Source organism: Pleuronectes platessa, chromosome 4 (genome assembly GCF_947347685.1).
Source record: "Pleuronectes platessa chromosome 4, fPlePla1.1, whole genome shotgun sequence".
Taxonomy (NCBI): Eukaryota; Metazoa; Chordata; class Actinopteri; order Pleuronectiformes; family Pleuronectidae; genus Pleuronectes; species Pleuronectes platessa.
In genome coordinates, this window is record NC_070629.1 from 15,224,764 (window position 1) to 15,296,852 (window position 72,089).

At 42.8% G+C, this 72,089-nt stretch overlaps 2 protein-coding genes across 2 annotated transcripts; one reads left to right on the forward strand and one right to left on the reverse strand.

Annotated features, from left to right (window-relative positions):
• The first annotated feature begins 2,155 nt into the window (after window positions 1-2,155).
• Window positions 2,156-50,272, forward strand: LOC128438461 (versican core protein). The gene is made up of 12 exons (XM_053421046.1): window positions 2,156-2,288; window positions 7,391-7,774; window positions 8,885-9,059; window positions 9,225-9,352; window positions 11,174-11,467; window positions 43,421-43,534; window positions 43,675-43,788; window positions 45,125-45,283; window positions 45,496-45,578; window positions 47,773-47,917; window positions 48,040-48,222; window positions 48,338-50,272. The coding sequence occupies exons 1-12, from the start codon at window positions 2,156-2,158 to the stop codon at window positions 48,478-48,480; spliced, it is 2,055 nt and encodes a 684-aa protein (XP_053277021.1). The 3' UTR covers window positions 48,481-50,272.
• Window positions 50,273-52,498: 2,226 nt separating this feature from the next.
• On the reverse strand, window positions 52,499-60,763 carry LOC128438290 (hyaluronan and proteoglycan link protein 1). The gene is made up of 4 exons (XM_053420794.1): window positions 60,450-60,763; window positions 55,494-55,838; window positions 54,151-54,453; window positions 52,499-54,027 (listed from the first exon to the last, which is right to left on the reverse strand). The coding sequence occupies exons 1-4, from the start codon at window positions 60,538-60,540 to the stop codon at window positions 53,738-53,740; spliced, it is 1,029 nt and encodes a 342-aa protein (XP_053276769.1). The 5' UTR covers window positions 60,541-60,763; the 3' UTR covers window positions 52,499-53,737.
• Window positions 60,764-72,089: the final 11,326 nt, after the last annotated feature.

Consider the following 72,089-nt stretch of genomic DNA (forward strand, 5'->3'; position numbering starts at 1 on the left):
AACACAACTCCTGTGATTTTTGTTTGTGTGTCTCTTCTCAGGTGATGATGTATATAGTTTAAAAAAGCTCTGTTAGATCTGACCTGTGCTTACATGTGCTTATAGAATTGGGCAAGAGGGAGTCACTTGCCTTCCTGGAAGCTGATCCACACCGACTGCCAGTGAAGGGAAACACATCACTTTAACAAACTGTAATAATAGTTAACCCAACACCACATGACTGATCAACAGACAGATGTGACCTTGCTGAAAATCCCCCAGCTGTCGCTGCCATAACTGACACCTGCCTGTCAGTTGACACCTGGTATCTAGGGCTCCAGACTGTTGTGGCACTTTGAGAGTCCTCCTCACAGTGGCAGTGTGCAGCTTCTTCACCCCGTTCTTTAACCTTTAACTATTTTAATGTTGTTCGGAAGTCGTTGAAACGTGCGGGTGCCGTTGGCCGGAGAGAAGAGCATTCTGCTGTTGTTGTCTGGTTGTGTTTTATTAAATCACAGCTCAGAGTTTCCTGTGACATGAGCGGCTTAGAGTATTTTATCTAAAACAATCAGGTAAGTCACACATTTGAGCAGAGGTGTCCAACATAGCAATGTAAACACCATTTCACACACTAAATAAAGGGTTTGTATTTATATAGCGCATTTCTAGTCCTGGTGACCACTCAAAGAGCTTTACAGTACAGTTTTCACATTCACCCATTCATACAGTGCAGCGCTTTCTCTATTAGAATGGGCAATTTGGGATTCAGTATCTTGCCCAAGGGCACTTCGGCATTCAGACTTGGGAAGGCAGGGATCAAACCACAACCTTCTGCTTAGAGGACGACCTCTCTAACCTCCTGAGCCGCAGCCACCCAACATTTACCCTGTCTGCATTCAAATTTGACCAAAATATGAACATGAAAAGATATTATATATATATAATTTATATTTTGTGTATTGCAACCAATATTACTTCCTAATTCCAGTTAAATATCCAATATTTGTTTGTAGCCTTTGTTTTTTTCACAATAATACCCCTATTGAGGACTAACCTTCAGATATGTATCGCATGATGTATTATTTTGTTGTATGTGTTTTAATATCAACACATACAAATAGTCAAATATAAAAAAATACAATACCAGTCAGGCTTTACTTTATTACTGAGCTTCCTTTGTATTGTTTTCATTATTATATTTCTCCTCAGACAATACCACTGAACATGGTTAGGAAACCGACAGATTGACCTGATTCTGCTCTGAAGCAAGTTGATTAAAAAGCTCGATCAAAACCCCTGCACTGTCATTTACCTCTGTTGGCCTCCGACTAAAGCTGAAGGGATCAGCTTCGGTGGTCTGGGCCTCCACACTTGGCTCCAAAGGATCAAGGTTCATGTTTGTCCAGGGGCCAAAAAGTTATTCCCACATTTTCTGCTTTGAACATGGACGGGTTCACTCACAGAAACACACACACCCCACACCTGGTTCCCTGTACCGCTGGAAATCACAGCGAGCTATTGGTTTTTGTTTGACACTTAAATTGTACGACTTCTCACACGTCATTATTTAATAATAATTATTTCCTAGCAATGCTCAGTTGAGTCATGTTGTAATCTCCACTTGTCGGATGTTTTTGCGTGTCTGTTTATTTATTCAGGAGCAAACATGTCAGAGATATTGTGACTTCCCACTCATTCCAGATTTTTCTACACTGAGATAGCGAATATTTTCCTTTTAGAACCTCACAGAAATCCAGATTTTGGGAGAAGCTGGCGGGTGTAAGCGATACAACAAGTTCCAATCAGAGCAGCTTTGGTCTTCAACGTTGTGAGATTCATTAGGACGGATCCCTCGGGGTCGAAGTCATTTAATGCCCCTCTTCATGCTGTCTGAGGTGGCATGGGGCCGGAGGTAGACCACCTTTATAGGTCATGTGATATGCTGGTCATCTTGGGGCCCTGCACAGCGGATCGCCAGGATCAAACGCTCTTTGATTGGCTCGCTGACCCATTGATTTATGGATACTGAAAGGCAACAGGACCTCTCTGGTTACACGTACAGTACAGAGACCTTTTACGCGGCAATAAGTGACTTGCAACTTTTAAGTTAACGATGACTCAGTGAAGATGGTGGAGCAGTAAAACACGATTCCTGTAACACTGACTAGATGTTATAATGCCCGGGGGCCAGGTGGCAGATTCCACCCAGAGTCAGGTCAGCGTGAGCTCTGTGTCAGTGGAGTTAAGTTACAAAACCTGTTTCCTGGAGCTGTACCATCTCTGGCAGAGCATGCACCTTTCTCCTCTGTGTGAGTTCAGAGTTCAAACATGCCTCAAACCGCTGGGGTTTAAAATGTACTTGTCATTTTCTGATTTAATATATTTTAATTGTAAATAGTAAAAGTTGACAAACAGTTAACTCCAGCCTTTCTTTTTTCCTTCTCCTCTTTTGCTAAGTGTCCGGCTGTCCAGTCCAGCCTTGCAGAGGAGGGGTGAATTGTGGGTAACTGTTGCTGAGCCCCGAGATGATTACAATGCACACAGGTATGGGCCTTTTTTTTCTTTTTTTTTTTTTACAAGGGCCCTCAGGCGGTGGTCTCTGTCAGGGGCTTATCACCTCTCCGCTGGCTCTCGTCTGGCTTTAGAAGTCAACGCAATGCTTTTCAACAATCAGTCCGCCCCAACAGAGTCAGCAACCAGACCTATACCCGTCAGCTGTGATTCATGTGCAGAGGCCTTATCTTTTAGAGGCTCTAATTACCAAACACCATTGACATGACACCACAGCTTCCCTTGACCCCGCTGCTAAAATCAACCTGGATTTTTCAATTTGAAAGCAAAAATTTCAGCAAACTCGATCATATCTAACAAACTTGATCATGTTTAAGACATTGCTTTTAGAGATCACTAAATGAACGGTGTTCTGATCTAAATTTGAGGCGTGTCCACATCAGGTTAATAGAGTTTAATTGGCTCAGAGATTTGTTATGCAGAACACTGAGCCTGTAAAAAATGTGATCTTTTAGAGGAAGCTGATAACAAAGCGATTCATCCAGGAACAAGATAATATTTGATCTCCTGTCAAGACCAACTAGAAAAGAAAAGTCTTACCCCATATACTGCAGGGACTTATAATCACTGCCAGGCTACCACCACACACACACACACACACACACACACACACGCACACGCGCACGCACACACGCAGGCACACACAGCTTATCCCTCCCACTTATCTAGCAGTAGCCAATGATGGTGATCATTAGGCAAGAGCTGATAGACTGTGGTCCAGCCTCTCCCCCCTGTGGAATAGCCAGGCACAGAGGATCCAGTTCACACTGTCACTTCACTCAGGCAGTCATGGTAATCAGAGATAACCCATTTCAACTTGAGATTATCTATTTCTGTTTCTCCCTCACACACCCGGTTCACTGAATTCATATATATATACACACATCAAGACAACAAGACAAAAGGGCTGCAATTATAACATGTCTAAAACCAAACTGAGCTACTGGCTCCAATAAACTTGGTTGGTGTGAGCGTCTGAAGTGGGATGGATGGGAAGAGCTCCCTCACTATACTCACAGAAATGTGTTGTTGAAATAAAGTGTAGATTGTGACTCAATGTCAACCGGAGTCATGTCTGCACCACCCTGTTTCCATCGCGCAATGGGACTGACTGGTGATGTGACTGGTGATGTGACTGGTGCGCTTCTTGCGCTCTGCTCATGGCATCGATGTGAGACCTCATCAGAAAGAGGTGTCACGTTATATCCATCACTTAGACAGTGAATCCAGCGATATAAACACACCTGTCATAAACTGTTATATTTGGTGTCAGTTATTTCCCATTTGGACACATTTATTGAGAAAACTTAAAAAACAGAAGTGGTGCTCCTCTGTGGAAATCCAGTCAATCTGAAATAACAGCGTTACCTGGGGAAAAGAAAACCCGCCTGATGCCGGGAGAGTCTGATTGGATGAGGATGCACCTCTCAGGCACAGGGCCAAATTAAGTATTGTGTCCCTCCTCCCCCAAGGTGTCTCACTCACTTTTCAGTGGGCACTTTGCCCCTCCTCTCTGACACTGACAAAATAACAGTGTGCGTTAAGCAAAATTGCTTACTTGTTGCTTGCCAGCACTTGACGGGTTCTGTCGCTCTGCTCAGAACCAGGATCATCCGGGATTGGGACCCCGCAGCTCTGGAGCATCACAGGGAAGAGAGAGGCGCACCGGGGAGATAAGTGCTGCTGCGCCGCTGTGTAGTGGACATATTTGGGCACATTTTACGCACGCATGTTGCGCACTGGGACTAACTGGATTTAAGGGCATAAACAGACAAATGTTCATTTTATGGAATAAAACCTCTTTAAACGTAAGTATATTTCCTTATACCTTTCTGCGACCTAAGATATGATGAGAGGAATTTGCACTAAACCATACGATTTAATCTGAATTCAGTTGTTTCTGCGTTTATCACGTTTTATCATGTTGTCGAGACAATGTTTTAAAAACGAAATCAGTCATTAAAGTTAACTTAACTCTGTGGATTCAGTCTAAACGGGAACGAACCCAGTGATGCCGTGTTGTCCTCAGATAACCTACACTGGTGCGCCCCGCTAGTGCGCGCAGGCACATTTCTAAGCTCAGCGCTGCAGACTGGATATTACGCCTCATGTATTCACGTCTAACCAGTCGAAATATATAATAATAGATTCTTTGTTAGCATGTCATGATTTCCGCTGAGCAACCAAAAGAAACAGGTGTTTCTAGGAGGATAAAGAAAAAAGAGCTTTGCTGTAGAAACATCAGCAAATAAAAACTCAAAGTTTTTTATTAATCTCTGCTCCCAGTAACCAAAATCTGTGCTTCATGGCAGGGAGCATCATATTAATGGCCACTGGCTCCCCAAAATCTGCAAACCATTATTCATCTACTTGATGCCGGAGCACTTCTTTCTCTGAATGACTCTTTTTTTCCGATTTCCTAGAAAACCTTCTGCATCAGCCTGTAGCCTAGTTCCTGAGTCTTGCATCACTCTGCAAACATTTTAAAATCCAACATGCGTTAATCGGAAAGAATTGTAAACCTGGACCTAACACGTGTATTTAAGACCTGGATTCGCTGTTGTTGTCTCGCCAAACTCTTATTTCATTTAGTTTCCATTCGGGTGGGTCTGAACCGGGACAGGCTAGACTATAGTGTCAGAGAACTGGCATCATGTCCCAATAACAGGCTTTACCCACCCTGAAATATTATAGATGATGAGCTTTTGACATTAGTCTCTCTCTCTCTCTCTCTCTCTCTCTCTCTCTCTCTCTCTCTCTCTCTCTCTCTCTCTCTCTCTCTGTATTTAAGAGAATAGCCGTCTTCCGTTCCCACCGAGAGCCGCTGCTTGTGTTTATACAATGGGGTGCGTGTGAGGACAGGGGGCTCACTGTACTTCTGTCCTCTTGTCTCCAAACTCTCTGCAGTTTGACCCCACAGGAAGTTTTACTTTTCACTTCTGCCACCCCCATATGCACTGAAAACTCTATTAGATGTGAAATAGCGTGTATTCGTCGAAATCATACAAAATCATACAAAATGTACCTGGTGCAAATGAAAGTTTTCTTCCAGGAAGTGTGATATGTCATGTGAATGTGATGTGTGTTATAAGGACTTTTCATTATTGATTAATATTTATAAAAGTTTGTTTATATATGTATGTGTGTTGTATTTCTGCTCGGTACATAAAATGTTTACACTGCGCTCATATTGCATACTTGTTATTTAGCAATTTCAAGATGATGAATACCTGTTTAAATAACAGAGCATTTTCTGAAATCCATGATACATATCTATAATATTACTCAACAATGTATTGGCCAGTGTCCTTATGAAAAAAGAAAAGAAAAGAAAAGAACAAGTATGATTTGTTTGCTAAATGACTCCTCTTTATTTCTCCAACAGATGAAACTAAATATAAAACATATCCTGTGGTTATGTTTCCTCTGGGAAGCTGCGGCTGCCTCAGGTAAGTCTTGTTTAAGTAAATTCCCTCTTTTACCAGTCGGCCCTTTAGGCCGCCCTCTTTCTACTTAACTCCCTCCCTCTGTTTTTTTCTTTATCTCCTCCCACCCATCACTCCAGATGTTGGCCTCACCAAACATAAAATAGTTGGACATGGTCACGTTCAGCTGAAATCCGTTCTATACATCTTATCAGCAGTAAACTGATGTGCCAAACGCCTCACTATATTCTTTGAGTTGGAGCCGCCTCCAGTCCCATGCCTGTGAAAACCTCTGAGACGTTATTCAAAGGTGAAGGTGACATAACCACAGAGCTCTGCCTCTCCGGCCCCCCTGGCCCACCTGGCTTTCCTGCAGCCCCCAGTCCCTGGCTCTGTCTGTGGGTATGAGTGGACACCTTTCAATTAGATTCTGCTCCCAGTCTGGGAATAACAGCTGGTTTCACCCCTCGTCCCTAATAAGACCCTCTGTTAAAGCACACACTCATGCCTCTGGGGCTGTCCCACCGCTGTTTCCAGAGGATTGCCCACATTGTTCCTGTGACTCCCCTCCCTCCCTCTAAAAAAAAAAGAAAAAAATCTCTCCTCTCACAGGGCTGTGGTGTGATTCAGCCTGTTGCCATTCATTTGTGTCTGGCGTCCTGTCTGACGTCCCCTTTGCTTTATCACATGCTTCTCACAGAAATGGAATGAGCTGTTTTTAATGTGGACGGCATTCAGGGGGGTAGGGGGATTAAGAACAGTAATTGTTAACCTTGTCTGGTCTGTGGTCAGTGAAACAGCAGAGGGGTTATTGCACCAGAATATCCAAGATGTAAGATAAGACGAAATATCCTTACCCCTGAGAGAAGTGGTTTTCAGCTGGGAACAGAAGAGAGGGTCACATGAGGGGACATACATTACACTGCCCAGGGCACATTATGCTGATGACATACTTCACTTTGTTTAGTGTGCGTCTACCTGTCACCATCATTTAGTCCTCCTGTGTTTTGATGATGCAGCGAAGAAAAACTAACATGCAAAGAACGCAGCAGTGCTATAACATGAAGTAATGCAACCATAACTCCCCTATTTAACCAATTAGCTTCCATTTCCCCCCCCCCAACTTATAACAAACATGCTACATACACTGCAGTCAGTGTGTTCCCACACCCCTCACTTTAGGGATGAAGTTTGACTTTCCAAGAGCCATTTCAGGGCATGATGCATGTTGGGTGTAGTTGTTACACATGACCCGAGCAGTTTATAGTATTTAATATATCCGCTAGGGTGAAAGTAAATAAGTGATGTATGGCTATAAAGTAATAAAGACACCTGAATCACAGCGGAAAAACATCAGTGAGTGAAGTCAAATATTTTAAAGTTGCATTTAACCATTCTGTGCTCTTGCCTTCCAGCCTCCAACTCGCTAACGATAATCCGACCGGTCACTGGCTCCCTCTCAGGGAAGGTCAATCTTCCCTGCTTCTTCTCCACCATCCCAACCTCAGCGCCGGTCATCAGCCCCAACGAAACGGCCATTTATAGCAGAGATTACCTACGGATCAAATGGACCAAAATAGTGGGGGAAGTGGAATCCACAGTGCTGGTGGCCCAAAATGGCTTCATCAAGATCGGTTCCATCTACAGGAACCGCGTGTCAGTGCCCAGTCACCCGGAGGACGTCGGTGACGCCTCACTGACGATGGTGAAGCTGCGTGCCAGTGACACGGGCACTTACCGCTGTGAGGTCATGTACGGCATTGAAGACACCCAGGATACAGTGAACCTAGACGTCAACGGTAAGACGTCCATGTCACCCTTCCCACAGACACAACACTGGAAATGACTTCGCCCCACACTCTCCCTGAATGCAGAGGGGGTTGCTGCGAGGGTTTAATAATAGTGAAATGGAATACAAGTGGTGATAGAAATGTAAACGGAATGAGACAACTAGGGACGCCCTACTGCTTACTTTGATAGCAGCCCCTACCCAGTAGTTACACAGAGTAACCACAGTTTTTAGTTGTTCTTATTTTAGAGTCAATGCATTGTTGAAGAAAAGAGTCTTGATGGGCCTGCGGGACCCTGTCCATACCAAGTACTGCAACGTTTTAATCCCAGTGTGCATCCGTGTAACTATGTGGATTACATTCCAGATGTTTGTCCGGGCAAAGCAAAAGCTGCATAGCCTCATGTGTCCTTGTCATCTCGGGTGCCACCTTGTCAGTGGAGGTTTTTCTCTGTGGTGCGGCCCTCAGTGGCTGTTACTCAGCCCTTTGTCTTCACTTGGCCTTCATTGAGACAGGACGGAATTCCCCAATATGAACTTCACACAAGGTTTAAGTTATGTCTATTAGAATGCAACACTATTGCAGTTCCACTAAGTCAGATGTCACGGTCTCGTTTCAGGGGAAACCTCGTGTCATTACGTGCTTTCTACATTTTCTCACTTGATACGCACTCTGGGAGATATAACTCATGTTTTGGGGATGTAGAAAACATGGGCGGAGTGGGGGTATCCCGGGATAGTTTGGCTTTCCACTGGTTAACGATCTTCACAACCTCTTTCCCAAATATCTGCAATGCTAATTAGCACTATCAATCATGTCCTCCGCGTCTGTTTACTCTCCACAAGTATGGGGATTTCAGGGCCATGCCATCATCTGCACTTATCTTGTTAATTTGCGGTGTACTGTATTTTACCAGATTGGTTTATTGCAAAGCTCCTCCTTTCCAAAGAAGCTGTGAGACTTAATCATTTCACTGATGCTATGTGCTTTATGAGACGTTTGCCATAATTTATGGAGCTGACATTGTGCCCATGAATTCCAGATCACAATGTTTGTATACAAATCCAAATTATGCTTCATTTCTCTTTTCTTTTCTTTTTTTTTACTATTTTTTTTCAGGTGTCGTCTTTCACTACCGAGCGAGCATCAGCAGATATACACTAAACTACCAGAACGCTGTCAGGACTTGCCAAAATGTTGGAGCAACCATTGCCACATATGACCAACTGAGAGCAGCCTATGAGGACGGCTTTGACCAATGTGATGCCGGCTGGATCGCCGATCAGTCAGTGAGGTCAGCTGCATTCAAATTCTCCTTCAAAAGTCATTAAAAAACAAACACTACTACTACACGATGTATTTTTGCTTTTGTTCTGATGTGACGTAGAATACTTGGCACACGGAGAAGATGGGTTTAACTCACGTGTTATAAAGCATCTTCTTTTCTCTCCCTGCATAGATACCCCATTATCAAGCCAAGGAACGGCTGCTTTGGCAACCTGAAGACCAAACCTGGCATTAGGACATATGGCATCAGGAAACCAACAGAGACCTATGATGTATATTGTTACGTAGATAAACTTCATGGTAAGTTAAGCCACCAATTTAAGCAGTTTCCCTCTAACAGATGAGGTGTTGTTTAGAGGCACCGACACACCCTTTGGCCAAAATGACGAAACCTCCAAACCATCACAGTGCCAAATCAAATTACTTTTACAGCTTATTTTACCACCGTTGGGGAAATACACTTGATTGTTTTTGTTTGAAAATATCACTGGTGACAATGTGAGATCTTTTATATATTTTGTTTTCCAAAACTGTTCCAGGTTTTGCAAAAAAGAAAACTGGGGTTAGAGAGAAGCTTCCAACAACCAGATTCTGATGCAGACACTGAAATTGTATTCTCCACCATAGTGGTTTTTAAAAAAATCACCAAAATATGTGATAATGGGTGTTTTAAGTGTCTTTGGCACTGCTAATGGGAAGTTTCCCCTCGCAGCCAGCAGTCCTTTTCAAGCTGTTCATTATCCAAGCTGTTCCTGCTGATGGACTCAACTGCACTCTGAGTTTTACGAGTGTTACCATTCCCTCTTGACACAGCTACTCGAGTCAGTCCTCTGTAGCTGGGATGTGTGCCGTGCAGCCCAGCCTATGCAAACTAATCCTGTCTATGTAGTATTTAGTGAGTATTGTGATATTTGTGTGATCAGAGTTATGAGCAGAGGCACAATATTGAGTCCCCCTGTCATACAACTACCAGGGACATACACATCAAGTATATATCTGACTTATCTCTGCAAGAAACCAAACTTGTATCTAAGACCTCAGTGTTATTATCAAACTGTTTCCCACAATACTCAACTCAAGGGTTTATTGCATTGATTTAGTAGGTAACTCCTTCCACTAGTTGCATGCATAATTGAAAGAAAGTAGCATAAGACCCTTTTTTGGGGACATTGTGCATACATCAGGATGCTGTTGGAATATTGTATTACTGTCATTTTAATATTAATAACAAATAATTATTTATAATAATAATATATACAATTTCTCCTCTATTCTTAAAGCGTTTGAGATATACATACAATGTGTTTTTTTGTAAAATAGAACTTGTGGCAACCAAAAACTTACTGGTGTCATCAAACCACATCAAATGAAAATCACTTTAGTTGTAGTAGGGAAGTTTAGTTGTTGAAAGTGACTGTATGTTGGCGATTAGATGTCTCCTGTTTGCTTTTAAAGAGCAACTCAATTTCTGGGTGGAAAACATCTCCTAATCTCAATGCCATTGTAAATCAATGGGATGTAACCAACAAGGGATATTCAAAATGTTACACCCAAGACTAACTGAAAACACATAGTCATCCTCGCTTGTCATGTCTGGCTTCAACTGAGATCTTGCTTTTCTATAGTGTTTCATTTATGTTATTCCTGTAGAAAAGACAGGTTATAAAATATGCAAGTGTAATTTTCATAGCGCAGTGACCTTTTCTTAGGGTGAGACCCTGACTTGGATAATATGAAGGAAGGAAAAATTGAAGGTGTAATCCAGCTCACTCCCTGCTGAGGGGAAACCCTAATGTCCTGAAGTACAGAAACGTTCATTGACAGGCCAGGCACATTATCTGCATTGTTATCCCACCTCACACTATTGTAATGAATGAACTACTGTTGTCCTGAACATGATCGGTGGGAGATGTTTTGGGTCTGTGCCCTGCACAGCTGCGACTTTTGTCAGCTGTTTTTGGGCTATGTCTCCTCTGAAAGGTCAAAAATCTGCAATTTGAGATTACTCCAACCGGTAGGCTTTTTAGTCTGGGTTTTCATTTCAAAGAATCTAAAATGAAATGTGAAACAACTGTAATGAGATTTGTTTTTTTTTTATCACTGATGTTTCCCTCTTTGCAGGTGAGGTGTTTTATGCTCCTGTGACCCACAAGATGACTTTAGGGGAGGCCAGTGCAGAGTGCAGGAGGAGAAAATCTTCTTTGGCGACACCTGGCCAGCTCCATGCTGCTTGGCGACAGGGCCTGGACAAATGTGACTATGGCTGGCTCTCAGATGGCAGCGTGCGACATCCTGTTGCAGTACCCAGAATGAAGTGTGGAGGGGGCCTGCTCGGCGTCAGGACCATGTATCGCTACAGAAACCAGACCGGCTTCCCAGAACCATCTACGAAGCTTGGGGCTTACTGTTTTAAAGGTAAGTTCACTCCTAGGCTCTTGTTGTTATTGTTGAGTAGATTTACAGTTAATCGTGGAAGGGGTTGCCTGCACATGATTGGGCAAATTTTTTTATGCCTGTATATATATATATATATATACATATTTTGTTTTTGGTTTATGAAAAACATACAGTAATTGAAAGCACAGGCTTTTCCTTGTCAAGCTGGCCTGGGCTTGAAGCAGCTATGATCTCATCCTGTGTATTCACTTCAGATCCCCCACCCTGCTTCTTTGCACCACTGTACATATTCCCGCAAATACACTAGACCAACATTTTTTTGGAATATTTTTTTTATATCTCCTGTATGTCCACTATTCAGTTCACTTTATGTCCCTGTTTCTTGCTATATTCATACTTTCAAAGGCAACAACAACAACCATAGAAAAGAAGGGGAATGATGTATTTTACTTATGTGTCAGACTAGTCTCACAGCGTCCAGTTGACCTCACTTTCTCACATTTACTTTCCTGCCCGTGTCTGAGGCCACAAAATTAGCCAAGAGGACAAAATCATACTTATAATTTTTGTTTACTTTGAAGGCAATAGAAACAACAGTTCAATTCTAATGGGGCGAATAAGAATAATAAGGAGAATTATAATGAATTGTTTTCCTTCTGAGTTTGTGACGGTACTTATACAACCTCACTGCTGTAAAATAAACTAAAACAGTACTTAACTATTTTACATAATATAGAGATTTAGTGATTGGTGACCTCAGGGAGAAACTATTGCATCGCAATTGATCTCTATAAATACCGATACTTTTTGGTTCACTGGCAGTAACCCGATTCAGGCTAATCTCTCAAAATGTGAAGTGTTCTTAGCTAGCCAGTGTCCTGAGGGCAAAACCCAATGACTGATGATAGCCGCCCTTTAGAGATGCAACAAAAATAACTAATACCACACCTGTCAGCCTTTTTAGTCTCACTATCTTACTCCCTGTTCACCTTTCTCCTCTCATTTCCGCTGTCAGAAGTTTGTCCTCCGTCATTCTCACTTGTACTTATCAGAGCAGACATTTGGATAATGGACAAAGCTACTGCTGGACTTCTAAATTCAGTCATCCTTGGCGACCCCTGACCTGGCCTTTCCATCTTTACAAATGAGGGGTTGGATAGATAAGCCGTCCCCTGCCCCTGAGCCATGCTAACTCTCGCAGTGATAAGTCCCCATGGAGTTCAGAGGGCAGACAAACAGGCCACCCTCACCTCCTGCTCTGTATATTCCGTCTCAGCCCTCTCACTCATGTTGTATTTACGCCCCGGTCTAAGTGCTTTTCAAGTACCCGTGTTTGGCAGGACTCACTCCATCATTTCCGGCTTTCCCACTCCCAGTAAAATCTCCAAAAAGAAATATGATGTAAACCTATGTCAGTTAGACTACACAGTAAGACAGGGAGAGAGGAGGTCGGTGCAAAGGGGGATAATTGGTCTGATTGGTGTCTGCATTGGCCGGGAAGAAAACAAAGAGTTCAGTAAGAGCAACATTTCAAATGCATCAGTGAGATAATGCACTCTCTCTGAGAAGAGGCCCTATTTTCCTGTTAGGGAAAAACGTGTGTCACACCTCTCATCAGAAACAGTTTGATGAAGAAAGAGGGTTAGAGCATAATGGTCAACAGCTGGCTTTACACAATCTGTCTGCGTCACAGAGGAAAGCTCTCTAGAGCCGCTACACTGCTTTTTATGGGAGAGAGTGAATGAGAGCGCATTGGAGAACAGAGGGGCAGGGACGAAGAGACGAGTAAGACAAAACGTAAATACTCAATAAAAAACCTCAAGAGTTAAGTAGACTGGTTCATTAGCGAGCATTTGAGGACCATTGGAGAGAGATGCTGGAACAAGAATAGTCAAAGTAAAACAACTGTGGGGAGGACAGATAGTGCAGAGTGCACGACAGAGGACAGAAATAGTCAGGGCAACTCTAACAAAACCAAAACACTACTATATTTAAGTTTATATACTGTTTAATTCATCTGTGAGAGTCACATGAATCTTTTCAGGCAAATCGGGGAATGTTGAGAAAAACCTTTGAAGCATTCCTGGAAACAAACTTTAAAAATTACCTCATCTGTAGTAAGATACTCACTGAATAGTCAATTAATCATGTACAAGAGAAAGACTATTAAGTCAACATTTCACTATTTGCCTCACCAGAACTTCAAGATAATTGAGGTTATTTGCCAACCCCTCTAATGCACATTAGAAATTGGATCTCTGACTTTATGTAAGGTTAAACAAGGATGGTTCCACTGTGTCTTTGAAAACACTGTCTGAATTCATATTGGTTCTGGTTATAAACAAAATGAAGAGTAAGGATAGGAAGTCCTTCACCTTAAGGTTTCTAGGAAACTAGAAAAAACTAAATAAAACACAGTTACGGCAGCTTTGGCACATTGCTCCCTGACCACTATTTAACTCCTACGTACAGTACGGTGGCTGAGACATATCACACAAGTGCATGAACTGAAAACATAAATGCAAACGTAAGAAGAAAAAAAACGGAGGTGAGCTACAACGGATGTTGACAAACAAATAGGCAGAGTTACCCAATCGAGTCGAGTGACTCGTTTGGGAAAACCTGAACAAGAGGTGGAGCAGCCCAAGAAGAAGACCTTTACTGTCACACCTTAAAAAGACAAACAACACAATTAAGGCAGTGATTGGCTAGTCCTGGTTTTTACAAACAATGGTTCACATGACCACAGTAATTAACTCTGATTGTTTCATAGTCAACATCCGCTGTCGCTCACTTCCATTGTGGTTGCATTCCTGTTTTCCGTTAATGCGCTAGAGACGCCTCGACCACCGTACATAAGGCTTGTTCCACATACTACTGCTTTGTTTGAATTATCTTTTTAAGACTGAATTGGTTTTTCACTCATCACATACAACATGTTTAACATGGAGTCCAGTGCTTATGTGTGTTCGCTTATGTGTGTTTTGTAGGAAGGAGAGCGGTGATCAACCAGATTACGTTTGTTGATATGATTGTGGTAGGGACCACCACCACCAGCTCCACTACCTCCATCCCTTTACTAGAGAGCAGCGCCCCTACGCAACCCCCAAAATCTGTAACTGTATCAGAGGCAGATGAATCTCCAGATCCTTCAAATGCTCCATCTATGTTCTCTACCAGTATGGCTCCACCGCGCTCCACTCCTGCAGGAGAAGAAGAAGAGTTAATCACCACAGTCGCACCCACCATCAGAGAGGAACACGATGACCCGACACCAGAGCCAGAAATTCAGCACACAACCGAAAGCAGTGATACCACAGAATCGGTCTCTGAACCCACTGAGGAGCCTGATGATAACTCAGTGATTGTGGTCGGCCAAATCCAACCCGATGTCGCCATAACCGAAGCCTCTCCCAGCACGGAGCCCATGTCTGCAGAAGGCGAGACTGAGGAGACTATTCTGGGTGCTGCGATAACCTCAGCGTGGACCTCTGACCTCACAGATACTCCCACAGAATCAACCGAACTGACCAGCAAGGAAGTCTTCAGCTCCTCAGAATCAACTCCCCCACCCGCAGAGTTTCATTCAACAACACTGTACCCAGATTACGATCCCAGCATGGATGATATTGATGTTGGTTTGTCTGTAGAGGCACCTCCACCTCCTCAGCTACCACAACAGAGCACATCATCCAGCCCGTCAGACAGAACTACTAGCTTTGATAGAACAACAATCCCCACTGCGATTCCCACTGACACCACCATTATGTGTAACACCAAACCCAGCGAAGAGGTGAGGCCCCCGACCACAGGACCACCAGAGACAACGCAAACCACAACTCAAAGCCAGGATGCAGAGACGCCGGCTGTCACCTACAAGGACAGGACCACTCCTGTGTCTCTGGCATCCGCCGCCGTCCTGACAGAGAGTAGAACCTCGGCCGAAAGTGTAGCCTCGTCAGTGATTGTTTTTGATGAGTCCATCACTCCGGTACCGGAGCACAGCGGTGACGTTGTGACAGAGGACAACAGCTCATCAGAGATTGGTGCAGAGTTCTTTACATCTGCTTCCATGACGTCAGCTGCTGCCGACACAACCATCACTCCACGTACAGCGGCCACTGAGGAGCAATCCATCCAAGTGACCACCGCCATGCCGAGGCAGAATGTGTCAGGTAACAACCTCAATACCTTAAACCTTTGAAGCTACACTTGACAAGTTTGATTTGATTGAATTGATTATTTTTAATTTAAATGTATATACAACTCCCAATAGGAAATGCCATTACATGATCTTTATTATGCCGCAATAATCAAAACATATTTTGGGATGTCTCAATAATTATGTGGTGCAGTGTTTTCGGCGGATTTATGATGATATTATTACTGAGAATTCTGGGAGGTTGTGCTGTCCAAGGTGCTGAAGTCGAGAGAAAGTCTGCTTTTGATCGGTGGTGAGATTTTATAGAAGGTAAAGTAAATTGAGCTGAATCAAACCTGGCGTAGGCGACATGCTGTTTAGCACTGCGATTCCTTTTACTTTTATATTTGAACTCAGATGTGTGTTTTTTTGTTTAGATATGTAATCGATATAATTATTACATTATGTCGGTATGCAAATAAGGTTTGGTGACTTTCTCTGTAAATATACTATTTAGTGGTCACTGTAATCTACATAATACACAAGCGGTTACAGAATACTCATGTTTGCATCTTCCACAGTCAAAGTGTTTGGTTTTCTGGTTCCCGCTGCCTCATGTTGACGCCTTCAGTTCAGCTGAGCAGATAGCCTGACTCGGATGTTTTAAAACCTATTTTTCAAAGTGTGTGTTTGCACCTCCAACAAATGCTCCTGCCCATGCTGTGATTTTGATATATTAGTGACATTATAGTGTCTGAATTTCTGCCTGAGAAAATGTAAGTGCATATTTTGGCGATGACTTTTAGATCTACAGGACATGATCTCGCATTCAAACAACAGCTGCATCCTTTTTCACTCCTTTAATTTGCTCTCCATCTGAGCTGCAAACATTGCCCTGGTGACTCACTCCTCGTCCCTGAAGAGCAGCCTGTGTTGGAGTGAAGGGATCTGGTGAATTGGAGAGGATTCAAAGGGAATGAATTAGCCATTTGACCTTTGTAGATCTTCTCTGGCTTTGTGGTAGGTACAGAGTGTGCCTGGGAGAGCTGCAGTCTGTACTCCATGTTGCAAAGAGTTTTTTCTCTAATGTTGAAAAGTGCTTGCTCATGGTAGCAACTGTTGGGTTTCTCTTTCTAGTAATGTAAGGTCTTGACCTTATTCTGCAAAGTCCCTTGGGATAATGTATGTCATGCATTATAAAAAGCTGAATCGTATCCACACTCAAAGTGCAGTGTTGCCAAAAGTAGTCATTGCATAGCTTGTATAGCCGGCCTTACAGTCACCAGAGGTGTGTAGGCAGTCTACCTGAGTAAGCACAGATGCCCCCGAAGAGGTGATGTCATTGCTCGCGCAGTCCCCCTCACTGTGCAGACAGCTGGTGGCTGCCTGAAGCTTGTGATTGTAGCTACTTTTACTGCAGCAGCATATGATGTGGCTCAGCTGAGGCCCTTGACGTCTCTGTCTGCCCTCCCGGCGTGTGTGGGAGAACCTTGTGGAAAATATTGAGTCTGGCTGCATGGTAGCAAAGTGCTCAGTAATATCAGGATGTTGTTGCCCAAAACCTGTCAGTGCTACAGCCATGTGAGCGGTGCCCATGTGTCTCTGATTAATTCAAGACAATTTAATTGACTCTTTACCAATTGACTTGATGATCGATTCTCTGAGGCGTGCCAACTACAAATGTCTCAAAGCAATGCACAGAACATTCTAACTCCAACAAAACATATGTTTAACATTCACTATCACTTGCTAAAGTGATGCTTGATTCAAGGGATTGTGTTTTTTTGTTTTCTGTCAGGGTCAAAGGAGAGAAATGATAGCAACAGTTCTCCAAATTATCAGATATGACCCATATTGGTGTGCATATACGGCAGGAACTCAGTCGTTGGTTTGTATAAAAATAATTAGGTTTAGAAAAGGTTTGTTTTAGAATAACACTTACTTTAGGGTTATCATTGTCATGATGATTATAATACAAATTCATAGATAGGGTTAGGGTTAGGTTCAGGGTCAGGGTCAGGGTCAGGGTCAGGGTTAAGGTTGTGACATATTAACGCACACTCATAACCTAACGTCTGACTTTTAGGTTGCCACTTAAACTAAACTATGAGTCGAATTAAGCCACTTGCACAGATGACCCATGTAGTTAAGTGGTTTAGTTTGATCGTCATGTGCTTTTGCTTGGGGGTAGGGGTTAGAGTTTGGGTTAGTGCTCTCTCTCTCTCTAATTATGTGTGTGTGTGTGTGTGTGTGTTTGTGTGTGCTGTGTGTGATCGTGTATTCTATGAAGGTCAGCTACATGGGTCCATTGCCAGGCTTCACTTGAGTTTTCAACGGGACAGTTTCTGCAGACCATAGCTGGCGCAGGTGTTTGGTTGCATCCAATAATCTTTTGAATCACCATTTGTAGGAAACAAGGGGGATGGAGAGAGATAGATAGAGAGAGAGAGAGAGAGAGAGAGAGAGAGAGAGAGAGAGAGAGAGAGAGAGAGAGAGAGAGAGAGAGAGAGAGAGAGAGAGAGAGAGCGAGAGAGTAGACTAAAGTTTGTATACTAGAGGATTTCAAGTGGCAGTGTGTGGATAATCTTTTCCTCCTCTTTGCTTGCACTACATTTTACAAACACTGGTAATTCCACGTTCTTCAAAGGCTGGACGCTATTTCACACTCTCCACACTTCTCTTTGCATTAATTATGAGCAGGCAAAACAAAACTAGATGCATATTCTTGTAGGGATAACAGTCTCACGAGTTGTAATAGAACTTATAAAAAGTTGTTGTTTGGGCCAGTCATCGTGTGTAATGTTTCTTTCTATGGGCGTGTCACATTCAGTGGGTGTCATCGGTCATCAGGGAGAGGGAGAGAGGGACATGGACCCAAGGAATTTCTTAGCTTCATAGGTTACGATATTGGTTCACTGAATTGAGCTGTAATATAACAGCTGATATATTTTGATAGTTTGATATTTGTCAGTGATTTAAGGCGACAATCATTTAGAGGAGGTGGATTATTTTTGAGCCAGTAAACCTTGTTAATTTATATGAATACAAAAACCCATCCAAGGCAACATAGTGTAGGTAGATGATGATAACCTGCTGCGTGCTGCAGGTACAGATACATTTCTGAAGGTTTTTTTATATTCTAAATATTACTTTGTGTCTGCTTTTGATTTCACTACTCCACTGGCTCATCGTACCTACAAAGCACATCACATCTTTCGGGCTAAATTCATAAACTTGCTGGCCTAGAGATCTATCTTTTCTAACTTAATTTGATGTGTTAATATTGTGGAGTTGCCTTATAAAATATATGTTTAAATGAAAATTTCCCAAGATTGTAAATACGTTTTTCTCTTTCTCATAAAGTGATGAATTTTGGCATTTATCCACTCATAATGAAAACAGCAGCTCTTAAGAGGGATGTGTGTGATTGTGTGTCTATGCAATGTCTCTCCCAGGATTTTAAGAAAACATGCTGATGCTGAGTGTTTCTTAAACCAACTTTCAGTAATCAAATCGTCACCTTCTTTTTTTTTCTTTTTAGTTGCCCAGGCTCTACAACCACAAGATTCACAGTCTTCTGCCATCCCAGTTGTGCCTGAGCAGCCCACCCCCTCCATGGCTGATGGTGAGCCTATTCAGCAGAGTCGAGACCCAGACCTTTTCTCTCAAGCTGCTGTAACTCTCACTCCAGCTATTAGTTTTGTAAATGGTAAACAAGAGATCACATTGGAGCCACAGATCCCAGGAGAAGCAGAGGCCAAAGGTACCCAGATTTCAGCAAATGTGACAAGTCTGGGAGCAAGTGACGAAATGAACTCTGTGTTTGATTATAGTTGGACCAATCTCCCTGTAGGTAGCTCCACTGATTCTATGGAGGAACCCACAGAGATCCCAGATGATGATATATATGACCCCGATGTAATCCCATTAGTTGAATCAACACCTCCTCACATACTCCCTCAGATACACTCAACCTTATTTTCAGCCTCAACAATGGAGGGCACAAGTCCATCAAAAACTACACAGAAAACTGAATCTGGTCCAGCTGCTCCAATTGCCACAGAGGGGATGAGTGATGTCACAGTTACCTCAGCTGACCTAGTTCCTAGTGTACTACCAGCCGAGCCACAGATCACCAAAGCAACTGAAGAAAGCAAAACAACACAGGGTGATAAAGAAAGCACCACTGTCATCACCGCATCTGTTCAAAAAGAGGTAGACGAGTTGGGGGTGACTCCCAATTATGTGAAAAGTGACTCAACAGTGACTCAGACACAGAAGGCTGAAGACAAGCTCCCTGTTACGTCATCAACGGAACCTCACACAGCGACGTCCAAAGCTGAAATCCCAGAGGAAACACATAGCACATCTGCCAGTCCAGCTGCAGCAGATGACATTCAGTCTACACTGAAGTCTGCGTCCACTCCCTCTTCAGATGACGCTGATGGGAGCACACCAACATCAACAACTGGGGTTGCAGAGAGCTCCAGTCAAGATGTGGAGGGAGGGAAAGCGACCGAAACCCAAAAAGAATTTGCCTTCAGCACAAGGGCTCCTTTAGTATCCAGTAGCTCAGCCCCTAATGAACCGACAGCCAAGACGGAGATAACACCACCTAGAGACGTAAGCAGCACTGAATCATCACCTGTCGCACCTACCCTGGCACAAACCTCAGACGGGGCAGTCATAAGTCAGGGGGAAAGTACTGTCAGCCAAATACCCTCCATTTCACCTAGTGAGAGAGCTGCGCCTGATGTAATGTCTACATCAGAGGAGGTGAGTTCAGGAGTCCAACAAGTAAACATATTTACAACCGGCCCTCCATCAAGTAGCTCTGCAGGGACTGCAACATTGTCTTCAAGCTTAAGCCCTACACATGCGACAAGACAAGAAACTGGAGAGAGTAAAGTAACTTCACAAACAGTACAAACAGCAGGCACAGAAAAAACTGTCTCAGTAAGATTTTCTGCACCAACCACTGTACATGAGGAGAAGAAACAAAATGAAACTGCTCCACCCTCTCATGAATCCATTACAACTACTGCTTCCCCATTATACAGTGCTATTGAAATTATCAAGACAACTGTGGCTTCATTCACAGGAATCAGTCAGTATACAACAGAAAGTGCATCAGCAATGACTGATTTACCTGAAGGAAAAGTGGAAACTACCACTAGTGTCACAGATAAAGGTGCTTCAGTTCAGCAAACCTCTGTAACTGTGGCCCCCCCAACTTCCCCAATCAAAAAAAGTGAGTCTGGTTCGACCAAGATTTCCGATATAACTGAAGACACAACTCAAACACACTCATCAACTGTGACCCAAGTGAGTAGCATAACAGAGACAGATTCACTGTTTCCTAGCACTGCAGGAGTGAGTTCTGAGGAGGATTCAGTAACACCTGGGAAAAGTTCTACTTTCTACACAACTCAGGGAGAGAGTTCAGGTGAACCGACTGACACGTTCACCAAAGATACTGGAGCTACTACAGCTTCATCTCTGTTCAGCACAGAAAAGCCAACTACTTTGGTAATCGAGGAACGAGAAAGTGCTGTCACAGATCAGATCATTGATGGAACTCCAGACATGTTCTCTTCAACCTCTGTGGTCACCGGTATATCTTCATCTTTATTCAGCACTGTGGCCCCAACAGCACCAGGAACACAGGAAAGTCTAAAAACTGATATGACAGAAATGTCAACACTAACACCAGAATCCTCAGTTTCTCGAGTTTCTGATGGATCATCAACAAGCTCAATAACTGTGACTGTCGGCACAAGTCAGGGAGAGGAGGATTCAGTCACATCTGAGAAAATGTCTACTTCCCCAACAACTGAAGACGAAGGTTCACGTGAACAGACAACTGATATATCCAGTGAACACACTGCAGCTCCGACAGATTCTTCAATGTATAGCACAGAGAAACCAACTGCTTTGGCAATTGAGGATGAAGACAGTGCTGTCACAGTTCAGACTGAAAAGTCATCACATCCGACAGAGATATCTACTGCAGTGGATGGAGAGGGCTCAGGAGATCAAACTCCAGACATGTTCACTTCAACCTCTGTTGTTACTGGTACATCTTCATCTTTATTCAGCACTGTGACCCCAACAGCATTATCACCTGCAACCAAAGACAGTCTTGAAACAGAGAAGACAACAATGCCATCACTTACAGCAGAATCATCAGTTTCTCAAGTTTCTGATGAGGCACTAACAAGCTCAACAACAGTCACTCCAAGTTTGACCTCGTTTATATCATCTGCTGTTCCAGGCATTGAGGATGACGGTATTAGCAGTGAGATTAAGACAGTGCAGTCAATTCCTTCCATTATTGAATCCACCATGAAATCTGAAACATCAACAATCCTCATTACAACATCTACAGAGAGTTCTGGAGACGGCACTACTGAGTTCAATGAGGAGTCAGTCTTTACTGCATCTACTGTCCCTTCACTGTTGACAACAGAGTCACCATCAGTCACTGTATCACAGGCATATGAAACAAGTGAAACTTCCTCAGCTACTGTTATCAGAGTGTCATCACTCTACAGTACTGACAGATCAACATCACAGTCGCCTGAAACACAGGAGACTGTTACCACAAGTCAGACAGAGCAACAGACTGAAGTAACATCACAAACAGTACAAACAGCAGGCACAGAAAAAACATCCACTTCTGCCACTGGTGAATCATTAAAATCCTCTGCACCAACCACTGTACACGAAGAGAAGAAACTAAATGAAACTGCTCCGCCCTCTCATGAATCCATTCCAACCACTGCTTCCCCATTATACAGTGCTATTGAAATTATCAGGACAACTTTGGCTTCATTCACAGGAATTTTCAGTCAGTATACAACAGAAAGTGCATCAGCAATGACTGATTTACCCCAAGGAAAAGTGCAAACTACCACTAGTGTCACAGATAAAGGGGCTTCAGTTCAGCCAACTTCTGCAACTGTGGCCACCCCAACTTCCCCAATCAAAACAAGTGAGTCTGTTTCAACCACAATTTCCGATATAACTGAAGACACAACTCAAACACAATACTCAACTGTGACCCAATTGAGTAGCATAACAGAGACCGATTCACTGTTTCCTAGCACTGCAGGAGAGAGTGCAGATGACCAAACATCTAATACGACATCGACAGAAGCTACAGTGGTGGCCACCAAGCTCAGCACAGAGAGAGGTGCAACAAAACAAACACAATATGAAACAACTCATGGTTCAAGCACACTTGGCACTGTAACTCCTCTGCTCACAACCACTGAAGGAATATCACATACATCTGAAATTAGTTCAAATTTCACATCCAGGGATGAGGTGACTTATAAAGGTCAGGCAACATCAGCAGAAACATCAAAGACAGAAGAAACAAGGATAACTGTTTCATCTGACATCAGTGTGACTCCAACTGGCTCATCTGCATTTAATACAGGGAGTGATGTGACAAAAGAACAAATGGAACAATCATCAATGTCTTTATCAGCTACCGGTACTGCAACTTCATCACTGTACAGTACTGACAAACCAACATCTCAGACGCTGGAAGCACAGAATACTGTTACGACAAGTCAGGTAGGGCAGGATTCAGTAACACCTGAGAATTTAGTTGTTTTCCCAACAAGTGAAGAGGAGAGTTCAGGAGATCGAGCTCCAGACATGGTCGCTTCAACCTCTGTTGTTACCAGTGCACCTTCTTCTTTATTCAGCACTGTGGCCCCAACAGCACCTGGAACACAAGAAAGTCTAGAAACCATTAAGACTCAAATGTCAACATTAACACCAGAATCCTACGTTTCTCCAGTTTCTGATGGATCATCAACAAGTTCAATAACTGTAACTGTCGGCACAAGTCAGGGAGAGGAGGATTCAGTCACAACTGAGAAAAGTTCTACTTACCCAACAACTGAAGAAGAGAGTTCAGGAGAACAGACAACTGATATATCCAGTGAACACACTGCAGCTCCAACAGCTTCATCGATGTTCAGCACAGAGAAACCAACTGCTTTGGCAATTGAGGTACATTACAGTGCTGTCACAGTTCAGACTGAAAAGTCTTCAAGTCCAACAGATACATTTTCTGTCGCCACCGCAATAGATGAAGAGGGTTCAGGAGATCGGACTCCAGACATGTTCTCTTCAACCTCTGTTGTCAATGGTACATCATCATCTTTATTCAGCACTGTGGCCCCAACAGCACCTGGAACGCAAGAAAGTCTAGAAACATCAACAATCCTCTTTACAACATCTACAGAGAGTTTTGGAGACGACACCACTGAGTTCACTAAGGAGTCAGTCTTCACTGCATCTACTGTCCCTTCACTGTTGACAACAGAGTCACCATCAGTCACTGCATCACGGGCATATGAAACAAGTGAAACTTCATCAGCTACTGTTACCAGAGTGTCATCACTCTACAGTAATGACAAACCAACATCACAGTCGCCTGAAACACAGGAGACTGTTACCACAAGTCAGGCAGAGCAGGATTCAGTCACAACTGAGAAAAGTTCTGTTCTCCCAACAACTGAAGAAGAGAGTTCAGGAGAACAGACAACTGATATGTCCAGTGAACACACTGCAGCTCCAACAGCTTCGTCAATGTTCAGCACAGAGAAACCAACTGCTTTGGCAATTGAGGTACATTACAGTGCTGTCACAGTTCAGACTGAAAAGTCATCGAGTCCAACAGAGACATTTTCTGTCGCCACTGCAATAGATGAAGAGGGTTCAGGAGATCGGACTCCAGACATGTTCTCTTCAACCTCTGTTGTCACTGGTACATCATCATCTTTATTCAGCACTGTGGCCCCAACAGACAATGGAATGCAGGAAAGTCTAGAAACATCAACAATCCTCATTACAACATCTACAGAGAGTTCTGAAGACGACTCTACTGAGTTCACTGATGAGTCAGTCTTCACTGCATCTACTCACCCTTCACTGTTGACAACAGAATCACCATCAGTCACTGCATCACCTGCATTTGAAACAAGTGAAACTTCGACAGCTACTGTTACCAGAGTGTCATCACTCTACAGTACTGACAAACCAACATCACAGTCGCCTGAAACACAGGAGACTGTTACCACAAGTCAGGCAGAGCAGGATTCAGTAACACCTGAGAAAAGTTCTGTTCTCCCAACAACTGAAGAAGAAGGTTCAGGAGATCGAACTCCAGACATGTTCGCTTCAACCCCTGTTGTCAAAGCTGCAGTTTCATCTTTATTCAGCACTATGGCCCCAACAGCGCCTGGAACACAAGAGAATATTGGGACTGATAAGACTAAAATGTCAACATTTACACCAGAATCCTCAGTTTCTCCAGTTTCTGATGGATCATCAACAAGCTCAATAACTGTAACTGTCGGCACAAGTCAGGGAGAGGAGGATTCAGTCACAACTAAGAAAAGTTCTACTTCCTCAACAACTGAAGAAGAGAGTTCAGGAGAACAGACAACTGATATATCCAGTAAACACACTGCAGCTCCAACAGCTTCATCGATGTTCAGCACAGAGAAACCAACTGCTTTGGCAATTGAGGTACATTACAGTGCTGTCACAGTTCAGACTGAAAAGTCTTCAAGTCCAACAGATACATTTTCTGTCGCCACCGCAATAGATGAAGAGGGTTCAGGAGATCGGACTCCAGACATGTTCTCTTCAACCTCTGTTGTCAATGGTACATCATCATCTTTATTCAGCACTGTGGCCCCAACAGCACCTGGAACGCAAGAAAGTCTAGAAACATCAACAATCCTCTTTACAACATCTACAGAGAGTTTTGGAGACGACACCACTGAGTTCACTAAGGAGTCAGTCTTCACTGCATCTACTGTCCCTTCACTGTTGACAACAGAGTCACCATCAGTCACTGCATCACGGGCATATGAAACAAGTGAAACTTCATCAGCTACTGTTACCAGAGTGTCATCACTCTACAGTAATGACAAACCAACATCACAGTCGCCTGAAACACAGGAGACTGTTACCACAAGTCAGGCAGAGCAGGATTCAGTCACAACTGAAAAAAGTTCTGTTCTCCCAACAACTGAAGAAGAGAGTTCAGGAGAACAGACAACTGATATATCCAGTAAACACACTGCAGCTCCAACAGCTTCATCGATGTTCAGCACAGAGAAACCAACTGCTTTGGCAATTGAGGTACATTACAGTGCTGTCACAGTTCAGACTGAAAAGTCTTCAAGTCCAACAGATACATTTTCTGTCGCCACCGCAATAGATGAAGAGGGTTCAGGAGATCGGACTCCAGACATGTTCTCTTCAACCTCTGTTGTCAATGGTACATCATCATCTTTATTCAGCACTGTGGCCCCAACAGCACCTGGAACGCAAGAAAGTCTAGAAACATCAACAATCCTCTTTACAACATCTACAGAGAGTTTTGGAGACGACACCACTGAGTTCACTAAGGAGTCAGTCTTCACTGCATCTACTGTCCCTTCACTGTTGACAACAGAGTCACCATCAGTCACTGCATCACGGGCATATGAAACAAGTGAAACTTCATCAGCTACTGTTACCAGAGTGTCATCACTCTACAGTAATGACAAACCAACATCACAGTCGCCTGAAACACAGGAGACTGTTACCACAAGTCAGGCAGAGCAGGATTCAGTCACAACTGAGAAAAGTTCTGTTCTCCCAACAACTGAAGAAGAGAGTTCAGGAGAACAGACAACTGATATGTCCAGTGAACACACTGCAGCTCCAACAGCTTCGTCAATGTTCAGCACAGAGAAACCAACTGCTTTGGCAATTGAGGTACATTACAGTGCTGTCACAGTTCAGACTGAAAAGTCATCGAGTCCAACAGAGACATTTTCTGTCGCCACTGCAATAGATGAAGAGGGTTCAGGAGATCGGACTCCAGACATGTTCTCTTCAACCTCTGTTGTCACTGGTACATCATCATCTTTATTCAGCACTTTGGCCCCAACAGACAATGGAATGCAGGAAAGTCTAGAAACATCAACAATCCTCTTTACAACATCTACAGAGAGTTTTGGAGACGACACCACTGAGTTCACTAAGGAGTCAGTCTTCACTGCATCTACTGTCCCTTCACTGTTGACAACAGAGTCACCATCAGTCACTGCATCACAGGCATATGAAACAAGTGAAACTTCATCAGCTACTGTTACCAGAGTGTCATCACTCTACAGTACTGACAAACCAACATCACAGTCGCCTGAAACACAGGAGACTGTTACCACAAGTCAGGCAGAGCAGGATTCAGTCACAACTGAGAAAAGTTCTGTTCTCCCAACAACTGAAGAAGAGAGTTCAGGAGAACAGACAACTGATATGTCCAGTGAACACACTGCAGCTCCAACAGCTTCGTCAATGTTCAGCACAGAGAAACCAACTGCTTTGGCAATTGAGGTAAATTACAGTGCTGTCACAGTTCAGACTGAGAAGTCATCGAGTCCAACAGAGACATTTTCTGTCGCCACTGCAATAGATGAAGAGGGTTCAGGAGATCGGACTCCAGACATGTTCTCTTCAACCTCTGTTGTCACTGGTACATCATCATCTTTATTCAGCACTTTGGCCCCAACAGACAATGGAATGCAGGAAAGTCTAGAAACATCAACAATCCTCTTTACAACATCTACAGAGAGTTCTGAAGACGACTCTACTGAGTTCACTGAGGAGTCAGTCTTCACTGCATCTACTCTCCCTTCACTGTTGACAACAGGATCACCATCAGTCACTGCATCACAGGCATTTGAAACAAGTGAAACTTTGACAGCTACTGTTACCAGAGTGTCATCACTCTACAGTACTGACAAACCAACATCACAGTCGCCTGAAACACAGGAGACTGTTACCACAAGTCAGGCAGAGCAGGAATCAGTAACACCTGAGAAAAGTTCTGTTCTCCCAACAACTGAAGAAGAAGGTTCAGGAGATCGAACTCCAGACATGTTCGCTTCAACCCCTGTTGTCAAAGCTGCAGTTTCATCTTTATTCAGCACTATGGCCCCAACAGCGCCTGGAACACAAGAGAATATTGGGACTGATAAGACTAAAATGTCAACATTTACACCAGAATCCTCAGTTTCTCCAGTTTCTGATGGATCATCAACAAGCTCAATAACTGTAACTGTCGGCACAAGTCAGGCAGAGCAGGATTCAGTCACAACTGAGAAAAGTTCTGTTCTCCCAACAACTGAAGAAGAGAGTTCAGGAGAACAGACAACTGATATGTCCAGTGAACACACTGCAGCTCCAACAGCTTCGTCAATGTTCAGCACAGAGAAACCAACTGCTTTGGCAATTGAGGTACATTACAGTGCTGTCACAGTTCAGACTGAAAAGTCATCGAGTCCAACAGAGACATTTTCTGTCGCCACTGCAATAGATGAAGAGGGTTCAGGAGATCGGACTCCAGACATGTTCTCTTCAACCTCTGTTGTCACTGGTACATCATCATCTTTATTCAGCACTTTGGCCCCAACAGACAATGGAATGCAGGAAAGTCTAGAAACATCAACAATCCTCATTACAACATCTACAGAGAGTTCTGAAGACGACTCTACTGAGTTCACTGAGGAGTCAGTCTTCACTGCATCTACTCTCCCTTCACTGTTGACAACAGGATCACCATCAGTCACTGCATCACAGGCATTTGAAACAAGTGAAACTTTGACAGCTACTGTTACCAGAGTGTCATCACTCTACAGTACTGACAAACCAACATCACAGTCGTCTGAAACACAGGAGACTGTTACCACAAGTCAGGCAGAGCAGGAATCAGTAACACCTGAGAAAAGTTCTGTTCTCCCAACAACTGAAGAAGAAGGTTCAGGAGATCGAACTCCAGACATGTTCGCTTCAACCCCTGTTGTCAAAGCTGCAGTTTCATCTTTATTCAGCACTATGGCCCCAACAGCGCCTGGAACACAAGAGAATATTGGGACTGATAAGACTAAAATATCAACATTTACACCAGAATCCTCAGTTTCTCCAGTTTCTGATGGATCATCAACAAGCTCAATAACTGTAACTGTCGGCACAAGTCAGGGAGAGGAGGATTCAGTCACAACTAAGAAAAGTTCTACTTCCTCAACAACTGAAGAAGAGAGTTCAGGAGAACAGACAACTGATATATCCAGTAAACACACTGCAGCTCCAACAGCTTCATCGATGTTCAGCACAGAGAAACCAACTGCTTTGGCAATTGAGGTACATTACAGTGCTGTCACAGTTCAGACTGAAAAGTCTTCAAGTCCAACAGATACATTTTCTGTCGCCACCGCAATAGATGAAGAGGGTTCAGGAGATCGGACTCCAGACATGTTCTCTTCAACCTCTGTTGTCAATGGTACATCATCATCTTTATTCAGCACTGTGGCCCCAACAGCACCTGGAACGCAAGAAAGTCTAGAAACATCAACAATCCTCTTTACAACATCTACAGAGAGTTTTGGAGACGACACCACTGAGTTCACTAAGGAGTCAGTCTTCACTGCATCTACTGTCCCTTCACTGTTGACAACAGAGTCACCATCAGTCACTGCATCACGGGCATATGAAACAAGTGAAACTTCATCAGCTACTGTTACCAGAGTGTCATCACTCTACAGTAATGACAAACCAACATCACAGTCGCCTGAAACACAGGAGACTGTTACCACAAGTCAGGCAGAGCAGGATTCAGTCACAACTGAGAAAAGTTCTGTTCTCCCAACAACTGAAGAAGAGAGTTCAGGAGAACAGACAACTGATATATCCAGTAAACACACTGCAGCTCCAACAGCTTCATCGATGTTCAGCACAGAGAAACCAACTGCTTTGGCAATTGAGGTACATTACAGTGCTGTCACAGTTCAGACTGAAAAGTCTTCAAGTCCAACAGATACATTTTCTGTCGCCACCGCAATAGATGAAGAGGGTTCAGGAGATCGGACTCCAGACATGTTCTCTTCAACCTCTGTTGTCAATGGTACATCATCATCTTTATTCAGCACTGTGGCCCCAACAGCACCTGGAACGCAAGAAAGTCTAGAAACATCAACAATCCTCTTTACAACATCTACAGAGAGTTTTGGAGACGACACCACTGAGTTCACTAAGGAGTCAGTCTTCACTGCATCTACTGTCCCTTCACTGTTGACAACAGAGTCACCATCAGTCACTGCATCACGGGCATATGAAACAAGTGAAACTTCATCAGCTACTGTTACCAGAGTGTCATCACTCTACAGTAATGACAAACCAACATCACAGTCGCCTGAAACACAGGAGACTGTTACCACAAGTCAGGCAGAGCAGGATTCAGTCACAACTGAGAAAAGTTCTGTTCTCCCAACAACTGAAGAAGAGAGTTCAGGAGAACAGACAACTGATATGTCCAGTGAACACACTGCAGCTCCAACAGCTTCGTCAATGTTCAGCACAGAGAAACCAACTGCTTTGGCAATTGAGGTACATTACAGTGCTGTCACAGTTCAGACTGAAAAGTCATCGAGTCCAACAGAGACATTTTCTGTCGCCACTGCAATAGATGAAGAGGGTTCAGGAGATCGGACTCCAGACATGTTCTCTTCAACCTCTGTTGTCACTGGTACATCATCATCTTTATTCAGCACTTTGGCCCCAACAGACAATGGAATGCAGGAAAGTCTAGAAACATCAACAATCCTCTTTACAACATCTACAGAGAGTTTTGGAGACGACACCACTGAGTTCACTAAGGAGTCAGTCTTCACTGCATCTACTGTCCCTTCACTGTTGACAACAGAGTCACCATCAGTCACTGCATCACAGGCATATGAAACAAGTGAAACTTCATCAGCTACTGTTACCAGAGTGTCATCACTCTACAGTACTGACAAACCAACATCACAGTCGCCTGAAACACAGGAGACTGTTACCACAAGTCAGGCAGAGCAGGATTCAGTCACACCTGAGAAAAGTTCTGTTCTCCCAACAACTGAAGAAGAGAGTTCAGGAGAACAGACAACTGATATGTCCAGTGAACACACTGCAGCTCCAACAGCTTCGTCAATGTTCAGCACAGAGAAACCAACTGCTTTGGCAATTGAGGTAAATTACAGTGCTGTCACAGTTCAGACTGAGAAGTCATCGAGTCCAACAGAGACATTTTCTGTCGCCACTGCAATAGATGAAGAGGGTTCAGGAGATCGGACTCCAGACATGTTCTCTTCAACCTCTGTTGTCACTGGTACATCATCATCTTTATTCAGCACTTTGGCCCCAACAGACAATGGAATGCAGGAAAGTCTAGAAACATCAACAATCCTCTTTACAACATCTACAGAGAGTTCTGAAGACGACTCTACTGAGTTCACTGAGGAGTCAGTCTTCACTGCATCTACTCTCCCTTCACTGTTGACAACAGGATCACCATCAGTCACTGCATCACAGGCATTTGAAACAAGTGAAACTTTGACAGCTACTGTTACCAGAGTGTCATCACTCTACAGTACTGACAAACCAACATCACAGTCGCCTGAAACACAGGAGACTGTTACCACAAGTCAGGCAGAGCAGGAATCAGTAACACCTGAGAAAAGTTCTGTTCTCCCAACAACTGAAGAAGAAGGTTCAGGAGATCGAACTCCAGACATGTTCGCTTCAACCCCTTTTGTCAAAGCTGCAGTTTCATCTTTATTCAGCACTATGGCCCCAACAGCGCCTGGAACACAAGAGAATATTGGGACTGATAAGACTAAAATGTCAACATTTACACCAGAATCCTCAGTTTCTCCAGTTTCTGATGGATCATCAACAAGCTCAATAACTGTAACTGTCGGCACAAGTCAGGCAGAGCAGGATTCAGTCACAACTGAGAAAAGTTCTGTTCTCCCAACAACTGAAGAAGAGAGTTCAGGAGAACAGACAACTGATATGTCCAGTGAACACACTGCAGCTCCAACAGCTTCGTCAATGTTCAGCACAGAGAAACCAACTGCTTTGGCAATTGAGGTACATTACAGTGCTGTCACAGTTCAGACTGAAAAGTCATCGAGTCCAACAGAGACATTTTCTGTCGCCACTGCAATAGATGAAGAGGGTTCAGGAGATCGGACTCCAGACATGTTCTCTTCAACCTCTGTTGTCACTGGTACATCATCATCTTTATTCAGCACTTTGGCCCCAACAGACAATGGAATGCAGGAAAGTCTAGAAACATCAACAATCCTCATTACAACATCTACAGAGAGTTCTGAAGACGACTCTACTGAGTTCACTGAGGAGTCAGTCTTCACTGCATCTACTCTCCCTTCACTGTTGACAACAGGATCACCATCAGTCACTGCATCACAGGCATTTGAAACAAGTGAAACTTTGACAGCTACTGTTACCAGAGTGTCATCACTCTACAGTACTGACAAACCAACATCACAGTCGTCTGAAACACAGGAGACTGTTACCACAAGTCAGGCAGAGCAGGAATCAGTAACACCTGAGAAAAGTTCTGTTCTCCCAACAACTGAAGAAGAAGGTTCAGGAGATCGAACTCCAGACATGTTCGCTTCAACCCCTGTTGTCAAAGCTGCAGTTTCATCTTTATTCAGCACTATGGCCCCAACAGCGCCTGGAACACAAGAGAATATTGGGACTGATAAGACTAAAATGTCAACATTTACACCAGAATCCTCAGTTTCTCCAGTTTCTGATGGATCATCAACAAGCTCAATAACTGTAACTGTCGGCACAAGTCAGGGAGAGGAGGATTCAGTCACAACTAAGAAAAGTTCTACTTCCTCAACAACTGAAGAAGAGAGTTCAGGAGAACAGACAACTGATATATCCAGTAAACACACTGCAGCTCCAACAGCTTCATCGATGTTCAGCACAGAGAAACCAACTGCTTTGGCAATTGAGGTACATTACAGTGCTGTCACAGTTCAGACTGAAAAGTCTTCAAGTCCAACAGATACATTTTCTGTCGCCACCGCAATAGATGAAGAGGGTTCAGGAGATCGGACTCCAGACATGTTCTCTTCAACCTCTGTTGTCAATGGTACATCATCATCTTTATTCAGCACTGTGGCCCCAACAGCACCTGGAACGCAAGAAAGTCTAGAAACATCAACAATCCTCTATACAACATCGACAGAGAGTTCTGGAGACGACACTACTGAGTTCACTGAGGAGTCAGTCTTCACTGCATCTACTGTCTCTTCACTGTTGACAACAGAACCACCATCAGTCACTGCATCACCTGCATTTGAAACAAGTGAAACTTCAACAGCTACTGTTACCAGAGTGTCATCACTCTACAGTACTGACAAACCAACATCACAGTCGTCTGAAACACAGGAGACTTTTACCACAAGTCAGGCTGACCAGGAATCAGTAACAACTGAGAAAAGTTCTGTTTTCCCAACAACTGACGAAGAAGGTTCAGGAGATAGAACTCCAGACATGTTCGCTTCAACCCCTGTTGTCAAAGCTGCAGTTTCATCTTTATTCAGCACTATGGCCCCAACAGCGCCTGGAACACAAGAGAATATTGGGACTGATAAGACTAAAATGTCAACATTTAGACCAGAATCCTCAGTTTCTCCAGTTTCTGATGGATCATCAACAAGCTCAATAACTGTAACTGTCGGCACAAGTCAGGGAGAGGAGGATTCAGTCACAACTAAGAAAAGTTCTACTTCCTCAACAACTGAAGAAGAGAGTTCAGGAGAACAGACAACTGATATATCCAGTAAACACACTGCAGCTCCAACAGCTTCATTGATGTTCAGCACAGAGAAACCAACTGCTTTGGCAATTGAGGTACATTACAGTGCTGTCACAGTTCAGACTGAAAAGTCTTCAAGTCCAACAGATACATTTTCTGTCACCACCGCAATAGATGAAGAGGGTTCAGGAGATCGGACTCCAGACATGTTCTCTTCAACCTCTGTTGTCAATGGTACATCATCATCTTTATTCAGCACTGTGGCCCCAACAGCACCTGGAACGCAAGAAAGTCTAGAAACATCAACAATCCTCATTACAACATCTACAGAGAGTTCTGAAGACGACTCTACTGAGTTCACTGAGGAGTCAGTCTTCACTGCATCTACTCTCCCTTCACTGTTGACAACAGAATCACCATCAGTCACTGCATCACAGGCATTTGAAACAAGTGAAACTTTGACAGCTACTGTTACCAGAGTGTCATCACTCTACAGTACTGACAAACCAACATCACAGTCGCCTGAAACACAGGAGACTGTTACCACAAGTCAGGCAGAGCAGGAATCAGTAACACCTGAGAAAAGTTCTGTTCTCCCAACAACTGAAGAAGAAGGTTCAGGAGATCGAACTCCAGACATGTTCGCTTCAACCCCTGTTGTCAAAGCTGCAGTTTCATCTTTATTCAGCACTATGGCCCCAACAGCGCCTGGAACACAAGAGAATATTGGGACTGATAAGACTAAAATGTCAACATTTACAACAGAATCCTCAGTTTCTCCAGTTTCTGACGTTACATCAACAAGCTCAATAACTGTAACTGTCGGCACAAGTCAGGCAGAGCAGGATTCAGTCACAACTGAGAAAAGTTCTGTTCTCCCAACAACTGAAGAAGAGAGTTCAGGAGAACAGACAACTGATATGTCCAGTGAACACACTGCAGCTCCAACAGCTTCGTCAATGTTCAGCACAGAGAAACCAACTGCTTTGGCAATTGAGGTACATTACAGTGCTGTCACAGTTCAGACTGAAAAGTCATCGAGTCCAACAGAGACATTTTCTGTCGCCACTGCAATAGATGAAGAGGGTTCAGGAGATCGGACTCCAGACATGTTCTCTTCAACCTCTGTTGTCACTGGTACATCATCATCTTTATTCAGCACTTTGGCCCCAACAGACAATGGAATGCAGGAAAGTCTAGAAAAATCAACAATCCTCATTACAACATCTACAGAGAGTTCTGAAGACGACTCTACTGAGTTCACTGAGGAGTCAGTCTTCACTGCATCTACTCTCCCTTCACTGTTGACAACAGGATCACCGTCAGTCACTGCATCACAGGCATTTGAAACAAGTGAAACTTTGACAGCTACTGTTACCAGAGTGTCATCACTCTACAGTACTGACAAACCAACATCACAGTCGTCTGAAACACAGGAGACTGTTACCACAAGTCAGGCAGAGCAGGAATCAGTAACACCTGAGAAAAGTTCTGTTCTCCCAACAACTGAAGAAGAAGGTTCAGGAGATCGAACTCCAGACATGTTCGCTTCAACCCCTGTTGTCAAAGCTGCAGTTTCATCTTTATTCAGCACTATGGCCCCAACAGCGCCTGGAACACAAGAGAATATTGGGACTGATAAGACTAAAATGTCAACATTTACACCAGAATCCTCAGTTTCTCCAGTTTCTGATGGATCATCAACAAGCTCAATAACTGTAACTGTCGGCACAAGTCAGGGAGAGGAGGATTCAGTCACAACTAAGAAAAGTTCTACTTCCTCAACAACTGAAGAAGAGAGTTCAGGAGAACAGACAACTGATATATCCAGTAAACACACTGCAGCTCCAACAGCTTCATTGATGTTCAGCACAGAGAAACCAACTGCTTTGGCAATTGAGGTACATTACAGTGCTGTCACAGTTCAGACTGAAAAGTCTTCAAGTCCAACAGATACATTTTCTGTCACCACCGCAATAGATGAAGAGGGTTCAGGAGATCGGACTCCAGACATGTTCTCTTCAACCTCTGTTGTCAATGGTACATCATCATCTTTATTCAGCACTGTGGCCCCAACAGCACCTGGAACGCAAGAAAGTCTAGAAACATCAACAATCCTCATTACAACATCTACAGAGAGTTCTGAAGACGACTCTACTGAGTTCACTGAGGAGTCAGTCTTCACTGCATCTACTCTCCCTTCACTGTTGACAACAGAATCACCATCAGTCACTGCATCACAAGCATTTGAAACAAGTGAAACTTTGACAGCTACTGTTACCAGAGTGTCATCACTCTACAGTACTGACAAACCAACATCACAGTCGCCTGAAACACAGGAGACTGTTACCACAAGTCAGGCAGAGCAGGAATCAGTAACACCTGAGAAAAGTTCTGTTCTCCCAACAACTGAAGAAGAAGGTTCAGGAGATCGAACTCCAGACATGTTCGCTTCAACCCCTGTTGTCAAAGCTGCAGTTTCATCTTTATTCAGCACTATGGCCCCAACAGCGCCTGGAACACAAGAGAATATTGGGACTGATAAGACTAAAATGTCAACATTTACACCAGAATCCTCAGTTTCTCCAGTTTCTGATGGATCATCAACAAGCTCAATAACTGTAACTGTCGGCACAAGTCAGGGAGAGGAGGATTCAGTCACAACTAAGAAAAGTTCTACTTCCTCAACAACTGAAGAAGAGAGTTCAGGAGAACAGACAACTGATATATCCAGTAAACACACTGCAGCTCCAACAGCTTCATCGATGTTCAGCACAGAGAAACCAACTGCTTTGGCAATTGAGGTACATTACAGTGCTGTCACAGTTCAGACTGAAAAGTCTTCAAGTCCAACAGATACATTTTCTGTCGCCACCGCAATAGATGAAGAGGGTTCAGGAGATCGGACTCCAGACATGTTCTCTTCAACCTCTGTTGTCACTGGTACATCATCATCTTTATTCAGCACTTTGGCCCCAACAGACAATGGAATGCAGGAAAGTCTAGAAACATCAACAATCCTCATTACAACATCTACAGAGAGTTTTGGAGACGACACCACTGAGTTCACTGAGGAGTCAGTCTTCACTGCATCTACTGTCCCTTCACTGTTGACAACAGAGTCACCATCAGTCACTGCATCACGGGCATATGAAACAAGTGAAACTTCATCAGCTACTGTTACCAGAGTGTCATCACTCTACAGTACTGACAAACCAACATCACAGTCGCCTGAAACACAGGAGACTGTTACCACAAGTCAGGCAGAGCAGGAATCAGTAACACCTGAGAAAAGTTCTGTTCTCCCAACAACTGAAGAAGAAGGTTCAGGAGATCGAACTCCAGACATGTTCGCTTCAACCCCTGTTGTCAAAGCTGCAGTTTCATCTTTATTCAGCACTATGGCCCCAACAGCGCCTGGAACACAAGAGAATATTGGGACTGATAAGACTAAAATGTCAACATTTACACCAGAATCCTCAGTTTCTCCAGTTTCTGATGGATCATCAACAAGCTCAATAACTGTAACTGTCGGCACAAGTCAGGGAGAGGAGGATTCAGTCACAACTAAGAAAAGTTCTACTTCCTCAACAACTGAAGAAGAGAGTTCAGGAGAACAGACAACTGATATATCCAGTAAACACACTGCAGCTCCAACAGCTTCATCGATGTTCAGCACAGAGAAACCAACTGCTTTGGCAATTGAGGTACATTACAGTGCTGTCACAGTTCAGACTGAAAAGTCTTCAAGTCCAACAGATACATTTTCTGTCGCCACCGCAATAGATGAAGAGGGTTCAGGAGATCGGACTCCAGACATGTTCTCTTCAACCTCTGTTGTCAATGGTACATCATCATCTTTATTCAGCACCGTGGCCCCAACAGCACCTGGAACGCAAGAAAGTCTAGAAACATCAACAATCCTCTTTACAACATCTACAGAGAGTTTTGGAGACGACACCACTGAGTTCACTAAGGAGTCAGTCTTCACTGCATCTACTGTCCCTTCACTGTTGACAACAGAGTCACCATCAGTCACTGCATCACGGGCATATGAAACAAGTGAAACTTCATCAGCTACTGTTACCAGAGTATCATCACTCTACAGTACTGACAAACCAACATCACAGTCAACTGAAGCACAGGAGACTGTTACCACAAGTCAGGCAGAGCAGGAATCAATAACACCTGAGAAAAGTTATACTTTCCCAACAACTGACAATGAGGGTTCAGGTGAACAGACAACTGATATGTCCACCAAATACACAGCAGCTCTTACAGCTTCATCAATTTTCAGCACAGAAAGACCATCAGTATTGTCAGCTACACAAGATAATATCTTAACAAGTAATACAGAAAGCCTGTCTGTGTCCTCATTGTACAGCACAGAGATTCCATCATCATTGTCACCTGAAACACGAGAGACTGACGTTATCACCAAAGAGAAGGTCACTGTTGATGCTGCTTCCCTTTTAATCACTGATAAACATACACCAGACTTACCTAAATCCCTGGATATTTCTACCACAGTTCAGTCCGACACAACTTTTGTTCTTAGCACAGAGTCCCCAACTGATATTTCCTCAGTACCCCTCAGTGAAGAAGTGGACTACAATGAAGACTTCACTCTAGTTGAATCTTTACCTAATTTTGTGAAAACAACTGTCAAACCTTCCAGCACTGCTTCTGGCACAGACTCATTATTCAATGATAAAGAGGCCTCAGGTGATTTTGCCGCTACTCCTGTTACTCATGTACAAACAACAAAGAGCACTGCCACAAATGAAATGCCCATTACAGCTGCAGTAGCTGCGATCTCTGTGTTTGTGACCCCTACTGAGTCCAGTGAATCACAAAGCAAACTGCCACTTGGTGAGTTTACCGAAGTAGAGAGCTCCAGGGATGAAATATCTGTAACCACAGATAAAACTCACCTAAAATCACCAACAGCGGCTGGGCAACCATCTGTGCCACAAACCTTTGCAACAACCACATTCAGTACTGTCACAACAAGTCCCTATACACTTGAAACTTCTCAGCCATTAGCAATCCCCAGCATCACTATGCTTCCCTCAAACGGAATGTCTATCTACATTGATAGTGAGGATTCTAGTGGTTCTTCTGGGGGGGGCGATTTGGAGTTCAGTGCAGATGGGTCTGGTGAAGAACCATCCCCTAAGACTACTTTAAAACCCCAGGTTGAATTTACATGGGCCACAGACGAGACTGAAACAGAAGAACCTGAGAGCACATCGGACATATCAGGTGCTGCATCCTCAAATCCCTCCAGCACACAGCTTACTGAGGAATTCATGTCATCGACCCAAGCTCCACACATTCCCATTACAGTACCAGCTACAAAGGGAATTTCAGTGTCCTTTAGTGCTGTTGCTGTCACAGAGGAGAGCTCAAGTGACCAAACAAAAAATACACCCGGGGATGATGCTATTACACAAACACCTACTGGCACTACAGCCTCTTCTCTTTTCAGCACGGAGAAGCCAACTTCAACAGTCCAGAGCAGCTCAACTGATATATTCTCTGAGACATCTTCGATATCATCTTCAGCTGTTTATAACACGGAGTCTCCTGATAGTACGACGAGAACATCCTCTTCCCTGTTTAGCACAGAGAAACCTACAACAACAACTTCTCTCTACAGCATTGCGAAGCGGAATATTACAACATCATTTACTACTAGACCTGCCCAGTCAGCCGAAACGTCTCCCTCTACAACTGATGAATCAAAACAAACTCCAGTTTTTCCTGAGACAGAAGAGGGGTCTTCTGGTGACCAAACCACTGAGGTGTTCACAGTTAAGCCATCAGGGATTGAGAGAATCACATTTGGAGAAGCAACAGGTGAAACTGAAACCTTTGTTTCAGTCACACCAACCTCTGATGAACAGGTTTCCTCACAGGAGGCCAAAATCACGCTGGATACCCCCTACACTTCTCAAGCAACAGAGACTCCTGCATCTTCCTATACAACTATGTCCCCTCACACAATTGGAGTCTTAGTTAGTGATCATACCACAGTTGACTCCCCCACAGTAAGATCCAGCAGTGAACAGGAGCAAGATGGACCCACAGCGGTGTCTTCCCCAATTCCCTCTATTATGTATCAGAACATTACAGACCAACAGGTGGTGATCATCACACCCAGTAGCAGCCAACCCCAAACTGCCTTCACTGAGCAAACACCTACGATGGTCTTGCATGTGTCTAAACCATCAACCAGCACAACCATCATATTCACAGAGGATATAACAAATGAAGATGAGCTGCTCTCTACAGTGACAGACAGTATGAAGGAAGGCACCCCCACTCCTGAGCTCATCACAGATGACACTATCATTGATGTAGATACAATCTCCATTGTACCCTCCTCCTCAGCTTACCCAATCATCCAGACAGAGGAAGCTGGAGGTGTCACAGCAGTTACAATGACACAAACCCTGGAGGTAACAGTAGAAATGGAGGGTTCAGGGACTGATGGTGCCACTTTCTTTACCTCTTCACCAGTTACACTACATGCAACCTCAGCCACTGGTTTGCCATTAAATTCAACATCTTTTGAATACTCACAGTCGACTTCAAAGCAAACATCTACGGAACATGTTTCTGCTATGGAGACATCGCCCAAAGAGACACTCACATCATCACTACCTGCTACCCCAGCTACCGCTGTGTTCACAAGCTCTGAAGAAACATATGATTTAACGACACCACAAACTGTTTTCCCCATTGAGACTCACACCAAACCAGTTACAGAGCTGTTGGAAGAAGATATATCAAGGGAGGACACCGCTGATAATGTCACAGACTCTATAACGGAGATTGCCACATCCTCATCTTTGCCCTTTCAAACCTTACCTGATTCAACAGATATCAGCGTCACTCCAGCATCCAGTGAGGAGTATATGGTCAGCACAGATCAAAAACCACAGACCGTGCCCACATCACCCACAACAATAACAGCCATGAGTACCGATATGACTGTTGAATCTTTAAGCTCATCCATGCCAACACAAGCCACTGTATCTTCAGTGACTGTCACGCCACACACACCAGTGTCCACCAAACCTGGTGCTGTCAAAACAACCAGTAAAGCATCTGATGATACATCTTCAAGTAGTGATGATTCTGAGGAAGGCTCTGCTGCGACTGAATGGACAACATCTAAAACACTAGTGAAATCAACTGTGTCCTCCCTGTTCAGCACTGAGAGAGCAACTGTTGCCTCTGATGTGGATGAGGAGATTTCAGGTGATGGTATTATAACAACAGTTAAGGCAGAACAAATCTCTCCAACTTCACCTGGAACAGCTACAGGAGAGGTTGCAGAGCCACCAGCAAGTAGTTACTCATCCCTTTACAGCACAGAAAAACCATCAGTCACTTCTGTCTCAGATGTTGCTCTGCACAGTACAATACAAATGGGCCAAATGCTATCCACAGCAACATTACCTCCTCCCCACAGCACTGATACATCAGTGCTCACAACAGAGGGGGCAGATATGGTGAGCTCTGGGGTAAAGATTGTAGATGCCACAACTGCGTCACCTGAGGCAATGACATCTGAGGGTGAAAAGATGGTCGGCACCCCAAAATCCCCTATGATCAGCACAGAGAAACCTATCGATGGAGTAAGATCAACCCCAGCAAATGAAGAAAGCAAGAGAGATCACATCACCTCTGTGCATACAAAAGAATCAGTTTCTACATCCACAGTTTCTTCTTTACAGAGCACTTCAGAGCCTGATGTGATAATTCGGTTTGTCACCACCTTTGTCCCAGATCCAGATACAACAACACCCGAGGTGTCCTTCGAACAGGCAAGGTCTGAGGTCGCATTCATTCATCTTCCCCACACCGACAAATCCTCTGGGGAAACTGAGCTTACCACAACCAGCCCATTATTACCCACTCAGCAGTCTAGCCAGCTCTTTGAATCTAGTGATGGAACTCTCCAGTCTGGAACTACAGCCACATCACTGGAAGATAAGTCAGCTGAACCACCAAGCCAAGCACCTGTAGCTGAAGAAGTTCCAACTGATGCTGAAGGGAGCTCAGATAAAGTCACCGAAGTCAAGGAAACATCTACTTATTCTGTTACAACTTTTCCGTCTACAGATGAAATATTACTTTCTATAGGGACAGAACCTTCTGGGATTGAATCCATGACTCCAGAAACTGCAACTGACGAATCTGCAAAACCCGAAGAAAAAATATCAGCGAGTTATACTGTTTCACTTTCAAAGCAAACAAAAGAGACACTATCCCAAACTACCTCTTCACTTTTCAGCACGGAATCTCCATTAGTGGCATCCATATCAGATGTTACCGATAAAACGGTCTCTGAATTGACATCATCAGCATCACCAAAAATGGTGACAGGAGACAGGGAACAGACTGCCTCTCCCCACCCAGTCATTACGGAAACAACTGCTGACTCAAGTAATGAAAAGACGTCATCAGAGAGTGAGAAGAGCTCTGCATCAACAGAAACGAAAATGATCTTTTCACCAGAAGATGGTTCAGGTGACAAGACCCCCGGTAGCTTTGATTCTGATTCTGTCACTCCAACTGTTTCATTCCTGTCTGCTACTACGAAGATAGACAGTACCACCAGTAATTTAACATCAGAGATGTCCGGATCAACAGGTCCTGAACATGAGGGGACACGAGATTCAGACCTAACAACAACACCTCTACCGACTGATGTTACATATGTTGCTGAAATATCTACAAGCCCAGACACTGAAGTACTCACTGCCACAATCTCCGCTGAACACATCTTAATTGAACCTACTTCAAATGTCCTTTCAGCATCAACACCATCACAGCCTGATGTTATGGTCCACTTTGCTACAACAGTTTCCCCTGTACAGCACCTAACAACTCTCCAGGATTCATTTGAACAAGTCAAGTCAGAGATCACGCTGACACACCGACCTAGCACTGATCTTTCCTCCGTGGATTTGTCACTGACCACCACTCACCCTATTTTTGAAAGTCGTGAAACAACTTCCTCAGTCGCTGAAGATAAAAAAGGAACAGTTGAACCCACTCCTGAACAGGTCTCAATTGATGCAAAGACAGAACCATCTCCAAAACCTGATGTCCAAGTAGCACCTACTCCAGATTATGTTTACCCAGACCCAGATTATGATGTAGTAGACCCCAGCTTTGTTGAATCTGTTCCACAACACAATAAAACTGCAACAACAGAAGAAGTAGCAATGTTCATTACTACACCACCGTCTGTTTCTCAACTACCTGAGAGTACACTTGTTGACTCACGGAGCAGTACTGAAAGTAGCGCAAGAGAAAAGGCAACTCAATCCCCTGTAGTAGCAGCAGCTATCACTGTCTTGCCATCTGCATCAGGAAATATCAGTGCAGCATCATCCTCTAGTTCTGAGAGTTCAGAAAGCAGCAGCAGCTCAGAAGAAAACATCACCACAGAAAGCACCATCACGATGGATGGTAGCCTTCTATCTGCCATAACTAAATCACCATCCGTCCTCAGCAATGAGACTGAAAATGTCTCCGGCAAGCCTGACAGTGTGTCTGAAGGGTTACTAGAGACTACAAATAAACCAAAGGTTGACAGTATAGAGGAACAGTCTCTGTCCCCAGATAAAATCCAGACTGTATTCAAGGTAAATGCTACCACTGCATCAAAGGTGGATTCTGGGGATGTTAATAACACCTCTGGGAAAGAGGAAGTTGTTGAGGGAGATGTCTCTTCTACTCCTGAAATGCCCACAAGGACCCATTCAGAGCTCACACCAATGTCATCAGCTCAGCCACAAAGCCAGTCAGCGTCAGTTCAATCTGCAGCTACCTCTCCATCATCTTCTCTTGATGAGGATGAGAAACTGGACAGGGACTCAACTGCACTTCCATCATTTATTGAGGTTGAACAACCTCTAAAACAGGAAGAATCAACCGCCGAGCCAGATGCAAGACTCGATTTGGGACACACTGTTGTCGGCGAAACTGTTGAGATCCCAGGTAAGTTTTTTTCCAAATGGCTTTCATTCAAATACAGAGAAATGCATCAGCTCGAAATGAATTTATTTTTAATACAACTTTTATTTTGCTTCTTTAAATCTCTTAACAGGAATTCACTCATGTACAAAGGACATTTGTCTGAATGGAGGATCTTGCCACAACATTGGCATCCTCTACACGTGTAGCTGTCCTCCTGGGTACAGTGGGGATCGCTGTGAGACAGGTAGGACATATGCACCAAGAATACCTCTTGCTGTATTAAAATTTCTCCCAAGAAGCTCTAAAATATGGCTTTTACTGTCTTAGGGACACAGAGTTGTTTTGCCCATGTCAGATTTTTCATTGCATGTGTTTCTTTTCCAGATATTGATGAGTGCCAGTCAAATCCTTGCCTCAACGGAGGCACATGTATAGATTGTCTGGCTTCCTTTTCGTGTGTGTGCCTCCCAAGCTACTCCGGGCTGCATTGTGAAGAGGGTATGTTTGTGATTAATTTGTTGGATTTTTATAAATTATTTGAGTGTTCTTTTTTAGTATAATAAGAGCTTTTTCCTTCATAAGTGTTGTAAAAGGTTCTAACCATTCATCTACATTTGGTATATAGAGCTTAAAGTAGTTTTATACAAGATATATGAACACAGTGTAATTATTGTAATCACCCTATTCCCTGGAAAATAAGATAGAAAGGGAATATATATCACATATACAATTCAGTTCTGCTATTTACAGCCGAGTATTGTCTTAGGTTTTTCCATTTTTACTGTCTCTATTTAGTGTTTCCTAGAGGTCTGTAATGTCTGCTAATACTTGAATTTCCCCGAGCACTCTTGACATTTCCATCCACTACAAGATAAACAAATTAGAAATCACATGAGTTCCTGAGTATTTACTGACTACTCTACTGTACACAAGCCATTAACGGTATACAGTGGAAGAAATTATTTGGAAGTTCCCACACCCGTATATAATTTTACTTTAGTTTTGGAGTTGCACCCTACTTTCATCCCAAGTGGGTGGAGCTCAGGGCATCATCTGCCTTGGCTGATTTCTCAGTGTCTACACCCTAAATGTTGTCAGGATCCCTCATCAGTGACTCACACCCCTTCTGTGTACGCAGACCCAGCTGCCTTCTTAGAAACTTTGGCAACGGAAAAGGAGAAAAAGTAACTTGAAGAGGAACAACTCAAAGACAGATTCGGCCTCTGTTTCTATCTGTTAGTTTTCTGATCAAGGATCAAAGAGGGGAGGGAGGGAAAACAGTATTTTCACACAAGTTATGTATAAAGTTATTAAAGTTTGGACCCACAGCCGCTATCAAATGGGTGAAAATGAGAGTTAAGTGTGGATGAGAAAAGCCTTTAGGGCTTGACTTAAACACGAGCTGTTTACACCTCCATGGCTCAGGCTGCATGAATTTACTAATCAGATTTTGCATGAATGAGTATAATCTGAGAAGAATTGTCTACTGAAGCATAATGATCATACTTTTAGGTTTTATTGGTACTTAGTAGTTTTCCTTCTTGTTTTGCTTCCACTGTATTATAGTGCTGGTGTCAGAGACTGTAGAAACTAATCAGTTAGTCAATCCTTCATCTTAATCAGAGACAGTAGTCCGACTTAACAGCAGGGTTTAGGGGTTGATATGATTGGGTGTTAAAAGTACTGGAGAGGCAGTAAATGAGATGATGAGGTTATATATTAAATTGTTGAAGTAAAAAGATGCAATAATGAAAGAAACCGCTAAAAGCTTATTGTCCTTTAAATATGTTAATGCATTTCATGTCTCATTCTCTCTCGCTTTCTCGTTCATCAGATACAGAAATCTGTGAATATGGCTGGCACAAGTTTCAGGGCCACTGCTACAAGTACTTCCCCCAGAGGAGAAACTGGGACACAGCAGAGAGAGAGTGCCGCATGCATGGGGCTCATCTCACCAGCATCATTTCCCACGAGGAGCAACAGTATGTCAACCGTAAGTTAAAGATCACAGTAACTATTTTATAAAAACGCGTATGACAAGATTGAAATAACAATAGTTCTTTATTAAAGTCACATCAAATACTCATTGGTGGATACACAGTGAACTGTTAAAGCGGGGGAATGATTTAGACGTTTCCTCCTAAAAAGGACATATGGCAACAGGGAACCGTAATCTGCTGTGTCTCACTCTACTCTGTCTGGCAGGTCTTGGACAGGACTACCAGTGGATCGGCCTGAATGATAAGATGTTTGACAGCGACTTCCGCTGGACTGACGGCCGGCCCATGGTAAGATAGGTTGCTTTCTCACATATTTTTGTCTCAACAAACATGGCACAGAGACAGAGTAAATATTTGGAATGATGCTGATGACAGATACAGGCGTCTTAGGAGAGTCGTTCTTTTCGAGGCCTGTGTTGGCTTTCTCATGACGCACTCTCTTCTCCTCTCATACTAACTGCCGGGTGACTGCTGTGCCAATAAATCTGATATAGAACATGATGTAAGGAGCCGCTGAATCCTTTAAGTCACTTTTAGTCAAGCACAAGTAGAGAAGCAGCCGCAACAAAGAAGACGACATTCTGATGTAGAAGAGTATGCCCGGGAGAAAGAACTGTTCACGATTGTCGTATTTATACAACACACAAGGGTGTGATTGGTATAGTTGTTGTAGCTGCCGGGGACCTCCTCATAGGACAGGGAAGTAGCTAATTGCTATTTGCATCCATGTTGTACAGACTGATGTCCTCACTTCAAAGATAATCCTTCCAGGACCAGAGACATGGGAAGCATAGAGACAGCCTCGGGGTTAAAAGATAAGCTCAGACCGCCTATGAAGATCCTTGCTCAGCTGAGAGATTGAGGGGTGATGGGGGTGTGAGCAATGCTGTGTAGAGGGGAGTTTGGCAGGCGTAGACAGGTATGGACCCCCTTTGACCCGACACACATCAGGAGGCTCAGCCAGCAGGCTGACACCCAGGTGAAGAGCCATCAGGCAGGAAGACACAGATGGACAGCACCTGTGCGCAGCTTCAGAAAGAGAAACAAACTGCATGGAAGCATCCCAGGGGGTCCGGTTGGGTGATCACCACCAGTGGATTGGACTATAATAAATAAAACTACATTGTGTGTGATATTGATAGCATAAGAATTCATTCTTAGGTTTAGTTTCATTATCAGACCATAGTCATTGGTTCTTAACAACAATAGAGGCCGGAAACACCCAAGTTGAAGTGTCTTTGGATGTGTGTGTTTCTGTGGGTGATGAAAGTTTGATTGATTTTTATGGTGCCTGCTGTGCAGCTCATGGGTCACCTATTTGTTAACTTGAAGTGAGCAGTGCAGGAAGTCAGCGTGTGTGTGTTTGTTACGCATAATGACAGGGTAGCAGAGCCCCGGGCCATGATTGGAGGAGTTGGGGTAGGGGGGGCCCAGCTTTGAAGAAACTGTTTGAACCTAGAATGCGCTGAAAGACTACAGGTAGCATCAATTCCAGGAATACAGCTGTGTGTATACTGTACACGTGTGTTAAATGTGCATCTGTGTGTCTGGCATTTTTTTACCTGCAGAAATACTCGTGTAATTCTACGTACGTAGAGTGTTTGATGATATGACATAATACTTATGTATGTCTATTATCACAAAGCCATTTATTCTCTATAATGCATGTAACGTGAATACCAATCATGCCAAGTATATAAAGTCACATCAGTGTGTGAACTGAATTACGTTTCAGAAACCTGAAAAGATCCATACTGATATATATATATATGTAATATACTATATAAAAATGATTTTATAGCCCATTTTATTTGGTTGTTGGTTTCTCTGTCTTTTGTTAATAATACAGACCCCGCATGGGTCCCTTAGAAATACAATGATGTCATAGTTGCTGAGTTTATGTTGGCTCCTGGAAAGACACAGTTCCTCCCTCTTGTGGCCATTAAGTAAAATCACACTGATGGAAAACCCCTGCCACAGTAGCCCAGGATCTCTACTATTGGGATCACATCAGTAGACTGAGAATAATACATATATATAATAAAATAATAATTTTGCACTTTTTCAGGGCAAAGTTTACATGTTGTGTATGTTAGGTGTAGAGTAGTTGGATTTTATGATGACTTTAATAAGATAAAATAGAAGATCCTTTAAAGCAGTGGTTCTCAAATGGTGTTCCTTGGCCAGAGGGTCAATTTAAAGTAGTTTCCAGAATTATCCATTAAAATCATCATGATATATGGATCATCTGTGTTGACATGGTAACAATACTCTTTGAAAACACGTGTAATATTTTTCTAAGATATTTCTCTTGTGTTCTTCTTTCACAGAACTAAGTCAAAGTGTGTAGAAATAATCAGACTTTGTCAAATTATCCAAAGGGAAATACACGAGGGGATCTTGTTGACAACAATTTTGAACCTGTAAAGATTCCCAGAACTCGTCAGAATGTTTAACTCCTTGCAATCTGCTCTTATTCCAGCAATATGAAAACTGGAGGCCCAACCAGCCCGACAGCTTCTTCTCCTCGGGCGAGGACTGCGTAGTGATGATCTGGCATGAGGACGGCCAGTGGAACGACGTTCCTTGCAACTACCACCTCACGTACACCTGCAAGAAGGGCACAGGTAACAACATCTCTTTCATTCCTGAATGAACACATTCTATAAAGGACTTTACCAATCAGAAAGGTGACTCCTTTCACTGTAAAATCCTGCACGTTAAAGTTGTCGTCACTTGTGATTCTCAGTGGCCTGTAATCAGCCCCCTCTGGTGGAGAATGCACGAACCTTTGGCAAAAAGCTTGAGAGGTATGAGATCAACTCTCTGGTGAGGTACCAGTGCAGGACAGGCTTTATTCAGAGGCACGTCCCAACTATCCGTTGTCGTGGGGATGGACGATGGGACCTCCCTAAAATCACCTGCAATAACCGTAAGTACAACAAGTATTGCTCTCAATAGATACAGATTGTCCTGGGTGTCTCGTACTGTGCAGGACTTTAACAACATTACCATTGCTTGAGAGCTCTTGTTTATCCCCCTGACAGCCTCCAGCTACCAGAGGTCCTTTCACAGAAGACATCAACACAGCAGTCTCTACAGCGTCAACAACTTCCGAAGACGGCCGGATGAGGCCCTCGGCTTTCACAATCAGCTCTACCGGGGAAGGAGGGAGAGGACTGAACATTAGCTGAAGAGACAGTGATCGCCATGCAACATGGCACAGCCTCCTGGAGACGAGAACTTGCGGATGACGCGTGTGTAAAAGGAGGAAAAGGATTCTCTAAAGGAAAAGAGGAGAGAGACAAAACTCATCAAAAAAAAAACAAGAGGAAAATCTGCAGTTTTGTTGTATTTTACATCGACGATGGAATCTAATGAAGTGCCTTTTTTAAAAGAGATGTTGACAGACAATGTTTCTTATCAAGGGGGCGCTGTTTCACAACAATGTGGATAAATAACACTTTCAGCTGGCTACTGGAAAAGCAAAAAAGTATTCTCATCATTCTTTTTTAAACTGTGGATGTTTTTTTCTCTTGACAGAGTTTATCAAATAATACATCCATGAATGTTGTCTAATACCTTTTTACACCAAATGTGCTATTTAAAATCACCATAAGTGTTCCTTATTCCTACAAAAAAAAAAACGCTTTTGTGAAATTATAGCGCTTATGTTATGTAAAGGACTTGATTATGTTGTCGTGCTGCCCTAAACCTGTAACTTCTCAGAAAAACTATGAGGAATCGGCATCGAGGACCCTCCACGCCAAGGATCCTTAGTGGAGTTTTGTATCACATAAATATAATAATAAGCCTTTATGAAGAGTCTGTCTTCAGATCCAGAGGCACACATCATGTTCTGAAACATGGTTATACAGCTTTGCTATTGGTCGTTTTTCAGATTCCAGGTTAATAATACACAGAGATCTGGGGAAATTTCACCAAAGTGCTCAGTTAACTGCTGGAGATCTTCTTTGTGGCGGCAGCTTTCAAAATACCGAGTATCCACCTTTCATTAGCAGCCTTCACAGTGTGTCATGGATGTCTTGTCAAGATAAATGTTTATTGATAGATTTTTATACAGAGAATTTTATATTTCTTTTTGATTCCTTGCAATTACTTTTTACGAACCCATCGACAAAGCCTTTATCCACGGATGGAAATCAATGTCCATCATCAGTTTCAAATGGAGAGAAGGGAAGTGTGGCTCAAGTAACCTGTATTTTCTGCTCGTGTATGTCCAGTGCATCACCTACGATAAGTTGCTACTGCATGTTTACTGTTCCTAATCACTCATCTGTTGCTGCTGTGCTGTAGCTCAGAGTTTTCCTGGTCATTTTGTTTTATTCTGCACACTTAATTTTTTTTCTGTTTTTGTGGTCGACTGACAATCAGCCATTGAGAGAATGTATTTTGTGAAACACTCAAAAAAGACTTGAACGTAACGGCTGTTTAGGCACAGATACATGTAATTTATATTTTCAAGCTGCTCACGACCTCCTGACTTGGTTTGTACTGACAAGTAAAAAACACGATGCTGTCATCCCGCCAGCAGAGCTCTTCATATGTTTTTCATTGAACGTTCAACAGGAGACCAGCCACAGTCACAGACTTGTCTACATGAGATGCATTGAAGAAGTGTCCTAACAATACGATTGATTTCTTTTTACATCTTTAATGCCAACAGTGGACAGAAGAGTATGGAGGGCCCCATCGGCTGCAATAATGTTATTTTGTAACATTAACACACTATTTGTCTGTGTTGATGGTTGTTTGTGTCTTCAGCCGATTTTTTTAATAGAGAAAAGTTGTTTTGTCTGTCTGTGAATATCTCTGTGTGTATTCCAGCTTTAATGTGCACATAATATCATATTTATAACAGTTTTTTATTTTGTATTTTAAAATGTGAATGTCTGGGATGCTTGTGAATTATTTTTTTCTTTAAACGAAAATCAAACTGTTGTTTTTTTCCTGCTTTAAATCACCAGAGAAACCAAATAAAATATATGGATATTATAAATAAAAATAACATTTCATTTGGACTTTTTTTGTAAAGACATGCTGGGAAAGGTATTGACAACATTGCGTGGTTTTGTGTTTAAGTTCTGCTGCATTAAAGATAAAGGCTACTTGTTTGTGTAGGTTTTCTCCAGATGTTGAGGTTTCCTCTCAGTTTCCAAAGACACACATGTTTGGTTCAGTGGAGAGTCTGTAGCTCATCCTCCTGCTTTGTGTTGCTGGGATGTAGTGGCAAGATTTTAACAGGACTTCTTTGATGCATGTCCCAAAAGGTAAAGAACGAATGACAGTTTTGGTTCTTCTTAAACAAAGGTAAACTGTGCGAGGAGTAAAGAGAGGTTTCGCCAGCAGGTTGCGCTATCAGACTAAACCACAAACCTGAGTTTTTGTCTGTTCAGCGCCATTGAATAGAGTAAAGTTATTTCACTTCTCTCCTCACAGCGCTCGCACATCTCAAACAAACACTCAACATGAAGTGAAGTAAACTGAATGATTTTAATCTCACCCTTGAGAATCAATGTCTCAACTCAATGTATTGCAGCATCTTGCATAGACATAATATATTTGTGAAAAACCTTTCAGACTTGCTCCAAAGACCACATCCAGGTAGAGCAGGGAGGACGCAACAGTGTGAATTACAGTAAATAGACCTGGATAAAGGAAAAGTGACACTTGTGCTGAAATGGCCGATGCTGCAGAACTGTAGATCTGCATAGAATCCAACCACACAGTCAAAAGCATGGCTGACAGCGGATCTATTTGACTTCCAAACACTTCTTACATGTGCATAATGAGCAGATTAGTTACGCTGAAGAAACAGAAGCTTTTTGAGTATGTTATCCTTCACTATTCCCAGATCAGCCTCTCGCACAGCAATGCCTTGATGTCCACAGTGGCACTGCCTGAGAGCACGAAGCACCTCGGCCCAGGTCATTACATCAGGTCGGTTGATTTGTGATGGTTTGTGTTGCTGTGGTTTTCACTGCGACTGGCCACTCTGTCATTAGAGAGGACTTAACTTGTGATTAAAGGCCGACCTTGGAGTAAAACCTACAATCTGGCCTCATGAAATGCAGATGTCTCATGGGTGATCAGCGGAAAACCCACAGACCCCCTCAGCCCCTGCTGGTCCCTGTGGTATTTAACAAGCTCTCGAGGTTTGTTTTGGAACGGAAAGGCATCACAGCTCCTTACGATTTCCTAAGCCTGACAGGCCCCTCAGACTGCTCAGTCAAATCCAGAGAGTCCATCAGCCACCCATCATGCTGCGCTTTTCCTGACACACATAAAGGAATCTGGTTACCTGTGAGCGACAAGCAATTTGGATGAGGCCTCTGATTTTCTGAAAGTCCGCACGACATTTGGATCCACTAAAGATGCAATCGTAGTTAAGTTTTCTTTTTGAAGAAAGAAAAATCTGAGATCTGAAGAATTAAGTCATAATGTTCCAAGAATTAGGTCGTAATCTTTGGCTGTGTCATTTTACAGGGTGAATATCAGAGGCTTAGCCTTTTTGTCTCAGTTTAAATTGGGAATGTGTTTCATCGTGATAACTTTCAAAAATAGGATTATATTCTCCGCACATCTTGTCATATTACGACTTTCTTCTAAATTTGCACTTTCTTCTGATAATGTTATAACTTTCTTCTCATAACATTAGGAGTTTGTTCACAAAATCTCACTTTTTTTAAAACTGAAGTTTTTCATTTTATAAAAAAACATTTAATTAACATTAACATTTTCTATTTTTCATAAAGTCTCTTTATGAAAAAAAGCCCCTTTTCTCTTGTTTCTAAGCTCTGCAGTTTCCATGTAGGAAAAAAATCCAACACACATTTCCATTGGTCTGGCATTACTCTGCTGTATCTATCTAAATCTGACCCCATTCCCATGCACTCCCTCTTACAGACTGTGTTCCTTTGTCTAACTTAGTGGTGGGCTGGTAGCCTGGCACTGAGTTTAAAAAAATGCCAAAGAACAAATAAAAGTGAGGAGAGTCTAATCTCAAGTCCTCTCGAGGACATGGACTCACGCCAGATACATGGCCTCACTAATTTGGCAACATAAACAATGCTGCTTTTAGAATCTCAGCTTAAACCTCAGTATCAGCCCATAATGAGCTCATAACACACGCGGGTTTCGGTTGAAATAAAAAGGTTCATTCAAGAAAAATAGAGCAATTTCAAACATTTCATTTTGAGTTATATTTTTTATTTGAAACTGTTTTGTTGATAAAGGTACATTGCAATAAGAAACAAGAATACCTTAACGTTTTCTTTTTCATGCATGTATGATAGACGTTTTGAAGTACAATACATCGCCATAATACCACATGTAACCTGCAGTAAGTACCATATGTTAGAAACAGTAAGAAGACAATGTAGCAAAAAGCTAAACACGAAGTATCAAAATAGTGTTGTTTTTTTAACTGACAGGGTATCTACAAAGTGTGCCATCTTCTGATGGTGGCTCACCATTACCAGAAACACAACCACACAACATTGTTAGAGACAATTTCCATTTAATTTTTGCTGGTTTTGACTTTATTCTGAAACACTTTCAGATCCCGTCATCACAACATGTTTGACTATTAATCCATCCACATTTAGGGGCAAATAGGGAAGATCTGGTCTTATTGTGTTTTCACTATCTTACTGAAATGTTTTTTGTTGTAAATCGTCTACAAACTCCACTTCACAAACAAATCTGTAAGTGTGAGGCGGACATTATCAACATGTAAAGAAGAAGATGTTACGACAGTAAAAAGTTTTGTTAGAAACAACACACTCTATGAGGTTACATTAGTCAAAATGTAAAAAAAAAAACGTGTGATTGTGTTGATCAAATGGGAGCAGTTAATTCATGGAGAATCGGTCACAGTCCAAGACATTTACATTCATTTTTTTGATAAACAGTAAATTTGATCGTGAAAATAGTGGAAATCTGCAATTACTTACTGCAATATAACATGTTGATACCCACAGCTCAGTAGTGGCAGCCAAGTATTTTCATCAATTTCAGATCTTTCACTGATGTGATGGTTAATAAAATGAAATAACTCATGGTTTGTTCTTAAGACATGTTCATCATCACGTATCTAATCATTCTGTGGAGGACAAACCGAACTTAGGTGATGTTTCAAGACCATTAAGTTCTTGTCTCTGTCACATCAATCGTACATTAACTCTGTTGCTCTCCATCGGAATGTCTGTAAAACTAACGAATCCAGAGTTACAGTAAAAAAAAGAAATTTAAAATATTGGATCAACAGTATTTTTTAGGAATTCAAAAATGTTATCACAGCTTCAGAAAGGTATTGGGTTCATGCTAGTTAAAATCCAAAGCTTATTTGCTTTATTGTTGATTTTAATTGTTGTGGTTGTTGCTGCTCTTTGGTGGTCATGGCTTCCCTACTCCTGTCTACCCTCTCACTGCTCGGCCCTGTAGCAATAGACCCCGTGAGACTTCTGGCTCTTGTCTGGGAACCCAAGGAGCCGCACCGCAGCCTCTTCGGGGCTGCAGTTCTTGCGTGGCCTGGAGATGGGGTAGCGGATGCTTCCGTCGGCCAACCAGCCAGCATCGCAGCGGTCGTAGTTCTCGACCTTCCAGGCGGCGAAGATGTGGCCCACCTTGGCGATCTCTGCGCCGTCATCCACACACGCCTGCACGGCCTCATCGAAGGTCAGCCTGTCGGGCTGCACCAGCCAATAGAAACGCCCTGGTGACAGAGACACAAATCATGAATAATTTGAATATTTTCAATTTTTGTTATATGCATATATTTTGCCAAGTCAATGTGTTTCTTGGTTGAAGCACCGAACCTAAACAAACAAATCCTCACCCTTGAGTGCAGAAGTGTAGCAGAATACGTCGTAATAGTTGACTGTTTTGTTGCGGCGGCCATAGGTTCTAATGCCGGGACCATTGTTGGTGCCACCACAAAGCTCTCTGGGATGGTTGATGGGGTACTGCACTGTGCCATCGCTCAGCCAGCCAGCATTGCACCAGTCCAGACCTCCCTTCCAGGCCTCATGCAGCTGCTCAGGGGTGGCGACCTCGGCATCCTGGTCCAGACAGGCCTGCGTGGCCACGTTGAAGTTCATGTTGTAGCGGCCCAGATTGGGGTGGTACGGGAACACAACACCTTAAGGAGGAGATCACATGAATACGATAAGAATAGGTCATATCTTTCTTAAACATCTTTATATCTGGTGCAAAGTCTCATAAAATGGCAATGTACAACATAGCAGGTTGTCACACAATTGTTAGCATGCGTGTTAGCATTGCCTCAGTGCACTTAAATCTTTGGTTTATCCACTTCAGTATCACTTGAGTGTGTGGTCTCGCAGGCCACTGCAGTTTCTCTAGGGAAGCTGGCTTAGCTCACATGAGATGTGTTTAGTTTTATGCTGGTGATTCAGGGCTTACATGTGTTAGTCGTTCAGGTCCAGCTGCTTAAAAATGAGCCAAGATTTAAAAACGATCATTCTATCAAACCTGTTTAAGTTCCGCTGAATTAAAGATAGAGGCTACTTGTAAAATCATAATTCAAAAGTGAATCTTTGCAACAGTAAAACCTGATTCTAGTGAAAGATGATGCTGCAGCTGTCAGCTTGTTTGTAACCGAACATTTCTTTTATCGGAGAAGCAGAAGTTTTTGATCGATTTCTTTTTATCTCCATGCCTCCACCCACAATGATCCCTCACACATGTGTAACACTATCAACAGTATGTGGGTGGGAGCTGCCTCTTGGGTCTGAGGAGCTATGACATACTGTAAATATTTAATCTGTCACCATGCAAGATTCTTCTTTTGTTGAAATATACTTTGAAGGAAAGGAAACGACATTAATCGGATGCACGAGGATATGAACCAGAAGATGCTTTATGTGTTTGTTGAACAGTATTCAAATATAATCATGACTTAATTATTAAACAGGTTTTATATAAATCAGCACAAGCTGTCTTGACTTTTTTCATTTTCCTCAAGAAGCGATCTGGATGTTTTCAAAGCTAGAAATAAAAACATTGAATCATGCATTTTTAACAGAAAGGACACATTTAAAAGTGAGTGAACATCACTGTCTCCCCAATTGGAATTAAAACCTACACCGATTATATGAGAGGAGATGAGGCCTGTGCCTGAGCTAGATGTCAAGCTAGACATAGAAAAACTGGATTTACCTTCAGTGAAACCGATTAGCACCTCCAAGCTGACCTCCTGCATGGTGTCTACCATCCCGTTGATGATCTCACAGCGGTACTTTCCTGTGTCTTCCATGGACATATCGGTTAGAGTTAGGGAGGCATCATTGTTTTCGATCTCCTCCAAGAAGACGCGGCCCTCAAAGCTCCCGTAGGACTTCTTGTGGAATCCCATGGAGAGCAGCACGTCCTCATTCAGTGACTCGTCCTCTGCCACTTTCGTCCATTTGACTCGCATGCCGACATTACCGAAGGAAGGGCCGTTACTGGACAAGGACCCGCAGGGAAGGGTGACGTTGGCTCCCAGCTCAGCGTACACCTTGACTGGAAAGAGGAAGACATAACATAACTTCACCTGCAGTTTGGTCTTGATTGCACCTTCATGACTCTTGAACTTGAACTGCAAATGATTACATAATTATCTCTGACGATTGGATCCAGATTTTTTTTTGCTTTGATTTTTGAGCTTGGCATGACACAGATGTGAGCTCTTGTTGGTCTTTCTTTTTCTTCATAATTGTTCACAGCATGATTTAGCATGTGTATACTGTATTTATTATCCGAAAGTACACATGCACACACATGTGCTTACGGTCAAAGTGTTCTCTAACACTCAAGTATCAAAGCGTCTGGGGGGATCCTGTTTGGTTTATTAGATACAGTGTTGGAGACAAGCCAACCTTCTGCCCCTGGAGCCAGTTATCCTCTTCAGTCTCCTTCCTGCCTTTGACAGCACTGGCACTTAGAAAGATTTGGTTCCCATGAATTAACCGCAAAGGTGCGTATCATTCATTTGTAAACTATATCACCAGTAAACCAAACTGGCTTTAGTTTAGTGGCTGATTAGCGTTATTGATACACAGAATCCTCATTTAATTTTCATTTAGCTTGTTTCCTCTGTATCCTCCATTTCTTCCCTCCCCGTACAAACTAGGCCAACCTTTATCTGAAAATGGAAGGCCATCTGTGTCTCACCGCGGGTTCGCACGTCCACGTTTAGACCTCCCAGGGCTTGCTTAGTTAAGAAGACCCCTACCAGCTAGGGGGTGGCCTGTGCCAGGCAATAACAAGCACCAGATGGAGGAATATACAGGACCCCTGACCCCACCACCACAGAGCCATCCTTGAACAATCAACCTTTTCAAGGGGAGTGAAGCTCTGCACCTAATATTGTGTATGACATAAAACAGTGATTACATTTGGTTTTCCATAGCTGCAAATGGTCTGCAGCCATAACATATCCATCTTATGCAACTGAGTGGTTTTTGGCTGGATCCATGTCCAATGCTTAAACACGGTCCATTACATATCTGTTGCTATGTCTACTAATCGCAAAAAAAATAAAAAAAGAGAATCCTGAGCGGCTCAGTTTCTGATTTATTTTTCTCCCAGCGACTCAGTATGTATGATCTGTGTCTAGATCTATCTGTCTCCGCTCTCTGACTGAGGAGTTTGTGTTGAGGCGCCTCACTTAAAGCAGAGCCAAGACTGGAATACTGCGCTACTGGCTCCTCGCAGGGAAATGTTTCCCACATGGGCGATGTGGGAAATAATAGGAGCCACTGGCTTGGCGCCCTTTGTTCTGATCAACCCATAGGCTGCACACCCACCCCCACACACACACACACACAGGCTGCATATGCCAGAGACTACTTCTGTTACACAGTGGCCACACCCGGTAGCCTCACTGGCCTCTCGACTGGTCAGCTATATTTCGTCTTGCCGCTGTTATTCACTAATGTCATTGAAAGCAGCGCAGGTTTTAAAAGATGTCTGGGCAAGATTCCTCTCTGACCGCTCTGTCAGTGAGCAATGACTCACTGCTGGGCTGTGCCTCGTAAATTCTCTCAACGGGTAGCAGTTTGCATTAAGTGTGATTAAAACCAGAATGACTAAACTGCTACTAATCAAAAGCTCTGGCAAAGGTGAAGGCGACGTCAGCCCCAGACACATCACATGTGACGCCAACCGACGTCTATTTTCCACATCTCTAACCTTGCATAGGAGAATATAGTCGATTCAATAAAAGGGTTCATTGTACTGCTTTATGGAAACATTGTTCTGTCAAGAAACAAATACAGATGTGGTTTAAAACCCTGAAATGTAAGACAGTAGGAGGGGTGTGCCGAACTAATGCTGAGAAAGGCGCTCGGAATTAATTAGGGTGGTCTAGCCAGCCTCATTACTAATAGATCACTAAATGAAAGCTTAATAAAGAACTCATATATTCTGAAGCAACCTTTAGGATAATGATGCCTGAGAGACAATAGCAGACAGAGAGACGGTGGTGGGGAAATAATTACATGCTCTTTCCAGCTCCTGCAGTTTCCAGCAGATACACGTCCCACAGGAGGATGTAGCCCCAACCATTTTAGGGCACACTACTCCCACAAAGCAACAGCCTGGTGTGTGTACTTAGCCTTTCAGGAAGAGAGAGAAAGCCCTTCCATTCTCTGTCGCACCTCAAACAGTATCCTATTTATTCAAAACTCCCTGAGGTCAGAGGTTGGGCCAATTGTCACGTTTAACATTAAAATGGGCTGTGAATGGGTTCTATCTGAGATTTGGGCAAGGAGTGCAGCTGGGAATGACAACACAGTATTAGATGAATGAACACATGTGCATGACAATAAAAACGCTCCACAGCTGCAGCCAAGACCTACTGCCAGTTTATGACACAGCACAATTCTCTCTCACTCTATAAAAGGTTGCATTAGCATGTGATCGGAAACATCTGCTTCGCTGTGACATGCAGGAAACTGAAAATTACATATCAGTGACCTATATATTTAATTCCCTAACATAATTTGTGCTTCAGTTAATTAAAAAAAGCTTTATTTGCTCATATGTCTCATCCATCGCTGTAAAAAAAATAAAATGGAAATTGCTTGGCATGAGTTTTAACTAAAAAGTATTATCTCATACTAACTTAATTAAGTTTAATTCTATAATCCTTAGTATTTATAATTAAAAAAATATTTTCATAATTATGAAAAGTAAATGATCACAATAAAAGATGATCATTTGGCAAAAAAGTTTTGAATTTCCCTCAAAACCTTGGATATTGTGTTAAAAATTCATTAAAATTTTTAAAATGTATGCAGGAAGTTCCCTTCTAAGTTGAGGTTTTCTGAACTAATTAATGTTTGCCTTGCATGAGAGGCTGTAGAGTAATTAAATGCGGAGCTTCGTCCCTGCACGTGTATTTTAGTGCATGCACAAGGTGCCACACCTTCTGACAGAGCTGCCAGACATGTGTTGCTTTACATCCTGCAGCTCCGTCGATCTGCTGCTGGCCAGCCGGTCTCAATGTGGAGAAGGTATTAACAAGCGCAGCTGGGACAAGCGCAGCCGGCCAACTCCTGCTCACTAATTCCAATAAACTTTTCCTCTCCTGCAGAACAAACACAAAGAGTGGGTGTGTGCTGCTCTCATGATCACACATCTGCAGCACACGTGTACAGCAGAGTCATTTTATTTCCCTCATTTTACATAACACACATGCACTGGGACTCAATGGCTCTGTCAATGTCTCGGGCCTGAACCTGATCACTTTTTCTACTCGGCACCCAGCCTCAGGCCCCTTTTTCCACCCAGCCCCTAGCAACAGGGCCAAGGCCTCAGTAACTAACAACCACCGTGAGCATTAGACTTAACAGGCTATTACCTCCCGGGGGAAGACCGAGTCATTTGGATGTTGTTCAGCATGGGGCTCTATACGTTTGGCCATGGGTCGTTAATCGTAACTTTCGCGCCTGTCGCTCTGCCCACTACTGTGGCCAGTTTCCAAAAAGCTCCCAGTGGCAGAGTGAGTCAGGACGTATAGGGAGCGGCAACAGCCAGCCAGCAGAGGGGCAATCCGCCGCTCACAGAGCCAATATAAGCTTCACTCAATGCAACAGGGACAGACTTGTGTTTAGCTGAGCCAACGCTTTCACATGATGCAGACGGTGAGGTCATGCACAGTATAAACATACGTGCACTTTACATACACACCGGTGACATCACTGGCAAATGGGAGTAATTTCATTGTTTGTTCAAGCATCATCTCGTCCCCCAGAGAAACGGTTCTCCCCAAGGATGAGCCATTTCCTCTCGTCTTGGAGGACAGGAATCTGAGGCCTCCCTAATTTGACATCTACTGAGTCAACTGCTGCGAACACATTAAATATCACTCAGCAGATGCAACATGAAGGCTTCCAGCTACCTCTCTTTTACCTCTCGCACAGCGGTGGATCCATTCTAGTATTTCATAACTCGCAGCTGCAGCAACCGGCTCAGTGTCTCATCCTGTATGGCCTACATGCATTTGAATTATGACGGCCCCATGATGGAGTGCAGGTGCTCTGTGATAAGCCTTAAATCAAAGGTTTCATGTTCTGTTTGCAAGAGGAACAAAAACATGACAGAAAATGGATAAAATGACACAAAATGTATTGACACTGAGAAATTCCTGACAATTTTTTAAGGATTTACATCTGAAAAGGAACAAGCACTACTGGCCTAGTTTCAGCCACTGAGGCACCTGTGACCCGTGTTAGGAGTCGAACCAGCAGCAGGAGTGGTGTGGTCCAGGGAGCCTCAGTGAATGACAGTGTGATTTATTCAGCAGCCGGGCCGTGCTGTGGTGATCTGCATGCAGCAAGTCAATGAGCTAACGGTGGGTCACACTGTGCCTGTGTGTGTTGCCCCAGAGACGACTCTGCTACCTACTGCAACAATGAGCCTGCTGTTACACAACCCTGTGCACTTTAGCACTTTTATCAGAAGCCCTAACACAGATCATCCTCTTTATTTTCCCATGCACAAACGCACTTATTCACACAAAGATAAATACACACAGCTGCATTTTACAAAATATACAACAGTGCACTTTGAAATATACTTTTGCAAGTGATACACATAGTATTTATTTATACAGAAATTGAAACTTACCTGTTAGTTGGAAGGGGGGGATGGTCACCTGACCGAACGCACTGCCAGCCAGGGTCAAGGCGATTACTGTGATGCAAAGCAGACTCATCATTTTCTCTTTTTTCCCTCTTCACTAAAATATAAATATAAAACTTACAAAGTAAAAAACTGTGCTAAGTTATCTAAAATGTCAAATTTGATTTAAAAAAAAGAACCCAAATGATATTTCTTGTCTTTTAATTATTTGTCATCTAGCTGTCCGTCCTTCTGTCTGTCTTTGTGCAGCAGCCGCCTGTGGTGCTACTGGAAAATTTGGGTTCCTCAGAAGTCCAGACAAGTGCCTTTTATTGAAGCCCTGCATGGCTGAGACCACTCCCCCTCCTCTCAGCCCATCACCATGCTCCCATCTCTATACTGGGCTCCCGTTTGCCACATTATTGGGGAAAGACGCCCTCCTCTCCTTTAGGGCAGAACGAAGGATATGAGCAGAGACAAAGCCCCAGACAGTTAACATTCAGATACTTATCCTGAGTTAATGGTTCCAGTGAGAAATGCTATACAGAGAATAATAATAAAGTTTAGGTCACATCACTGAAATTAATCAGCTATACATTTATTCTCAGTAGAGTTGAGTGAGTGCATCACATCCAGTGTTTTATCACCTGTTTCCACTCTATTAACATGAACTCATTCTGGTTTTATGATCCACTTAATTTTGTTTGTTTTGAAAATATCTTTATTATTCTTCAAATAAACAAATCAGTTTTAATGCTTGTAAGTTAAATGTTGTAATTGTGGTTAACTCTGAACTCTGTAGTGGGCCTGAACTCCCCCCCCCCCCCCCCCCCCCCCAGACACACACACACACACACACACACACACACACACAGACACAAGTTATAGAAGTGACATGTACTTGCTTGGCTTACATGTACATTTGATGCAAGAGCATTAAATGTACATGTCTCATAAAAAGGATGTATGATGACGCTCTGCTTGCAAATCATGCTTTGACTCATTTTCCTTCACTTTCTTTATTGTCCCCCCCCCCCCCCCCCCCACACACACATTCTCCTACTCCCTCTCTTTATTTCCCTCCCCATGTTATATATTCTATACATGCATTCAAAGCTACAGTTCCTATTTATCTCTTCCTGTTTGGAAGTGTTTAAATTTGTGTTATAAACACCTTTAACTAAGTGGGTAAGGGATCAAGTCGGCTAAAACCGGGCCTCAGCACAGTTAAACAATTACAACACTTACGGTAAAGTGTGTGAGTGTGTTTCTCTCAGTGTCCTCTGATGCTAAAGCAGAGCTGAGACAGCAGAGTATAACTCTTCAGAGGAAAGACCAGCCTTGAGCAGAGGGGCCGTGTGTGGTCTCCCCTAAACGTTTTCTCAGCCGTCTGGAGTGTCTTTGAGAAACGGCGAGGCTGGGAGTGGAGCAGCAGGCTGCAGATGCTGCTCTGGACCACTCCGTCACTGGAGTTGTTACAGCTGGGACAGCCAAAACGCTCCTCTTCCTCTCCGCCTCTCTCTCTCCCTCTCCTCGGCCCCGTCTGTCAATCGTTCAAACCCCACAGAGACAACAACAGAGAACATGGTGGGCCTCAGTTGTATACTCTAAAGTCTCAGCTTGCCCCGGGCACATCCTCTCTGCCTCTGCCATGGACCCTCCAATCCTCTGAAGTTCTGAGGGACTGTTACATAAGATGGGGAAAAAAAGGCCCCGGGAACAGGGTGAAATTATAAACATACACAGGCCCAGTGTGAGGGCACAGATATTACCGACACACTAGGTGAGTTTAAACCACGAGCTGCAATCACCTACGGCACCATGACATTGTCTGTGAGATACTCTGTGGACATCATGGTTTGCTCCTGAACTGTAGCTGTTTGCTGCATCAAAAGCAAACAGGACCTGACCTCAGACCTGTGAGCCAAATGTGTTGGACTTTGGTTTTAGATGGGCTGCAGGTGCATCAGCAGATATCTGAGCCACATTATACAAATGTGAAAATGTGCATATAATCTTCATGACCGTATAAGAAGAAAGGGAGAGCTACAGTGCAGCTCTCTGCTCTACGGCCTCATGAGCATAATATGGGATTTCGGCTTAACATAAAATCTGATAGGATATATATATATCTATATATATATAGATATATCTATATATAAATATATAGATATATATATATAGATAGATAGATAGAAATATAGAAAGATAGATAGATGGATAAATTAAAAAAATATGTTTGGCTGCGACATTTTCCTCCTTGAATTGTTAAATGAAAGTAAATGTGAAGTCTGGAGAGCTTCAGCTCTGATACAAACACTGATGTTGAATGGATGGATGGATAGATAGATAGATAGATAGATAGATAGATAGATAGATAGATAGATAGATAGATAGATAGATAGATAAAAAAAATATTTTTGCCTGCGACATTTTCCTCCTTGAATCATTAAATGAAAGTAAATGTGAAGTCTGGAGAGCTGAAGCTCTGAGACAAACTTTTTTAGTAAACATCTGTGTGTCCATTATTGCAGAATTCTTAATACAGTACAAGCTTATGCATCTGTATCATGCGCAAATTTGTAGAGTACAGAATGTACTGGTCTTTTTAGATGTGGTGTATATTTAATGTCTTGAGCCTGAGCAGATTTGGAGACCCACCCAAAGAATCCCTCACAGTTCTGCTGTGTCAGAGCCAAGTCTCAGGGCTGTGAGCGAAGCCACAGCTGGCTCTCTGTAGGTTGCGCTCCCAGCTCATTGTCGGAGTGGTACAAATCTTTTAACATATAGCAGCTCACAGGGTCGGAAGCATGAGGGCAGGCAGGATAGTGAGCAACATCCAAGAAGTGACTTTCTGGACTCTTGGGAGTCTCTTATATAAAGACCTCATTAGGCTAGACAGGAAGAGGTCAAAGCTGGACAAGCACCAGCTATCCCATGTTAGCCTCATACACATTAGGCACCGCCAAACATGTGTTCCTCGTTATCTGCACCAGGACATCATGTGATTAGAATTGGAAACTTTTCTGAAAATGACGTGGGGATAATTCAGCGTTTGCTCCTGTTAATAAGGCAGTGATGACACAATGAGGCGAGAGACTGGGGCTTGAAAGTGTCTGGGAGGGATGAGAAAGCGAATGTGCTGAGTGGGTACGTACGTGAGCAGAGCAGCTGTGACGCCACTGAGCGGGTGTGTCACAGTCTCATTAACTCCACATCAGTCCAGGGGAAACAAAAAAAATAACCTATATCTGGTTTTGTAATGTATATTCTCTGTTATCAGACCCTGATTAGACAATGTGGCCACACATTGGGCTTTGTTGGGTTTCTCTGGCCGCTGTGTGTGCGATGACAGAATGGTGGCCGGGGCCACTGTGCTCGGGTGTTGGGATGTTTCATCCATCTGCTGGATATGACACGGAAACACACAAACCACAACAGAGCAGTTACAAAACCCAGGAGGTTGAAATGATTCTTCACAGCCAAGTGGCTCAAAAGATGGAAAAAAAACAACAGAAAAGGTTACATGAAATGTATTTTATCGAACTTATGATTGATGTCTGATAGGGCTGCCTGGCCAGACACCTTCATAACGTTTTGCAGTTCCATTTCTGATGTGATGAGAATCTATATTTACAATGTTTTTGGACCTGTTCCCTGGGATGTTCTTTGTGTATTTTCTGTCTCTTTTTGTCTTTGGTGCTACACAGATGGTGTCCGCCATTTACCATACTGGAATGTGATTAAATACATTACAATACTTGAACTTAACCTGAGTGCTTCGGCTACCTCCACTTCTATTACATTTGAAAAGTGATACATTTTTACAGTACTATATTTGTGGACGACCACAAATTCTAAAGAAACTATTATTTGTTGTATTAAATTGTTTTCCTCTGTCTCAGCTTTCGAGAATCGTATAATAATCTAATAATCTCACCAAATCAGAATTCTTTCCCTTTAAAAAGCGAACTCAACATATCAGTATCAGACAACCAAGACAATTCAGTATTCTTTGACATGTTCTTGTCAAGCAAGTGATTCCTTGTGAGGCATGGAGGAGCAGCGGTTAGCACACAGTAGCTAGTCACCTCACAGCAAGACGTTTCCTGGTTCGAACCTCACTTTTGGCTGCCGTGACCTTCGTGTTTTCATGTTTTGAGGGGCATTCTGCGGGTTCTTGGCCCCCCAGAGTCCAAAGTCATCTGAGGTTAGGGTAAGTGGAGACTCTAAATTGATAATAGGCGTGCATGTGAGAGTCAATGGTTGTTTGTCTTTATATGTTGGCCCTGCTATACATTGGCGATCTGCCCCTCGCTGATCATCTTAATGTGTTATATTTTCTTTCCATGGTTGGGGAAGTATTCCATTCTTTATAGACCTCTTACGGTTTTTGTTTGATTGTATTTATTTGACACCACATGCTATTGCTATTAATAAAATTCAGATCAGCAGTGTAAAATACTGTGGTGACCTTGTATGACCAAGCATAAGCATTTGCGTTATCCAAGTTAAAGATGTTTTTCAGACTTTCCTCTGGCAGCTGAACACATCCACTTCAGTGCTTTAAATGACATGGCTCCAATCCCATATCTCTTTCAGTAGCCCACTTAGCAGTAAATTTATACACCATGAGAGAGCATCTCGGGGCCCAGGTCTGGATAGCGTCCTTGTCGGGGGAATCCTCGGGAAACCTCCACATTTCTGCAGAAAACGATGATGACTGAGCCAATCATTAAATTCTGAGGTTTTGTCAAGATTAAAAAACCAAGGTGATTTACACTTAAAAACTCAAATGTTCATTGAAGGTGAAGCAATGATATTCCGAAGGGACCAAACTTAAAAATATACTTGTTCTGCATTGATTTCTATAGTCCGTAATCCGTGTTTAATAAATATCAAATAAATCTCAAATCAAACTCTGTCAGCATTCAACCCAATGTCATCTGACTCAAAATAGAGTAAAATTGTTAAATTCACATCATCAATGAATATACCGAGTTGGGCCTCTTCCGTTCTTGAGCAAAACCATAAACGATGAATAATGCAGGAGAAAATATTCAGTCTCTTGCTTGAGGAGTAGGAAAACAGTCAGTCCCCCCCCCCCACACACACACACTTTCATTTACCTGCAAACATGAAACTGCAGCTTACTTGACCATCACCACCAAATCCTATTCCTTCATTGACTTAAGGATCTCCGTGACGAAGAAACTGTTTATTTATATACAGCTGTTCCATTTGTTTGTGCTGCTCGCTCTGTTTCTTTTTTCTCCTGTCTCTCACCAGGTGGCATGTGGGTGTATGGCTCCATGTTCCTAACAGCTGCAGAGGAGTGTGGGAGAGTCGCTGCAGCAACACAACCTAAACAATCACACCCCGTTACGTCAGCTCACAGTGTAACTCATGGAATGAAGGGCGGTTGTTGACCAGTGAGTGTCTGGATATTGGCCGGGGGATTTTTTACCATCGGCAAACTTAATTAACTGTAACTTTTCTGACAGAAATCGTTTATACAAATTCCTATGGAGGAATGAAACCCATCAATGAAATCGGTGGTGTTATTAAATCCCAGCCATAGATCTGATGAAGTCTGGTAAAGATGCTTGTACTGGAAGAAATGAGTCTTGAACTTTTCTGCACGTGTCATCTGTTGTAAAAACTTGGACGTATGGAGCCGAGCTCATGACTCAGAGCAGCGTACGTACTGTATATCTGAGTCATACCTCACAGAACAGATGTCCCATAGTCTGAAAACTGGAAGTGTAATCAATTTCATTTCACTTGTGTTTTACATCAACTAATGCAGTTGCAAACACAACATGACTCACACGTGGAGATTACCATGTTTAGTCATATAGAGCAAGACTCAAATATAGATCTACATCATTTCCAGGAACAGGGAAAAGGGAAAGAGGAAAAAGCCGCTTTCAAAGCCGTGCACGTAAGTGTGAGGTGGGGGTGGGGGGGGGGGGGGGGTCCAACACACCGCTCTCCAAACGCCTTACAAGGAGGGCATCACCTGGACGATGCTGCTAACCACACCTCCCGTTGCCTGGCTGCAAGGTTTGGCATGGCGGCCACTTGGGAACTGATGAAAAGAGGTGTTTCCTCGCCAGACAAGACCTGTATGAAAGAGTATTGCAGTTTTTATGCCAAAAAGAAAGAAAGAAATACACGAGCCAGCTGAGACCATGTACCTGTCTTTTCTCTTCTTTTTTCCCAGAGCTTCAGCCCCTCTTCACTTCATGCTGGATGGTAAGTTAGAATCAGTACTGCAGTTTCACAGTCTGCATTGGAGCCTGTAGTGGAAAATGTTTATTTCATGGTCACATGAAGGTTGCTCAATTGTGTCTCTGTTAAGTTTTGCTCAAAACTCCATTCAATATAGGAAAATCCAAGTATCCTTTCCAATTGCAGACAAAAGCAGGATGTTAGGCTTTCTGAGCAGTGGAGAATTTAACATAATTTGAATTAGTATTTGCATTCTTTTATTAATTAATTAATTCAGCTTTTATAGGTATCCTCTTTTGCTCTGAGGTTTTAAATGTTTTTTTTTCCAATTTGTCCTATGTTGTGTATAGTTTCCAGCAGAATCTCGCAGGGATTTGAAAGCTGCCTGTGACAGATAGTCCATCATCGTAACCATCACATATGCTTTTATTTTGGTCATATTTGAAATATTGACGTGTTTGTAAAGTATCGTAGGCTTTAATACCACTGTGGCCAAACTGTATGCAGTTAATTTATGTAATATATATTTTTTCTTTTGCACCACTTATCAGCCCCAAAAGGTCTTCATAACAATTGTGCATTGTAGGGAAGTGGTGTACATAAAAAACACATGAAAAAATATGTTTAGAATGATGAGTATTGTAGTTTTATAGTTAATGCAGCTCATTGAGAAACAAGTAAGTTGAACGAGCACAATCAGAAAAACATAATACAGAACACTGTGTTCTGAATGAAATGTCACTGTAGCTGTAACCTGATCTGTGGTATAGGGGTTGTATCATGCAAAACCACTGCTGGGTCGTTTAAAGAAACAAAAGTGGGTCTCTAAACATTTTGAAAGGAAAGCAATAAATTCCATACTGATGGAGCGGTGTAAAGATAAACAAGAGGGAGCCATGGAAACGTAGACGTAATTACAGTATGTCGTCGAAGCCCAAACATTTGTCATCACGCGTGTCTGGGAGGCATTCATGGACCACATGGGCACAGTCAGGGAATTTACAGCTGCCTCGGGAAATGGGTGTGTTTGGTAAAGACAGCCTTTATAACAAAAACAAATATCTGCATTTTTTTTTTTTTCAGCAAGAAGTACTGGAATAAAAAGTTATCACGAAAAGTGTAACCTGTGTGTGTCAACATCTTCACCATTTCTGGCTTCCCCTCGCCGCACTGGATCCTGACGGCTGTTTTCTTCATTACTCGTCAAATCTTCCTGAACTATAAGTCATAGACTCGCTGAAAGGTTTGTAAGTGGTGTAAAAAAGGCTGCCGGTAAAAAGGAGCTACAGCTGAAAAATGTTGGCTTGTTGGGTCTCAAAAGAAAATACAGCTTTGAAGTTTTCTTAATGCAATTTCCATTTACGATAGTGTTTCAAGAGTTGGAGAAGAAATAAGAGAGAAACATGCCGAATGCTGAATCACAGGGAGGCTGAACGCCAGGCTCGGGCTGAACCGCTTCACTATGAGGAAAAAATCAGTTTCAATGACAATTGAGTTATTAAGGGCTGGAATGTAGTTTGGATGGATTCATGACAAATTCAAGAACAGCCAAACAGCCACATGTGCTTCTCATTCTTGATTGATGTGAGGAGCCATAAAATATCACACGATCCGGACTTCAGGGTCCCAACCAAAGCTCTGTCCAAGGACAGGGGTGGGGCTGCTCAGCCACCTGGCATTGTGAATAGAAGGCAAACATCATCTTTAATCAGTTCTCCGGCACAATATTTGGATTTTACTTGAAACCGAGCAGCATTATCGTGCTCTTTTATGAAAGTGGATAAACTAGTACAGCATGCAGTTATCTGTTTCCAGTTGGAAAAAAAAAGTGGGCTTTTACCACTCAATTGCAGATTGGAAACAGATGTTGTCCAAACTCACACGTGGCAGCATGCAAACAATAAGATACTTTAAAAGAGTGAAAATATAAAGCTCTGTGTCAAGCTGGTACTGTGGTAAATATGGCAAAGAGCGTAATGAAATGAAAAGAACAATCGCACAGATAATGGAGAATGATGAGAAATGATTTTAAGATACACCGTGGCCTGTGTTTAAAGGAGAACGCTAATTACCTCAGAGCAGTTTCTTCATTTATAATCAAAAAGACACAAACCCATTTGGTGAGACAAACACAGGGGAAAGACCGATGAGGCCGCTGGTTCTCTGGTGATGGCTGCCTCTGCAGATGTTTAGAGAAGTCACTCACTTATAGCACGTATAAATTCAACACGTCAAACAAAGATACACGCCAAACTACACAATAAGTCACCAGGGACTCTCTCAGAAAAACAATATAACTCGAGAATACAATCAAGGCTTCAATTATCTAATATCGAATGTGGAAATCGAACATATACTGCAACATACAATAATACTGTTGCACGTGAGGCAGATGCATGTGCAGAGAAACATGTTGTTAAAAATGTTGAGCAACTTATTAAATTAAGTCAATTTATATGTGTTTAATAGGTTTGCGTGCAATAATAACAAGCCCTTAGTTACATTGATAATTGAGTCTGGACCAGTGAAAAAGGGCACTTTGGATTGTTGATAGGAGTATACTTTGGCTGGAAGTTTATTTTCATTAAACTTCCAGCAGCGTAAGGAAAATGAGATCCGCCATGGGTGTGTTCTCATGAGTAGTAACGGAGGGAAAGTTGAGTCAGCAGTTTATAAAGATGATGTGATACATCTCCTGCAGTGAAGCTACAACACAATGCAAATGTCAGCGTGTTAATATAGTGGATTGATGAATGTAATGCACCTTTACTGTTCCTCTAGTCTACTGTTCAGTTTGTTTATGGTATACATCACAGTCAAGCTGAAAGCATTAAAAGGTATTTCATCATAACGTTGAAATCTCAGCCATCATTGTGAAGCTAACTCGCTGCTAGGCTAATTCACCTCAATTAGATGCTAGCCAATAGTAATTGTGCACGAGAATCTATATGTTAGTTTGTATGTTTCTTATACTTAACCTTACCCTCTCTTAACCTCGATAAGATTAAACAGGTTTTATAGGCCTCTACTAATTCTCCTTAGTTTTAAGTTGAACATATAATGATGCGTCACACACAACTTTTCAAGAGTTTTGGTAAACGAGGATAGACTCACTTAAAGGAGAAAAACAGCCACCAGTAAAGAAGTTTGCCTTCCTGTTGGTTCTCCTGGTATCACATGTTCGACATCATGAATCATCATGAAAACTGAGGTGCTCTGTCGACTCACTTTCCTGCAAAATTACTGAGTTTCATGTTTTCATCACTGCTGACAGGAGCTGGTAAGATCCTGTGCATACTGTCATTCGACCAGTGAGTGAATCCTGATCCTATCCTTTCCAATTGCAGACAAAAGCGGGATGTTAGTGGGCTTTATGGGCAATGGAGAATTTAACATAATTTGTATTAGTATTTGTATTCTTGTATTAATTAATACAGTTTTAAAGTAAAATCTGATTTAATATGGATTATGTACTGATCTATCTATGCCAAATGACGTATCCGTAAGGGCAGAAAAGTTATTTCTGAATGTTTAGCCAAGACTATGAGGCCCTCCAATGCAGTTTCCCCTTTTGCCCCCAACCCACTCCCCCACCCTCCCCCCTCGTCTGCCACACAACATCTCTTCTCACAGAGGATCCTTTGTGTAACAGGAAGCAGTGAGAAAAGAGGGAAGAAATGGGAGAGGGATGGATGTGTTCCATCTTCTCTTCTCTTCTCAATCCTGCTGAACGGACCTCTGTTTGACAGGAAGTGATCCTCAGATGGAGTAAAGGTTTTGTAAACTGTCAATCCCTCAACATTGCAGGGGTAATAATTTCAGGAGATTTCCTTCTCTGGGTCACTTGTTCTTTTCTCACCTTTAATCAGATGTGGATATATGTGACTGGGCAGGGAAACTTCCTTCCCACTGTAAATCGTTAAAACATTCCGACCTGGTGTTGAACTGTCTGAGAAAACGTAAGAATTATTTAAAAAGAAATGTAATGGGAAGTTGGGAACAGAAAGTAGGTTTGGGTACTCTTACCACACGTGTAGTGATTTTTTGTCTTAAAACAGTATAGGAGTTTTGGTTGGTAAGGTTTTTAAAATTAGGTTTTGTACCCTGGTTCTAAAACCAGGATGCAGAGACAGTAATTGGTTTCAATATTGAAAACAAGATTTCTTCAACAATGATGTTGAACATGCAGAAAGGTTGATTATCACATCTGAAATCCAGATTCCACAGCCGAACGGACTGACAGATGAGAGTCCAAACAAAAGAGCAGGAACAGTTTGAGGTAGATCAGGCAGAACTGAGCAAGATGAACACGGCGATAATGTATTGTTGACTTGCTGATCCTGTGCAGAAACAAAAACACAGCAAGGGAACTTCTAAGGAAGTTACTGTTAAGCGGCCAAGACTGTAACCACTGAGTTGATTATCCAGCAGAGCCTGGAACACAGGAAACAAGTGAAACTTTTTCTTGATCAGGAACAGGTGAGAACCAGCAAAATCAAAATAACCAGAGCACCACGTCCAGCAAGCCGTCACACAGACAAGGACCAAACAGGGGAATACAACACACAACAGGGGAAACAGGTAAAAGTGAGACCTGATAGCAGAACAGTTTATATATTGTTTGTCTGATAGTTAACAGCATTACCCCAAATCTCCTGAACGGATCATTTAAAAACTTGGTGGAAGGATGTAGGACAGGTCTAAATCCTTGGCGAGTTAGTTGTGTTTTTTTTTGTATTTGACAAACTCAGGCTTGGCTTTATTGTAATGAATACACACATATACAGTACTTTGAAACTTTGTTTGTTTTGTTTGTGTTGAGATGAGTTGAAAATCCTTCGTTGTCACATTTTCGGTCAGATTCTTCGGTTGTTTTGTTATTGTCTCTGTTTTCCACAAACTTTCTCTCATTACTGGTTTTATAGAAAAGTGCTGGAGCTTTTCCCAGCATCTGAGGGGGCACGTGTCCCACCGTGCTGTGCTTGCAGTAAAAAATAAGAGCGGCTGTGATCACACTCCAAGGTTAAGTATGATAGTTTCAGGTCAATGAGTCATAGACTTTGATGTGTATTACACAACGTGACAGACCATAAGTATTAACACAGAACAATCTGTTGCCTTTTACAGCTATGTCTTCACGCACACTCCCACTAAATGAATGACTAATCAGGAAATGGGAATTATAATTTTTTGTGGGTATCAATCTCTACATTTCCCTCGTGATTCGGGTGTAGCCATAAACCTTCATGTCTGCACTCTGAAAACAAAATACTCTAGCTTTCTTTCCTTACCTTATCTAAACACTGCTAAAATGCCTTTCAGCAGCCTCAGTGCGGGGGGACAGGGCTGGGCTGTGGGAATTGAGGTTTCAAAACTGCGCACACTTCTGTATAGACAGGAAGGCCAGCCCCC

Bases quoted from the DNA above. Each gene is read 5' to 3' on its own strand.
- LOC128438461 (XM_053421046.1), top strand. From the start codon at position 2,156: ATGCCCGGGGGCCAGGTGGCAGATTCCACCCAGAGTCAGGTCAGCGTG. The intron at 11,468-43,420 runs GTAAGTTCACTC...ATCTCTTAACAG, and splicing joins TGGGGCTTACTGTTTTAAAG to GAATTCACTCATGTACAAAG. The intron at 48,223-48,337 runs GTAAGTACAACA...TCCCCCTGACAG, and splicing joins TAAAATCACCTGCAATAACC to CCTCCAGCTACCAGAGGTCC.
- LOC128438290 (XM_053420794.1), bottom strand. From the start codon at position 60,540: ATGATGAGTCTGCTTTGCATCACAGTAATCGCCTTGACCCTGGCTGGC. The intron at 55,839-60,449 runs GTAAGTTTCAAT...TCCTCTTTCCAG, and splicing joins CCCCCCCTTCCAACTAACAG to TCAAGGTGTACGCTGAGCTG. The intron at 54,028-54,150 runs GTGAGGATTTGT...CTCTGTCACCAG, and splicing joins CTACACTTCTGCACTCAAGG to GGCGTTTCTATTGGCTGGTG.